The sequence below is a fragment of the Stegodyphus dumicola genome, chromosome 7 (genome assembly GCF_044657685.1).
Source record: "Stegodyphus dumicola isolate Sdum_Otavi_A_Nest chromosome 7, ASM4465768v1".
Lineage (NCBI taxonomy): Eukaryota > Metazoa > Arthropoda > Arachnida > Araneae > Eresidae > Stegodyphus > Stegodyphus dumicola.
The window spans coordinates 44,202,657-44,274,745 of NC_140774.1; the positions used below are offsets into that span (position 1 = coordinate 44,202,657).

The 72,089-nt window shown below is 33.2% G+C and overlaps 1 protein-coding gene across 1 annotated transcript; it reads right to left on the bottom strand.

Moving 5' to 3' along the window:
• Nucleotides 1-5,570: 5,570 nt before the first annotated feature.
• Nucleotides 5,571-55,199, bottom strand: viaf (viral IAP-associated factor). Its single transcript, XM_035372656.2, has 7 exons — nt 55,091-55,199; nt 48,250-48,294; nt 37,506-37,635; nt 30,302-30,392; nt 27,937-28,080; nt 22,674-22,882; nt 5,571-5,755 (listed from the first exon to the last, which is right to left on the bottom strand). The coding sequence occupies exons 1-7, from the start codon at nt 55,163-55,165 to the stop codon at nt 5,631-5,633; spliced, it is 819 nt and encodes a 272-aa protein (XP_035228547.1). The 5' UTR covers nt 55,166-55,199; the 3' UTR covers nt 5,571-5,630.
• Between the last annotated feature and the right edge of the window lie 16,890 nt (nt 55,200-72,089).

The following is a 72,089-nucleotide window of genomic DNA, read 5'->3' on the forward strand; positions in this document are numbered from 1 at the left end:
AGACCAATAGAAACTTGTAAAAAATGTGCCAGCATATTTAAACAAGTTCACCATGCCCTATCCACCTCTACTAGTTACCATTATTGTTTTGCAAACTCTGGAATTCATTTTCTAGAATATTATCAGAGTACATCTTTCACGTGGATATCAGCTATCTTAGTAAATCTTTACTCCTGCAATGCAACTTCTAATTTTGCCCTTCCCCCCAGTATAGAAATAATGCAAAAAAACATGAAGTCATTTATTAAAATAAAAATTTACAATATAAAATATTTTTGTATTCACATAAGGCTAATAACTTATTATAACATTAATCTTTAATAATTTTTTAATAAACAACTACATATATTTAAATAAAAATAATAAAGTAGAAGTATTTTTGAAAAATTTATTACATTATAAAGAAAAAAATAGAAAAGTAAATTAAGTTATAAAAAACCAATACAGCAACAGCATGTAAAAATAATTTTAAAATCCGATGGAAAATTGAATTTAGTGGGATATTTGCATTTGTTTCTTTCCTGAAAGTAATGGAATATTTAGATCAAGCTTCGTAACATGCAGCCTTAGTAGATCATCTAAATGAGCATCTTTAATTTGCACTCTTAAACTAGTTAAAATTTTTGTCATGAGAGAAAATGTTGACTCGCAGCAGTAACAACTTGCAAAGCTGGAAAGTAAACGCCATGCATGCTGTCATAGGTATGGAATATTCAACAGCATTTTTCTAGATTACTATGGGATCCTTTTTAGTGTGTCAGAAAGAGATATGAGGATACTATCTTCCTGCAACTCAAATAACTCTTTTTGTAATTTGTTCGAATAACTCGGTGAAATTATATCAATTTTTTCAAGTTTTAATTTTTTTAATAAAGCAACGAATCGTGTTTCACCACCGTCTGTGTAGACGCTGACTAGATTACTCACATTTAATTGAAATCGATGGCATAGTTCTCTGAAATATTCCAAAATATCAACTCAGCGAGTTCCACCAGTTAGTGTACCCATCACAAAAAAATTCTTTGCAACACTGAAAATCTCCAGTTGCAGTATGAATAAAATAACGTGCGCCGAGTCAATTTAATCAATGCTTTGAACTAAACAAGCAATTAAAAAAAAGACATCTTCATTTTGTATAATTATACGAAGTTGCTTTGTTACATTTTCAACTAATTTGTGTTGCCTAAAGAGGCAATTGTTATTTACAACTTTTTTCTGGATCTAACATCCCTAGTGTTTCAACAATACATTCTTTAAATATTTCTATGTCACTAAATGGCCTGCCTCCTTTTCCAAGTATATGTGCTATTTTCTAAACAACAGCATTAAAAGACACCTGTTGATGCTTGATGAGATTTACCTTCTAATTTGAAATATTTCCATTCTTTAAGAGTCAAATAGTGTTTATTTGCATTCCCTTTTTCAAAATAGTCAAACCTGTATTGCACGATAAACATACCATTTTCTCTTTCACAGAAGTAAAGATATAATCTAATTCCTACTCATAACACATTCCTAAATTATTTTATTTTCCTTATTTAATTTTCTTCTTTTACAATTTGATACGATTGAGAAAAAACGAATATCAAATAGCATCTTTAAGAAAGCGTATACTTACTAAAAATACAATAAAACCACGTATTAGTAAAACCTTAAAATAAGTAAAACAGAAACTAGATTTTCACAATGGCTGATAGCAATACGAGATGTGACTGTTAGAAGCACACACAAATAATTACAAATCACGAACTCCCCAACATACAGGGTAATGCTGAAGGGTGCGGAGTAGAAGGTTACTATTATATGCATGGCCTCTAGCAAATATGTCAACTTAATTATCTCTTTCTAAGTGCTAGAAAAGTAGGTACTGTCTCTCAGAACAGCCAACATCACAGTGTCTGGTGGATGGCAAAAGGGTTAGTGTATTCCCAATAGGGGTGAGCCATGGACAAAACTAAGAACTAAACAGAATTTCTATTGTTGGACACTGGCAAACTGAAAACTGCACCAGAATGGCAATAATTTCAGACTATGAAGGTCTGTATGCTAGAACTACAACAGTGCAGCATTTGAATTCATGTTATGCTCAATTGATGGCAGCACGTTATTTAATTCTAATAATTTTCAAATTTTAATCTATATAATTAAATATTAATTAATGCATACTTTTTATACATTGGTTTTTGATTTCCCATTTGCAGCTGTATTCTTTAAACTTTTTGTACCATCCTATTCAATATGGTGATTAACAGTGCATGGTGGCATAGCAATGGTCCTTGTCTGAAATCTCAGAGAAGCCAAGAATGTTTGTAGTTGTCCATGTCCCATTCTTATGAATGCAATATTGGTTTACTCCCTGCACTGCACCTGGGGCAATGTTCTAGATCAGCAATTCCCAATCATCTCTCGCTTGCAAATCACATAATAAGCAAATAAACATAGTGACAACACATATTGTAAACCAAAACATAATATTGTTAGTGTAGCATAATTATTTCGAATATCAGTAATGAAAAAATAAATGAATAAATTTATTGATTATTGATGAGATGTAGGACTATACTAGAACCCTAAGCATTCTTGCAAAAGTAAACATGTAGTTATTTTAAAGTGAATTAATATAGAACTTCATATATATAAATTTATAACAAAAATTAACCAATCTCAAAATTTTCAATACATTGGTGCTGTCAACAACATGTACAGGAAAAAGAAGAAAAAAGGCTATTTTTTTTTCTTCAGTTACTGCTGGTTCAAAATTCATCCAAAGCATCCTTGCTTTTCTAAGAGACTGTATTGTTTGAAAAGAGAATTCTGTTATTTTTTCGCATATGTTTCTCCAAACATGCATTAAACAGCTTCAGACTTCTAGCAAATGTATGGTTTTTCCACTTTCAATCGTATTTTCATTATGTGTTAATTAGCAATAGATAAGATTTTACATCAGGACCTTTATACAGTTCAGAAAAAAGTTTATTTAATTTTCATTTGTAATTGGGATGTTTAATGCAACAGGAATGAAGGTTTTATACAATCCATTTGACAAAACTTTTACACATAGAACAGAAAAAGGATTGGGGTTGTCTTCAATAGAATTCTTTTTTATTCTGTTTAGAATCTAGTCAGCTCATCTCTTCCCAAAGTAATACCTTCATCTTGGCTCATCTTGTTTTACAGAAATGCTTAGTATACATGTCAAATTCATTCATTAGTTATTATTCACGGTAGTTTTATTTCTGAGCAAAAAATTTACTTTTAACAACTTATTCATTTTTACTTTGACAAACCTTAACATTTAATGATCCTAAAAGACAAAAAGTAAAACATAACTCTACAAACACAAATTTGAATATAACTAAAGAAAGACAGATAACTGATCTTATGAACTACTCACTGTTAAAACTACTGGTTTTCAATTGTTTTATACTATTTTTTGCAAAAAAAGCAGGAAATGGGAAGGCTACATAGGACATGTAAGGAATTGAGCAATAGGTGACCAGGGCTAGTTATACCCAAGTACATTGCTTTTGTACAAATTTTGGTTGGTGACAATCATATTGCAATTCTCCATTATTTCTTTCTCTTTTATTCAATGACTTTCCTTTTAACCACTGACTGGATAGCTGGCATGCTATTTTGCTTCAAGGCATATTATGTCCAGCCAATGATGAATTAATTATCTACTAACTAGCCCAACCACAGCCCATATCAGGGTGGACAGGCACTACAATCAAGCATTTATCTCTGGGTATCAGAATTACAATAACAGTTTGCAAATGCTGTTCTGCAAATTATATGATCTTGAATCTATAGACACTGGAATTTTATAAATCTTAAAAATAGAATTTTACAGATATTTACAATGATATTTTAACAACTGCCAGAAGATAAAATTTGAAGCTGTTTTTTTACATACAAACTTTGAACAGAACTCAGAATTGCGATATTAGGCCTTAGTTATTATAGAATTGGTGTTTACAGTCATTAATGTTTATAGCCTTTTGAATTCTTAAATATTTCAATACATTTGCACACAGTCGTAGAAAGTTGGCTATAGAAGCACGACCAGCTACTTACAGAACTTCCAAACGCAACATTTGAATACGAACAATGTGGGATTTCCACTTTCGAGGTTACTACTACTACACACCGTGGTAGCTTTCTTCAACACCGTGTTGAAGCTGTTACAACTAATTAAAGTTATTATTTATGTATTTAATTAGCTGTATCACTTTATTTAGACCTCCATGACTGCCTGAGAGCAATTCACACCATTTTCATTCATTACTTTTTGATGGTTTTGACAGATGTAGCCTTGTCATCATGTGACAGTAGTGTAGGTAGTGGCAATGGCAAATTAAAATTTTCTGGACATTTTGTTTTTATTATTAATATTCATTATATTTTATCGTTTTCCAGCATTATTATTTTTTCTAAAGCAAATATCCAGTCATTGGAAACAAAACTTTGCTTTTTGAAATGAGATATGTATAAGATTCCCTCAAAATATAGAAAGTATTAAAAGAAAATAGCAACTGGTTAATGTTTTGTTTAACTTTATGATACCAGTACTTAACTTCTGACAATCAGTTTGATTTGTGAGATAGAATTATTTGTTACAACAAAAGATATTAAAAGCTTCCCTTATAATTTTTTTTGAAAAAACTTGCAAAAAACATCACATTTTTTTTATTTTATTATTAAATACAACGAAACAAAACAAATGAAAATATGTAGGTTTTAAGTTGAATTTTTAATTTTTTGAAGGTGCAAAAGCATTTAGTTTTAATATTAGTTTACTATTCCGAGCTATCTCGGGCAAACGAAAAAAGTTAGATATTAGTATTTGTATGATAGTTTTTGTAACAAAGGATAACACAAAGTGATATCTGACATTCTACACCGGTATCTGGTCTCTTTTTTACTGACTTACTGCTGGAATCTCTTTCATGGGAGCACAGAGTACACTGTCTTGTTGGATTTGATTTTTTTTTCAATTTTTTCCTACCTCTTTATAATCACTATTTGAAAAATCATCACTTTTGCTATCTTGCATCATTGCCATTATTTCATTTTTTTTTTCAACACATGTATTCTTTATACATTACTAATCCACAAGCCGAGGTATACTATACAATAGGGAAACATGTGACCAGTCCCTCCAAAAGAACCATGCAACCAACAAAATTTGGCAAACTGCCAATCAAAGCGGAATATTTCCTTAATTTCCTCCAGGTCAGTAAAACTGTGATAAAACAAATCGTACTAACAAATTCTGCTTCTCCCGAGTTTTCACAGGATAATAATTAACTGCAATATATAGAAACCCGAGATAATCAGGCATTCAGTAAAGGCCACCTTGCTTAAGTGAAAAGATAGAATTTTCCTGCAAAAATGGTTTGTATTTAACCTACAAATGTGAAAAGCCTCCTAAAACTCATACAGCCAATTCATTTTATTTAATAAACAGAAATAGAAAGACTACTTATATTTTATGCCTTTAACCACTTGGCCACTATTAAGCCTTGATTTGCAAAAAGTGCAAGTGTTCTAATTAATAAAAGAACAAGTTGAAACAACATAAATTTTATTAAAAATTTAAACATAATTTAAAAACATTTCTTTTTGTGCTACCAATCATCATTATCTGAATAACCTCTCAAGGAAGACAAAAGCACATCTTGAACTTTTTTCCTAGGATTACATTCCAGATCAGTCTTTAAAACACCAACTTCAGATAACATCCATTCAAACTCTGGAAAAACAAGCAAATATACATCATTTCAATAATATTTTCAATGAGAAATAAAGTACAAAAAAATGAAATTTTAGTAGTGCTAATTATAAAAATGATCTAAGTTAAAACTTACAACATGAATTACATAACAAATAATTTAAGGAATAATTATTTCCAATCTCGATTATAATTTTCTTTATTGATGCATCAAAGAATTAACAAATAATTTTTTTAATAAATAGTTTGTTAACAATAAATGCAGACTAATGTTTATAGTAAACATATATTAGTTTACAACAATACTAAAAACAAATAAAAATATTAATGTTAACAGAAAATAATGAATTAATCTCATAACCTTAATTGCAAAATGGCAAAAATATCAAAATAAAAGCAATTTTTAGTGATCCTTTTAAATTATAATTTCATATTTTACTATAAACTCCATTCAATTAATTTATTTTTGAATTAACATTTTCAAAGCTCATCTGTCTTTAATCATCAGTAATAGCATATGAACAGTAAATGTAATACTCTACATTCAGATAAAAAAAATTTTTTTCCGGGTTAGATCCAAATACTAGTGACAAATTTTACACTCATAAAATTAAATTTTTATTGAATGATACAAATTATACATAGATATTTCATATGTGAATTATGTTTAATGTTTTTCTTTTAAAAAAATCTATACCAGTGATTTTCAACCTTTTGACTAACGTGTACCATCTAAACAAAAATTGAAAACCTTTAGTACCACCACTACAAAGCACTACTACCACCACCAATCTTGAACAAAGTTCAGATCACATAAATTTATCAGTGTTAGAGAAAAACCTCAATCAGAACGTTGGGGTTTTAATTTTTGAATTTAATAGTTAAACACACTTTGCTTCTTTGCATACCACCTATTTTTCTCTTGTGTACCACTGGTTGAGAACCCCTGATCTATACTAATAAAATACAAAGATCTTAAATTTAAGTATTAAGGAAACTAATTTTTTAAATTAGTGATATTAATGGTATTTTACTTTTTCCCTTAACTCTTTAGCTGGAAATATGCCATATGCGAGATTACTGCATTTAAATATATACCGGATATTCCAAAATGAACTAGCCCAGGGCCAGCATCACAGCTGGTGCAACCACTGCAGCTGCAGTGGGCAGCAAAATTTAGAGAAGACTTGCATGGTAGAACCTAGGAATAGGAGAGATTGCACCAGAAGGTGAAAAAGCTAGTGACATTTTTGACTACCCCTCAATGTTATCACTTTATCTAATCATTGATATTATTGCTTCCCTTTCTTCCAACTTAATTGCAGCACCTTTGCATTCTTTGTATTTAAAAAAAATCATCAAATGCAGTCTGCTAGATGAACATGTTTATTTACGTAGCTTTTTTCTTTTAAAACATCTACAGTGATATCCAAGCAAGTATGCTATGGTGATAAAGACTTCAAAGAAAGAATTTTGCAGTGACTCGATAAAGCGAAGAATTACATTGTTGTGTACAAATGGATTTGTAATAGATTGAATGCATACAGAACTAATGATAACTTTATAAAATTTATTTTAGCACAAAAGGAACATTTTACAGTTCTGGAACTTTGCACAAAAATACTCTTACAGTTCTTTTCAGTATAACAAAGTACAATCAGTAGTTACACTTGAAACTACTAAGAATGTTAAACACAGTGCAATGCAAAGTGCATCTAAAAGGGGAAGCTTGCATGGAGATCTCTCAATGGTGAACTAAAACAACTCAAAAACTTATGCTCTCTCTGCTCTTATATAGTTTTCCACCTGCAACTGAGAAACATCTAGTACCTCCCACTTCTCGAAACTACTGGAAGGCATATGAGGCTCGATACCATTACAATTACATATCTAGATTAATAATAATTATTCAACAACAAACACCATTTACAATTATACATGAACCAGACCAAAATGTCGCCAAGTTGGCCAACTTTTGGCGATTTCTCGTGAAATTTGGCAACAAAAATTAGAAGCTAAAATCGTCATCAGCTTGCTTACACCTCACCAGTTTAGCAAGATAGCCATTTACTCAATTTTAAATGGAATTGGCCCTATGTTCTTACTTTTCCGGCAAAGCTTTGCCTTTTTAGATTTTCATGTGACAATATACAAAAAATACTATAATTTAACTAAAATTATTTACATATGTACAAAATTCATAACAATATCAATGATTTTGATAGCATTTCAGAAGATATATTCATAAATTCTGAATATGAAAGGGATTAATCTTTGTCAGAAAAAATCTGATGACACACACACACACACAAAAGTATGCATTCAGAAGAAATCAAGTCACAGTAATGAAACTCGGCAGGAATGTAGTCTTGCAAGAGAGATGTAAATGATTTAAATTTCGACGGCAATGATACAAGGGTAAGCGCGCTATGCGCATATGGGGTGCGTAGCTGAGAGAGTTTAAAAGTGTGACTGCTTATGCTGTAGGGCTATTCAAACGAATGGTATTCAACAATGGACGATATTGTGACTAGAGATGCCTCTGAGATATAACCGGCGGCAGTACAAACAGTTGTTGAACTTTGAGAAGGGCCTCACAAAAGCATGTTGGTCGAACAGGCGTACAACTGCCATCTCGGTCGAGCAATATGGTAGTTGCTCCATGTTGACGACAATGAATCACGAAAGGGATAGTCTACTGTTGTGGAGAGAACACAAAAGGCAACTGGTGGTATCAAGGGAAACCATTTGGAGATGACTGGTCAACAATGGTATATGCTGCTGACATCCATTAAGACGCTTACCACTGATTCCACATCATAGGCTGTGCCGACTGGATTTATGCCGAACTCGGGCAAACTGGAGTGTGACCGACTGGAGGCATGTGTTCTTCAGTGATGAATCCAAATTAATCACAGTGCTGATGAACAACGCGCATGCGTGTGGAGGCAGCCAGACCAGCAGCATGTGCCCATTACACAAAGATATGACATACTCCGTGGCCTGCGAGGTTACCAGACCTCTTGCCAATACAGCACATTTGAGACATGCTTGGAAGGCAACTGCAGCCATCACAGAATACTGGTGAATTAATTGCCCAGTTGCAAAGATTATTGCATGATCTTCTGCAGGGGGTAATAGGTGACCTACTTGATTAGATGCCATACCGTGTTTCAGCTTGTATAGCTGCTAGAGATGGCTATACTACTACTTACTCATTTTTAATCTTTTTCATGCCATAACTTCTTAATAAAATGATCCTTTTTTCTGAATTTGTAATCATTTGTTTATGTCCTAATACACTACATACATGTTAAGTTTCGTGATAGTAGTTAGTTTCCTTCTGGGTGCATATATTTTTTGTGACAGAGTGTATATCTAGGGAAAAACTGGTATCAGTGGTCTATTTTAAAATTTCAACTTTTGTCATGAACAAGAAAACACAGTATATTCATGAAAGTGCCAGTTTTATGAGAGAAAGCTCAAAATTTTTGGGAAAAAGCAGATCCACTCTCCAACTGGCAATTATTTCTCACTACTGATATTTTACTATATATTGTGAAATGGATCAAATATAAATTAAATAAAATGTCTGAAAAATATAAAATGCAAAGCAGTAATATGAAATATACTAAATTTGATTGAAATTAAAAATCCCCCCCCTAAAAAATTCATGTAGGTATTCAGCAGTGGCGTAGCGAGGGGGGGCATGATGTCCCGGGCGCCGCTCGTAGAGGGGCGCCAAATGGTCTCCAAACAAGATTTTCTGGAAAATTTCAGTTTTTATTTTGATTGATTTCTGGAAAATATATTTAAAATTAATAACTATTGTAATATAATTAATTATTTATTTTCTTGATTTGTCTGATAAAATGTTTGCAGTACATGAACCAAAATGTTCTTTCGGACCACTTTATTTCTCCAAATTAGAGATTTATTTGCTTAAAGGAAATGCACGTATATCTCCCGCTTTTTATTTTAAAACGATATAAACCTTGTCCCGAATTTCTCAAACATATCCAGCTTCCAAAATCCGATTCCATAATCTGGAAATGACATTTTGGAAAAATCCTGCTCTTCCGCTACAATGGATTGTGTTTGACTCTCCTGTAAACGACTGATGGCCTTCCTGGCTACCGATTCAACTAAGTCATCTTGCTGAGACATCGTATATTCACTGCTACGACCCATTCAACACATGTCAGTTGTTTTTAATCTCATATTACAAAAGGAATACTGGAGGTCGCCCCTTACTCCTCATCTAAAACGCATAGTTTTCGACGTCGCTGACTAAATTTTCATAATCCCAACTTTGTAAACGTTATACGAGGGCTATCCAGAAAGTAGATTACGTTTTGGAATAAAAAAATAAACAAAGTATAGGAAACAAATTTTATTATACACAGATGAAAGCCACACTCAAATACTACTTTTCTACATAGTCACCATACAAATTAAGGCATTTATCGTAGCGATGTACGAGCTTGGAAATTCCTTCGTCGAAAAATTCGGCCGCCTGCGCCTTCAACCACTTCGTTACCTCTTCTTGCCTTCCATCTTGCACAAAACTTGTGGTAACCAAGCTTTTCGCTGATGATTTCGTGCAACAAACTTCGCGAAATTTGTGGAAAACTCAAAGAAAGTTCCGTTATTGTGAAATTTCGATTTTCACGGACTTTAGCATCGACTTTTTCGAGAAGTTCGGCGGTCACTATGCTGGGTCTCCCACTTCGATCTTCGTCGTGAACATTGGTTCGGCCATTTTGAAATCTTATGACCCACTGACGCACTCCACCTTCAGTGATAATGTTGTCCCCATACACTTCACGAAGCTGCCGATAGATTTCTATCGGTTTACAGTTTTTTGCAGTCAGAAACCTTATTACTGAGCGCACCTCGCAGCTCGCGGGATTTTCAATTAACGCAGACATTTCAAACCGTCACAGTATCTGAACGGAGCACAGCACGAACCTCTCACTAGCACGGCTAGATGCAGACTGAGCTGCGCAACGCTCTGACCCCAAGATGGCCGCGCTAGCCCCGCCCCTAGCGGACACAGACGGAAACGTAATCTACTTCCTGGATGGCCCTCGTAATTTTACTTTATAATCTCCTCTATTTCTGAATGTGACTGCATGACGTTACTCTGCAGTAGGAAAGATAGGGAACATAAAACTCCACTACAGATCTATAGAGAAAATGTTTTTCCAAACCTAAGAGTCACACTTCAAATACTACTTACTATTTAATTATCAAATGCTAACTATGAATGTTCGTTCAGCAAACTAAAATACATTTTCACATATTTACAATCAACGATGGGACAAGATCCCCTAAGTGTGAAAAGAGACAAATTTGAAAGGATCGACTTTGATGAAGTAAATGATAAATTTGCTTCATCCAAGGTAAGAAAAATGTATACATAGTAATTAATTGTATTCATGTATTATACTATTATTAATAAATATAAGTGCTCGACCAAGTCGAGGTGCACGTGATTGAAGCAAAATGAGGGCAAATTAAAATTTTTAAATTGGCTGGTGGTGTGTCTTACAATTTTAGATCTTTGGCACTCCAAGCACGAGAAACGTTGCTGTCTCATTTTCCTCGAAGCCTTGATGCCAGGATGTGACACACAATGTAACTGGCTAAAAATGGCATGGCGAAACCCGGAGGAAACATAAGTTCGAAATCTTGAATCCTGAACATCACAATAAAGTGATTTTCCAGGTGACAGCTGCATAGGCTACAAGTTGAGATTGGTGAAAGATTTGCTTTTCAAGAGGATTTGTAGTTCTGAATCTCGGTGTTGTTCATCCGCAAGGGTAGCAAAGTTTATTGGCGAAGGAACGGCTAGTTCATCAATACGAGAAAAGGTGTCTGCAACAATATTCTGCGAACCCTATGAAAATTGCCCTCTGAAGTCTAGGTGTCTCATTTGAAGAGGAGAAGCTTTATCCAAATGCTGTTGAAAAGCATAGGTCAAGGGTTTGTGATCTGTGAAGTTCATGAAAACGCGTCCCTCTAGCATATGTCGAAAATATTTGACAGCTTCATAAATTCCTAATAATTCGCGATCGTAAGTGCTGTATCTGGTTTGTGCTGGTGAGAGTTTTTTAGAAAAATATAAAGGTGGTCTCCATAGTTCTTGATCTTTCTATTGTAAAACTGCTCCTATATCTGTTGTTCATGCGTTAACGTGTAGAAACATTAGGTTATTTTTTGGAAGCAGAAGAGATGAAAAATATGAAACGCCTTCGCCGGGAATCGAACCGCGGACCTCTGGAGTACCGGCCCAGCGTGCAGAACCACTACACCACGAAGGCATGCTAGGAAAGCAGGAGAATATATACTCTCCTTTTTAAAGGGCAACTGGAGTTTTTAGGGGACCCAATCGCGAAATACTGGGTGTGGAGAATCCTCAACCAACATCCCTTTTAGTTTGTGCACCACTGTAGAGAAATAATGATATTTGGAAGCAAGAGAGGTTGAAACATTAGCAATTGTCTTCGCCAGGAATTGAACCGCGGACCTCTGGAGTACCGGCCCAGCGTGCAGAATCACTACACCACGAAGGCACGCTAGGAAAGGGGGAGAAATACCTTATAAACGTAGAGTGATAATGGTTTAGGTGCGGAAGGATACAGCAAATTCGTTGCCGAAATTAAACCATTTTTGCCTTTTTGGAACGCTTCGCTAGATTCTGTGGTCCAGGTTATAACACGTTTATCGTTTTTCTTGCTTCCAACCAAAAAAAGAATTTAGAGGTGCTTGTATGGTTGCTGCTAAGCGTATATCATCTGGAACTGCACACCTTTTTGCTTGGAAGCTAGCAGGATGGCCTTTCCTTTTTCGAGGAATATCTGCCTATTAATTGATGAGCTAATGCTATACGGAATGCTAGCTGGTCTAAATTTCTGTTTCTCTTGTTTACTTGCCACAGTATAAAACTATTTACGATGCCAAGATCAATAAGAAAATCAAAAATACGATGCCACCATTCTACAAATCTTCCTCCTATTTGGTATCTTTCTTTTCTTTGATCGAAGCAATCAACCCCTCCCATGATATCGTTATATACGGCAACAGCTTTAGGGCAAGGTACTTCTATTTTAGTACCATCCTTTTGTGTACGATTTACAGATGTAATAATCGCTGAATTGTGTGCAGTAGTCAACAATGTAACAGCCTTTTTGTCCATCCACTTTATTGCAGCAACACCTTCCTTAGTTAGGAACATTGATACTCCTCTTTGTAATTTGATAATAGCCTTCAGCATTGGTGGAAGATCCTTCTTTTGCAGCCTCACAGTCCCCACAGATAAAAGACCACTTATAAGTAGACTTTTTGCAAGCCTAAAAGATGTCAAATAATTACCATAGGCTATAAGATGACCTGTCTGTTTCACATCTTCCGTTAGTTCAGTTTGCTTCCCCTAAGCTCCATATTTTATCCTTATTATCAAAAGTTTCTTTTCCACAATAAATTTAAAATTTTTTAATATATCCAGTCTTAGTCTGCTAAACACCACACCTTGTAACCTCTTTTTATAGGCTTCATTCGCATATACTGCTTCAATGAAGTTCTCCCTTTGAAAGCTATCATACATTCATCTATTCATAATGTTGACGAAGGTTCGTAGACTTTAGGTATGGAATCATTGAGCTGTGAGAGGATTGGTCTGACTTTATCGAGTTTATCATGCCCAAGTTTTCCACATGGATTTGTGCTGTTATCGTTTACATGTAAAGTCTCAGTTATTTTTTTAACCTCTTTGCGATTATTATTCTTGCTACTGATTGAACATTGAGAATAGGGTCAGTGCTTCAGTAGTTTTTCAGCTCAGACAATTGATGTATGCCCATGAGTATATGCATCCTAACCCATGCTTTCAATTCTTCTGATGTGATTTCTTTCCAGTTCAGGATAATGTCTATTGTGGTATGACCCAATGTCTTCCTTTTCTTAGGCTGCTTTGCATGTGAGTTTCGTCAACAATATTCTGTAAAATTTCCTCTGTAAAAATCATGCCAAAATAATTCTTTTCTTTCTCAGTAGAATTAAATGATTTTTCAAATGTATTTTCAAAAATATTCCAATTTTTCCAACATACCTATTGCACGTGGCTTTTATACACGATGCAATAGCATTTTCACTTTTCACCCATTATTTATTATTCAATATTAGATAGTTACTGTAGAAATACACAAACTAAGAGAACGTTATTATAATAAAAACAGTGTTTTACTTACATTTGTAGCAGTATCGTATAGCAATGCAAATGTAAAATCAAAACAGGTGTCTCAGTGGAACAGATCTCGCACAACGCGTTCGAACTTTCAAAACAAATGTGGCAATTCTGTTTTCAATCGATTGAACACAGATGGCAGCACAATACTGAAGTGGGAATTAGAGTTCCCAACGTTATAATACCAAAGCCAATATATTATAGTGGGTTTTGCGCTTCCCACAGGTGTATTTCCCAGGATCATGTAGGCGGGAAGTAATCTTCCCACAGCCCACGAAAGGGTTAAGCCCGAATTCTTCTGGATGATGAAAAGGCGTGCAAAATTTCGGCTGTTGTCGTTCACGACTTTGAGCAATGGCCCTTCTCGTTTCCCTGGTCGTTATAACAACACGGTGGGCAGCATTTGTTTGCCTTGCTTCCAAATTTGTGGTGGTAAAAACAAATAGCTGGAGGAGGGCTTTCATAATGTTTCCTCAGTGGGTTACGACGTGTATTTCGACCACGTGATGTGGAGCGGTTGCGCTGAAAAGGTTCAGCTTGGATGGCTACTAACTGAGCAACCTGTTTGGACAAATCATCAATTTAAGCCTGTAACGCCACAATACCTGGACCAAGAGCCTGCACTGCGTGTATTTGTGCTGGAATGGCCATCTCATGAATTTTATCAGCAATTTCAGGAAGATTTTTAAGTGGCTCGCTACTACTACTGGCCGCTAAAATGGTTTGCATGTTAGATGGGAGTCTATTCATCCATAAAATTTTAAGAATGTTATCCGTCAGGTTACCGGCGGCTAAGTCTGACATTTTAGACAGCAATTGAGAAGGCCTCATTGATATGAGTACAACTGTAAATCATGCAACAGCTGCTTGATTTTAACTGTCTTGGATTCTTCATAAACAGAATTTTTTAAAAACGATTTGTATTTGTCCGTCGCCGGTGGATTGATTTAAAATTATTTCACGAGCTGATTGCAGTACCTCTGATTCTAACGCGGCGATCGCTGTATAAAATTGAGTTTTGTCGGCAATAATGCGACTGAATTTAAACTGCGCATCCAATTGAATTAACCATAATGATGGGTTTCAGCGACAAAAAGGCGGTGGCTTAACTGCCACTTGCGCCAATTGTGAAGCAGCATGGTTGTCAACCACTTTAGATCAATCAAATATGCACAATAATAATATGTATAGAATATGCACAATAATAATATCTATAGAAAAATAATCAATATGTATATAGTGACACAGTTTCTTGGTACTTGAAATCAGAGAAATTGGCGGCTCATATGCAGCAGACGATACATATATCCGCTGAAATTATGACAGAAATATGTTGATTCACCAACGCTTGAAATTACAGGTGAAATATCTTACTTGCATCTCATCATCATCAAACACTGGATAACTTACTGCTGCTCAGAATTTTGACATAAAACTCCATATTTGTGCAACATTGAAGGTTGCTGTTTGTAATAAATACGGGTCACCAATTATGGTAGTACAATTATTTGAGACAGATCGTTAAATAATTATAAAAATTGAATAGAATAAATATTTTTTTTTTTTGGTTGCTATGAGTTACCAGACTGGCAGAGTTGAGTTGTAGTAGGCAAGTTGCTACATATCTACTATGTATGTTAAACTTTTGTTTAAAAATTGCACTTTTTAAAAACACTTATATAAATATGTAAAATAAATAACAACTTTTTAACTAATTCTAGATCATCGTATGTCTGATTTTTTCCGCCGACACAGATGCACTTCCGAATCCAAGGGCTAGTGTAGTTAGGTAGTGACTATTCTTAATATATTTTTGAGTATTTTATGGCCGATTCAGCATTTTATTATTATTTGCATTATTTTCTTATTATGAATATATTCTATACATTATATTACTGAAAGTTTTTTGTGGGCGGGGGCGCCAAAAAGGTTTTATGTCCCTGGTGCCAGGTATGCTTGCTACACCACTGGTATTCAGTTCACATCATGTTAATACCGACATCAATGTTAGTGGTAAACATCTACATCTTGATGGTAGTGTGATGTGAAACACTTTCTGCCATTGATAGATCTAGCAAAAATATATTTAAGGTCACCATGAGTATAAAGAGATTTGCAGCATTTCCTTTCTGCACTGAGATTCAACAACCTTGACTTTATATCACATTACAGATTAGGATGCATAAAACATGATCCAATAGCAGCTGTGTCCCATGTTTTTAACAGTTTCATAGAACACTGCCAAAATGTATATGGAATTGGTCAGCTGATAATATATGCTCATTAGTTTCAGAGAAAAAATGCCGAATAAACCCATGTAATTACAGAATAAAACTCAGGGCTGCAGCAAATGGCAGAAACTTTTACCTTTTCAATGCACAGATATATATTATAGCAAAACCTCTAACAAAATCAAGCAGGATTGAAAATAGAGGAGATTTTCTAAACTAACACAGTCTGTTTTGCACCTTATTCAAACTCTTTTTGGAACAAATCAAAATATTACGACAGATAACTGGTTCTTGTCTATAGAACTTTTAGACATCCTGCTGAAAAATAGCTAACATATGTGGATACAATGAACAGAAATGAACAAGAAATTTCACCCCACTTTTTACTTAATAAAATGAAAAACTGAAACAACATATTATATGCGTTTTGGAGAAATGAACAATGGGATGTTTAAAGGAATGTACAGTGATTTTGCACATCAACAAGAAAGGTAAATCAATAGCATTAATTTCTTTGATACATAGCATAATTTTTACTACTAATAAAATGCATGAACCTGAAATTACAGTATATTATAATGCAAACAAAGTGGAGTAGATGATCTTGATGAGAAATATTTCTCAAATCACTGCATGTTCAAGTGGCCTTTGGCCATCTTTTTCTGCATTCTAGATTTCAGTAGTAAATTTTTATACTTTACATTAAGTGCTATAAATAAAACTAAGAAATAAAAGAAAAATCTCTATTTGCAAAGTTATTAGCTTCCATACCAGTGCAGGAATATACAAGGTGAGGCTATTAGTTTCCAGGACTGCTCTAATATCACCAGAACAGATAATGTGAAAAACGTAACCTTTTAATATGTTTCGAAGTAATCCCAATCTGCCATAATACACTTCTGTGCTCGGCTGTATAAGTTGTGGAAACAACTTTTAAAGTCCTCTTTCAGAAGGCTCTTCAGTGTCGATGTCAAATTCTTCTTGATGTGTTCAACATCCACAAAGACTCCTTTGATCACAGTTATGAGTTTGGGAATGTTCAATCGTACTCTCCTGACTTGGTTCCCCACAGACTTCTTTTTGTTTCCCAAACTTAAAACTGTGATCAAAGGAACATGCTTTGTGGATGTTAAAGACATCAAGAAGAACGTGACGTTGACATTGAAGAGCCTTCCGAAAGAGGACTTTAAAAGTTGTTTCCACAACTTATACAGACGAGCACAAAAGTTTGTTATGACCGATGGGGATTACTTCAAAACATATTAAAGGGTTAAGTTTTTCACATCATCTGTTCTGGTGTTATTAGAGCAGTCCTGAAAATTTATAGCCACACCTTGTATGAAAAGATTAGAACAGAATTTTTATCTTTCACAAGAGTTACACTTTGTAACTGCTCAAATTCTCGAAAAACAAGTTGAAAATTTATCAAAGGTAGGTGCTGATTTAGTGCTCCTAACATATAAAATATGTTTCCATATCACAGAACAGTCCATAGAAGGGCGAAATTCCTGTGTATATGTATGCAATGCACTAAATTGAACTTCAGTGATTACATTCAAAATGATGATATTTAGAATATGCTAAAATTTTTGTTACTAAATAATTCCCAAGTTTTGCCTGGCAAAAACTTCATCATCAACCAATTTGTATTACAATACAGTACAAAGTCCCAGATCCGGACTCATCGGGACTTCGGCAATACTGGATTTGGGATTTTTCCAAATATTAAATCATCAGTTTAACTCTACAAGTATTAAGATGGCATGTAAAAATAATAAAATAAAAAGTCACTATTTATGAAATAATGAAGCATTTATGATTCAAACTGGGTATCAAAATTTAAGGAAAAAAAAAAAAGCTTACCATTTATTTGTTTACTTTATTAAACATTTCTTTGAATATAAATTGTTCAAGTTGCTTCGTGTTTTGTGCTAATACTTTCTCTTCAATTCTATAGACAGACATAATCTCTTGTTCAGTTACAAAGTTCCACTGTTCAAGTACTGTAGTTGCTGTGTCAAGAATTCCGACTAACCTGTCAATCAAAATTTTTTCGTTTTCAATAACCCCTCTGTCATTTTATTCACTATCGTTAGTGGTATTTTATGGATCTAGAACCATACTACAGATGTCGCTGTCGGCTAATTGATTGATTACTGGAGCCTTGTGATTGCATGGATAAACTTTGCTATATCATCTTCATTTATTATCGCTTCTGCACATTTCTTTACAAAATCCATCAACTGGAAAATTTCACCTGTAGTGTGCAATATCCGAAAGCCTTCAAATTCATGGCTATCATCTTCATCAGCCTCACCATGAAAAATTGGTAGCTGGTCATAAATTATGTCAAGCATCTTAAAGTATCTGGAGGCACATCCTCCCCCGATTTTGCAATGCTCCACAAAGCAGATTTTATGCTAAAATATTTCAAAAATTCTTGCCAATATTCAAGAAATTTAGCATGGATTTTAAAAATGCGACTTTACATTTGCACTTCCGCGCACATACTATTCCAAACCCATAGGCTGTATGAAGGACCTGGAGGAAAGAATAACATGGATACGTTATCTTTCATTAAAACTTTAAGTGAAATATGAGCTGAACAGTTATCTACAATCAGGACAATTTTTGAGTCATCAGGTAAACCAACCGAATTCAAATTTTCCATGAAATGATTTTCAAACCAATCATACACGAATGCTTGTGTCATCCATGCTCTTTTATTTGCTTGATATATAATGGGAAAATCTTTACTCTTTTAAATGCTTGAGGTCCTGTATTTTTTCCGATTATGAAAAGTTTACACTTATGCATTCCTGCAGCATTTGCACCTGCTAAAATTGTTAGTTTAGTTTTTTAATCTTTGACACCAGTTGGAACCTTTTCTGTAGAGGTTGCCAAGGTATTTCATGGTACATAATGTCAGAAAAGAAAAGTTTCATTGATATTGTAAATTTGCCCTGTAAATTTCTGTAAATTTTTTATTCTGCTACATCATTTCACTATTAATGAGTTCAATGAATTCATCTGCAAATAGTTCAGCAGTTTCAGTATCAGCTGAAGCATTTTAAACTAAAATTTTTAATTGCATTACACCACAGCGATTTTAAAATTTGGTTAATCAGTCTATTGAATATGTGCACTCAGTTTTTAAGTTCATTTCTTCATGAAATATTTTGGCTTGATTCATTAGCATTGGACCCGTCAATGGCATGCCCTTGCTGCATCTCTGTCTAACCATTCAATCATCACTTTGTCATGATCGTCACTTTTAGCATAGCGAATAATTTTTCTGTTATTCATTGTGAGTGGGGTGTCGGAATCCACAAAAATTCACAAAGTTCCTTTCTCTGTTATGTCATATACAGTTGACTTTCCAATGCCATACTCCTCGCATAATTTTGAGACGGATATACCTGTATCCATTTTTTGGATCAATTCCACTTTTTGTTTAATGGACATCAAAACATCCTTTCCTTTGTAGATCCTGTTGCAGCTCCAAAATTAAAAACTCTTTTCGACATAATCAAAAGTTCAAACTTTAGTTTTCATAAAATTGCCGTAATTATAACAGCCTACAAAAAATAATAAGCTGGATCAATCGGAAAGTTAAGAAACAGCACAATCTGCTATATTAACTGAAATTCTTTGGAATCAGTAAAGTATAATTTTAGCCTAGCTTAACAGCATCTGCTATACAAGATTGGCTATGTAGCATGGTGACAAAATGTTCCAATAGATGCTGCCTTGCTTCTATCGTGCACCGAGACAATTAAGACTGAATTATATTTAGTTATTTATTATACTTATGTCTAATTTGTTCACATGCTTAAGGCTTATCTTCTGAATAAATAAATTCCTACATATACTTAAAATTACTGAGGGCCGGGACTAGATATTTTGCCGCCTGACGCAGCCTCTGTGGGTGATACATTCTGCTACTAAGCACCTTCCTATGTTCTAAATTTTTGCAGTCCTTTAATTTTGGGTCTCAGTGCTTTCCCTAAATTCTAAAAATTTTATCATCCCTTAATTTTGTTACTCGGTGCTTCTCGAAATTTGTCTTCCCTAAATTCTGCTGCCCAGTGTGGCCATACAAGCTCTGGCACCAGTTCTGGGTTTATGAGAATAAAAAATCAGTTATTCTTAATTCAAATAACACTAAATGTAATCTTTTGGATTATGAGTATCATTAACAAAATTTATTTTTAGCATATGGAAAGAAATTTTTATTAAATTTTTCTTTGTCAACATTTAGTGTATTTAACTTAAATCTATAATCATTGCCAAGCGTAATGTCAAAATAAAAGGAATATTAGTAATTGAATAACAAAGAGTATGAAAAATACTCTTTGCTATTCAATTACTAATATAAAAAAATTGTTCAGAGATCGCTGCATGATTATTCAAGTTGTCATGTGTTGATAAATGTACTGTGATGAAAGCAAAATAAAATAAATAATGATTTGCCAGGCTGGCGTCAGGGATATAAAATATTAGAAAAGATATTTGAAATGTATACCAAGCAGATATGCAGCTACAGATCCAAATCATTGATCACACAAATTTATGCTAAAATGATTCCTTCTTCAATAACGATGTATTTTATTTAGTGCCAAAGTGAAATTAAGAGTCAGGATTCTCCATGTTTTCTTATGAAGGAAAAAATTAAATCTGTATGCTTAAAGCATAAAAATAAAATAAATAAAAAAAAGTTCCTAACAAATTTTGTTGATGGCTTTAAGGTCCAGATTTTAGATCATTTTGGATATTGGACGTCTGGATCTCGGACTTTGTACAGTGTTTGTATTTATTTTAATAAGCTTTCATAAGTTTTATATTTTTAATAGTTATGTGTAATTTTCAAAATTTTCTTATCTGAGATTTTTAAAACCAGTTTCTTCTGTCATATTAAAAATAATTCATCAGTAATGAAAAATAAGTATTTATGTTCAAATTATTGCAAATTATTCAGAGTTTTGCTTTACTTTCTTTTTTCTAGAAATTAAAAAAAGTTAACATCTTATATATTTAAAAAGAAAAATATTTCTGTTTAAGAATCAATATGTCATGTTTTTATTACGGGTTAAACATATCAAAAATATTTATAAAATATTTAACCCATATGTGAAAGAAATCAAACATACATTGCCTTGCATTTATCACATTTTAAAGAATATGGATCTCATTTCAAAAAAGGTTAAATAAATAAATTTTCCTTTGCCAATCACTGTAAGCCCATTAAGAATTCTTTTGATTTTAGCTCCTGAAAAATTATCCAAAAGACTTTTTTTAGTCAACGAATTAGATTTAACTCAAATCTGCCACATTCACTAAAATCTACAAACTTAATGATATTTATTCTTATTTAAATATTCCAAATTTTAAAATCCTTTGTTCTTAGTTTGTGATTATATTTATTTCTGTTTTTCTTTTACTTCATCTTAATTATTCAAATGACATATTTCTGTCCACAACACAGAATACTGTTGCTTCTTAATAAGGAGAGAATTTGTTCCTGTCTTCTATAAAAATGATGTATTTTTTCTGTAAACTAATCAAAGACCAATTATTTTCCCTCTTATTTCTACACTTATTTGCATAATTTTTTATTACGAAATATCCAATTTTTTTCCACGCTTTTCCTGTCATTTTTGATCAACACATTTGATCATGATTTTATACGACAGATTTAAAAGTTAATATATCTCAGCAAACAGCTTGTAAGTAGTCTATTTTTATTATTTAAACAATTTAAAAGCAAAAATTGATTTCTTTTACTGATTGAAGTTACTGATTCATAACTGGAACCTATAAGAATTGAATAGAAATTATTAAACAGGATAATTTTATTTAGAACACTGAAGCAAAGTATTAATGATTTTTTTTTTTTTTTTTTTAATCTGATTCACTCTTTTTGCCCAATGCTACAAATTCATAAATGCCATTGTCATTACTTTCAATATTTTGCCAGATTAAATATTTATCATAACCATCCATGTCATTGAAAATCCCATTCTCCTCAGTTATTAACAGTAAAAACTCCCACATTTCCAGAATCGATTCACACACTGTTTTCAGACTTGTCTATTTTATTTCATTTTTAGGCATTAAACAATGGTTACCTCCAGCTATCTGCTCAACGCTCAAAAGCCTTTGAATTTCATTTTTGAAAAGTTTAGGAAGATACGAAGCGAACTGAAATTTCTCAAAGAATCACAACTACACATATAAACTATAAACATATCAAAACTTAATAAAAAAAACAACAACAGCTTCCATTCAGACTGCCCTCTCTAACGCATTTGTCTCATGAAAAGTACTGGTTTTCTTTAAAATATGCCACGAAACTAAAGATGAGCAAATGATGTCATGAATAAGTCATTCTAAAGCAACTTACTTTAAAGAGCTGTACTGCATTAAAAAATAAAAACAAAATATGTAGTATATCTTTTACCATCAGCTTTAAAGTTGAGATTTCCAAAAGCTTCTGGACCAATGAATTTTTCCTTCAACTGACCTTCATAATAAATAAAAACTGATGGGAGATTTCTGTCTGGATAATTTTCAATGCAAGTGTCTGAAATACTACGAAGGAATTTCACAGATGGAAATTTCTTTGATAGTATGTGCAAATAATTGTTAATCATTGTGCATAAAGGTATTCTGAAAAAAGAATTAAAATAATCAGCTTGATTATTTTCACAAGTACTTCTACAAATTATAAATAACTTAAAATATTTAAAGGCAGGCTTAATTTCTACTATAAAAAGTAACTGAGTCTTAATAAACAGTAATATTAAACATTAATGAACAACAATAATGGATATGAGCACATATAATCCATATATCTATATAAACTTAAAGCATCTAAAGTTAAAACTAAACTTGAATCAAATTCTTGAGGAAAGGCAATTCCTCAAGAATATTAATAACTGCAACCATGTATAAGAGGTTTCACACAATATCTGAAGATATCAAAATTAAAATAAGAATTCATTAGTAGAACAAACTCGAAAAATAAAAATGCGAAAAGGAAAAATATACAAAATTATAAAAATTAATCTCCTTTTACTGAAACTCCAATTCAGAACTCATCAGAGAAAAATGAATTAATGTTTTATAAAAGTTGATTAATATGTTTCGTTCTCCTGGTTCATTTGAGATCAAAAACTGAAAAAGGATTCAATTACATTTTCATTTAAGACATTAAAACTCATATAGAACCAAAAAAATCCAATCTCAAATGCATTCAGAATTTTCCTTACATGCTTTCGAAACACTCGAAAAAAAGAATGAAACCTTACATTGTACCAAAATTGACTACTCCAAAAAAACATAAAACTTTACATTATGCAAACTGACATTAAAAAAAAAAAAAAAAAAAAAAAAAAAACATTATTCGAACATCCGATATTCAAAAGCAATTACAAATAAAAAGCAAAAATATACTTTAAATTAAATTGTCATTTAAACAATGCTAAAAAATTGGGTGATCCCCAATTATGTTAACCTACACTTTTAATACCAAGAAAATGAAAAACTTTTCATATAGTTTTCTATAAATAATAAAATTTAGTTTCAGCCTTAAAAAGCTAAAACCTTATTTGAAACAAAAATTGAAGTTTTTTTTTAATTCTTTTCCCCCCAAATGAATTATAAAACTGATTTAAAATGGATTCAGAAGAGCTTTTTTCATGGGATCTGGACATAGTACGTATGAATCCCACATAACTCAAAAACGAATAGCCTCAGAGCATTGAAATTTCGCATATAGGACTGCTATAACATGTAACTATGCATCTCCCTTTTTGGTTGCAATTAGCTGCACAAGAAGTATATAAATATATATAAAGAAAACGTAATATGCCAAAAACAAAAATTTAACCTATCCTGTGCTATAGCTGAAAGATTAACGCAAATTAAAAATAAAGCATCCAAAATTAAAATTAAATTAAATTGGAATCAAGACATGGCAATTCTCTATTAGTATTAATAATTGAAACCATGGAAAAAGGTCTAACATTGTAACTAAACATAATCAAAATTAATATAAGAGTTCATCAGTAAAATAAACCCAAAAATTAAAAAGCAAATTGGTAATAGAAATAAAAACTATAAATTAAACTCCTTTGTCTGAAACCCTAATTCAGAGCTCACCAGGGGAATATAAATTAAAGTTTCATAAAAGTTGATTAATGTTGTCTCAAATGAGTGTTTCGTTCTTCTGAATTATTTGACATCAAAAACCGATAAAAGTTTCAAACAATTTTTTTAAAAAAAGGCAACATTTAAATTTAATTAAAATTAAAAGATCGAATCTCAAATGTATCCAGAATTTTCCCTACATGCATTTGAACACTTTGAAAAAAAAGAGAAAATGAGTAAAAAATACTACATTATGAAAAACTGACAACTCTGAAAAACAAAATTGCCAAAGATACATTAAAATGCAAAAAAGACTACCATAAGAAATGTCAAATTAAAGAATAAAATTTTAAATCAAATTGTCCTTTAAACAAAATTTAAAGAATATGTGGTCCCCAATAATGTGAACCTTAAAAGATTAAGGTGTATTTCATGTATTATGTATATATATATATATATATATATATATATATATATATATAATGTGATAATTTAAAGGTTCACACTCATGCAATTTAGCGGAGAGTTGACTAGACAAAATGAAGTCAATCAACTTATTGATTGTGGTCTAAGTATTAATAGGTGTGACATACATGCAGATAGAATTGCCAAAGATACATTACATTATCTTTGGAAATTTATCTAAATGTCTTGAAGAACCATAAAATCCTTGGAAAATCACAATACATCTTTATTACTTGACAGTTATGCTGTTTAAACATCGTATTGAGTAGCATAGCATAATGGAGACTATAATGAAGACAAATATAATGTAATTTTCTGTATGATTCTAACATAAAATATATGAATATTGAATAATTAATCTAATTTTTATTTTTTGGTTTATCTCGTTTGGAATTTTCTTACATTTAGAATCTTATTTCTTTTATGCTGAGAAAAATCCTGAATAAGGAAAGAAAAATATTTCTAAATATGGTGAGGATAAAATTAATAATTATTGTACATGATTACTGAATGGATAAACATAGCAATGTGCCATATATTAACGTAAAAAGATTGAATACATATATTAACTAATTAAACATTATTGAACCTTCTTATAAAGTTTACAAATATGTACAGCAGATTAAAACATTTCGGATTGAATCAACAGGAGTAAGGGAATGAAATTTGCCTACAGTTTTATTAATACAGTCGAAAGTCTTTAATCCGGACTCGTCAGGACTTCGGCGAATCCGGATTATAGATCATCAATTTAAATCTGGTAAGACAGCATGCAGAAATTATAAAATTAAAAATATGAAACCATAATTTATGAAATAAAGAGCAATTGTGATCTAAAGGGTATCAAAATTTACAAAAAAAAGCTTAATATTTATTTGTTTACTTTATTAAACATCTCTTTCGACGCGCGCATTCGTAAAGCATACATTACACATAGTCAAAATTAGAAAATTGCAACCAGAAAACTATTTGACGTGTATTTGTGATATTTAGTATAATGATGAGGAATTTGATTTAAATCATATCAAAGACGGAGTACATCAAGATGAAATACTACATTTAGTAAGGAATTATAAGCCAAATATGCAACGTCTCCCCCCCCCCCCCGCAGAGCAGCGTGAAATTGATAAACAGATTTCGGAATGGTTAGAGAAACAAAGGACATGCCTTTATCCATTTTTTGCAGAAATTTCACTTTTTGTTTAATGGACATCGAAACATGCTTTCGCTTTGTAGATCATTTGGCAGTTCCAGTATCAGAAATTCTTTTTAACATAATCGAAAGTTCAAGCTTACTTTTATAAAATTGCTCTAACAGTCTGCAAAAAATAATAAGCCGGATCCAATTAGAAGATTAAGGAACAACGCAATCTGAAACATTAACTGAAATAGATAATTAGATAATTTTAGCTTAGCTTATACTGTCCGTTATACATTAAATGCTCATGCATAAACATATTACGTGCATGCATAAACGCATATGCTCATGCACAGAAAGTTTGTAGCTTTGAGGTCCTGATTATAAACGTCCGGATTAAAGACTTTTGACTGTATAACAAATTTCATTTATTACTGAAAAATACTTTTCTTGATAAAGGCTAAAAATTAAAAATCTAGGGATTTTGTGATCTACTCAAAGATCACAATATAGGGTGAATAACTGAGAAAATTGGCAGCTATGCATGTGGCATGCCCAAAGAATTTCCACATTACTAATTTTTAAGTTCTCAAATGAAGTAATATATCATTAATATTCACATGCAGTTAATTTAGAGTAATCTAATGATTATACAGAAAAAAAAAAAAAAAAAAAAACTACTGGCATTTTCTGTGCAATAGTTGTTTTTGTGCGCATTGATAAGCCTTGCCTTTTCATTAACCTGTAGCACCAGCCCTCAGACCCTGAAAAGTTCTGATTCTCATGTTTTTCTGCAAATCCTATGGCCTCAGTGATTATCATTTTGGTTGAAACACTTATCCCAGATTTCCTCTTATCTATCAACCACATTTTTACGGCATTTTCAAGTTCAGGCCAAGATGGAGCTGGCATCGAAGGTTATGTTTTTTTTTTTTTTTAGCAGTCTTCAGTTGATCCACCTGCAGTCGCCAAGTATGTATAATTTTTTCGGTAGGTGGTGGACTGAAATGCCATGCTGCTGCTCTGTCTCCATGCACTTTGGCGTAGTTTAACACTCCTAGTTTATACTGAATTGTAGCTTAATCTCTTGTTTCCTGTAGTCATATTTTCCAGGGTATTTTTTTTAAACAAATAGTTTTAAGCACCGATTCTGACATGTTTATACAGAGTAGCACCGATAACGACACGTGTGTTGGCTGAGTCAAATAAAGTCTATGTAAAGAAGGATAGGCTCCATACATGTAATGTGACCATCGAACCTGTTTGAACTTTGACATCAGCTTCGAGCTTTGGCACTTTTTGATGACAGTTATTTCACGCACGCGCAAAATAATTATGGCAAATGTAGTAAAAGTTATGTGTGTCTAGACCTTTATCCGGGCTAAAAATAGCATTCAGTATTGAAAGTTAACCTGTGTCTTTCACGTACAAGACGCACATAACTTTTTTGAGACCAAATTTAGGAAAAAAGTGCATCTTATATGGCGCCAAATATGGTATGTGATATTTCATTAATAATTTTTGAAAAAAAATTATATTTATTGACAATTTTCATGAAAATTTGCACATTAATATTCATGACTTATTCTCTCAATATCAGAAACAGATTTCTAAATAGAGATTTCATTTTCAGTAATGTACAAAGAAATGCCAACTTTTCTCTCTTCACTTTGTGCATGGCTTCTGAGCATGATTTCAAACTTTAAAATTAAATATGTTGACAATATTTGTCATACAACAATCAAACTTTTTTTGCACTTATTATTTAAATGTTCATCTAACAACACTAAAAGCAAAAGTACTTCAAAATAATGGAACATAAAATTAGCCCTTTGTGTTACAAATGTTAAGTTCTCAGAAATGCTTTTCAGTTACACTTAAAAAGTGATTTTCCCCAATAAAGGTAAAACCTTATGCATGTTAAATCAAAATAAATTATGCAAAAGGATAATATATAGTTGTCACATACGCAGGTTTATACAGATGTAAGACGACCCAAACACCAGCCCCAGCTTTATTCACTTGCTCTACATAATCTGCAGCAGATATGTCTCTCACTTCCCCAAATCTCTCTTTTGCTGCCTGTTCTTTCATTTCAGCTAACCTCTTCTTCCTGTACACAGAATATTAGAAACAATGACATTAAAGATGTACAGTTAATTTATTCATTTTTATTTTTTTATCAAATAGTACATCTGAAATTAGTTCTTACAGACTATGTTTCTTTAAATCTTAATACTATATATGCACTTCAAGTATACTGTTCATAAATGCCAAAGTCTCGATAATTACAACATTAGGTCTCCTTCCCATAATTTTTTAGTAATGTCATTCATAAATCTGAAGTATAGAACACACAACCAAATATTCAAGCATTAAAAATTTAATTAGATGCACATAAAACACAAAAAAGAATCAAATAAGTTAAAATGAAATAAATGAACTGAAAGACAATCACACTGTCAAAAGAATTCCCCCCCCCTCTATGGCAAAACATCAGTTGCATCAGCCTTCTTGTAGCATTATTTAGTCTAAGAGTAAAAGCTGTCATGGTAACAAGCAAAGAAATATTCCTCATGAAATGACTAAAATTAAGCAATTCTTCAGATAAACATAAAGAATAATAAGGAAGGTTAACCATACCAGTTCAATGTACATGATTTTGGAGAATGTAATGCCAATAAAAAGTCTAAAATTAGTGATAAAAAACAATAAAAATAAAAAACAGCACTCTGGTCTTTTATTCTAAATAGAACAGCTCTTTAATATATTTTATGAGTAGAATCGAAGAAGAGATAAAGACTAAATTTGTTATGCACAGAATCCTAAACATGCTGCACTTTGTGAATATTTTCTGTATCAACTTTATTATCAGAAAGCAAGCTGGTTAAATGGTAAGGTAAAAGGCTGCTGTTTCATTTTGCAGCTATCTTTGTCTAGGAAAGGATTTTTTCTTATTTATTGGAACATTGCAGTAGCTAGAAAACTACTAGAAACTGGTTTTTTTAACAAAAAGAGTTAACTTGACGTTTGGATCGGACATCTTTCCTTCGAGAGAAATCATTTGCTGCATGGGAGACAAGAACTAACACTACAGCCTAAGAAGCAATGTAAAGGAAAATATTTTTAAAAGTTGTAATTATTTTATTACATTAAATAGAAAAAAAATTAAAATGTGTTTAATAACCTCAACTTCTGCATCAAGTCTGTTACATTTGAGCCCATAGCATAATACTTCTCAAAGTGTTTCTCAATAAAAAGTTCAACCAGCAGATCTATCATTTTCACTGAACCATCAAAGTTATATGCAAAGTCAATCTTTACTAAAATAAAAACTGTGAATGTTTTCTAAGGAATGGGCTCTGGAATTTCTTTTAGAATAGCTTAATATTTTTCTCAGATTAACAACTGTAAGGTCATATAGCTGAGAACATTGTAAAAGGTCTTAAGTTCCTCAGTCTTAGATAATGTAGCCCTAAAAGTTTTTTTTTATTTTTAATTTTTATTTTTTAAATCTTTGGCATCGACACGTATAGTTCTGCCAATTCCACTTTTAAAAAGTTTCCCATGAACTCGTTTTTCTCTTCTGGTCTTCAAACACCTGCTGTACTTGGTACTGCAAAATTAAAATATCTACTTGTACTACTGCTGGTTAAATGACATTTACCAAGTACATTGCAAGTGAAGTCTGATGAAGGGGGATAAAAGGTTTAGAACAGTTTGCCTTAATTTGGAATTGGGCTTTTGGTTTCTGCCCATAGAATGATGAACATGGTGGCTTATCTTGATAATTTTATACTGTCAGACTAAGCTAAAAGTCTGTTGAGGGAATGTTCATTTTTCAGTGCAGCTGAGCTCTGGTCCATGCAGCACATAACACACATAGATATATTGATGAGGGCATAGATGTATAGATATTGAAGAATTGGATTAGCCAGCTCAATTCAATCCTACTGAACCTTTCTGGAAGGAAATGGAACACACTTACATGCCATGCCCCAAATGGTGTTAAAAGCTGACACTAACCCCCTCCTCCCAATGAATGGTATGGCATAATATCTGTAATATTCAAAATATTTCTGCAGTTTTCCTGACAGAATGTCAGCTGAACACAGTAAATACTGGAGCTGTTTGATGTCTCTTATATGAAATGGAGAACCATAAAGTCTAGATGTCCAAATATATTTTATTATACTAAGCTCTTTTTATAAGACTCATACATAAATATAGAAAACATTATATATTTAATTTAATATATCCAAAGAAATAAATTTTATGCCTAATGCATAAAATAATCACAATCAGGTTGTAAAAAAATAAGGATTGAAGGTAACCTGTATTCTAATAAGACTCTTTCATCCTCTTCATCTTCAATAAAGTCAAGTTCATCAAGAGACATATCTTCAAGTTTCTTATTACCATCCTCTACAATAATAAAATATTAAACTATTATTATCATTTTGAATTCATGGGCTTAAAATACTTCACGTGCAAGATGCATAACATTGTAACCAACAAGGAATTTTATTAAGACTCATATTTCATCAAATGTTTTCTTAGCTGACAGTTAAAAAAAATTAAATGATTTGAACACAGAATGTCATTAAAAAATTTAAAGATCTGCAGGCTTTTAAAAAAAACTGAGTTTTATTAAGAACACTAAAAACAAAAAATCATATTAAGTAACCAAAAAAATCACATAATTTTAAAAAACTGCAACTTCCAAATTAAGACAATAAATACCAATAAAAATAAACTACCCTAAAAATAACATACACAAAGTACGTTTATTTGTTACTAATACAAAGGGAATAACAGACATACATAATACAGCATGTAAAGTTTATTTTGTTTCTTACTTTCACCATTTTTAAAGCTGTAACAGTTTTACTACAGCTTTGCCTGAGTACGTATGTAATGTAGGCTGTTTGAAAAGTTAATGACCTTACACAGGAAAAAGATATTTTTTGTTCAAAATTTATTTTTATTTTTCAACATAGTCTCCTTATAAGTCTATACATTTCTCTCAATGATGCTATTATCCTTTTAACCCATCCAAATAATATTTAAAATCTTTCTCTTCATTTAATAAAGTTCATCCCCTCCTCATTTACAAAAACACCTTAGTCCTCCAAGTGCTTCTTTTAGCTTGGAACAAAAAAGGCACTTAAGGTCACGTCTGGAGAGGTAAGGCAGGTGGTCAAGCAGTTCAAGCCACAATTTATGGATTTTCGCCATTGCAACCACTGAGGTCTGAGGTATGAGACAGAGCACAGTCTTGGGTAAATAATTCCTCCCCCCCCCAAATGTGGACATTTTTCTACAATTTCTGCCTTCAGCTTGTCAAGCAAAATTTCAAAGTATACTCTGGTAATCTTTTTTCCCTTTTCAAGACAATCTATTAAGACAATGCCATGGCTATGCCAGTCGCAATCACTTTCTGATTTCTGATCGTGACTAGGATAAGGGGGGGTTAAAATTCTGAAAATCTTTCTCCTCCAAGTGCTTCTTTTAGCTTAAAAAAAAAAAAAAAAAAAAAGGCACTTGTGGTCATGCCCAGTGAAGTAAGGTGGGTAGTCAAGCAGTTCAAACCATAATTCATGGATTTTCACCATTGCAACCACGGAGGTGCAAGACAAAGCACTGTCTTGGTAAAACAAAGTTTTTATCTTTCCCAAATGTGGATGTTTTCCTAAACTTTCTGCCTTCAGCTTGTCAAGTAACATTTCATAGTATGCTCTGGTTAAAATTTTTCCCTTTTCAAGATAATCTATTAAGACAGTCCCATGGCTGTCCCAGTCATGATTACTTTCCCAGCAGAAGGAACAGTTTTTGCCTTTTTTTTGGAGCAAATTCTCCGTGATGATGCGAAGAAGGCTTTGGGTGAGATTAAAAGTTTGATTACTAGGTATGTTGAGCATATTAAATCTGTAAATTTTCGTGAAGCTTGTAAAGAAAGCTTATTGAATTCAGTCATGCAAACGAAATCGTATGCTAATGCTGTGGCGCCATCTGTTGGGACAAATCAGACTGATTCAGATTGCTGTGTTTTTGTGAGTGCCCAAAACTGTACATCTGATGAAGTTAAAAAGCTCCTTAAAGCTGAAATCAACCCTCGGAAACATAAAATTGGAATTAGCAATATTCGAACAGTTCATAACAATAAAGTAATGGTGAAATGTGCTTCGGAATATGATAAAGAAAAACTGTTTACTGCTTTGCAGGAAGACTCATCTATTTTGAATCCCTCTATTTCAAGACGAAAATATCCTACAGTTTTACTTAAAAATGTGCCAAACAGCATTAGTAATGATGAACTGTTAAAAATTATTGAAGAACAAAATCCTGAAATTACCGTGAGTGAAAAGACTTGGAAAGACGTTAAAGTTCGCTTTACTTTAAAAAAGTTTCAACGTGAGAGAAGCGTGGTTATTGAGGTGCATCCTTCTGTGCGCAAGCGTATTTTAAATTTTGGGCGTATTAAAGTGATGTGGAATATGTGTAAAGCTGAAGATTTTGTTGTTTTAAATAGATGTTTTAAATGTTTAGGCTACCACAGAAGTCTTGATTGCAGAAATCCCTTGGCTTGTTATTGCTGCTCTGGTGAGCATAAGAGTTCAGAATGTGATAAAAAAGAAGTGCAAGTGTGTATTAATTGCATAAGATTTAATAAAAAGACGAAAAATGCAACTAAGAAAGTTGATGTAAATCATAAGCCATTTTCTGGAACTTGCCCCAGCCATACATTTATGATGAATCTTGCAGCTTCAAAAATTTATTATGGGTAAGTCCGACAATTTGTCTGTTTCTTTTGTACAAATAAATTTGCACAAATCAAAACTTGCTACTCAGCAACTTATTTTATATATGGAGGCAAATGACACTGATTCAGGAGCCGCACTTTTATAAAGGTGTTCTTCCTGGCTTTCCAATAAAATATAAAGTTTACTATGATTCCGAAGCAGAAGTTGTCAAGTCTGCTATTATTGTTCGCAACCAGAATCTTTCTCCTTTTTTGGACTTAAATCATACAGTTTATAATACTGTTGTTTTAGATATAAAAATCAATGGATCTGACTTGACTATTTGTTCCGCTTATTTCGAGCCCCAAACAAATATTGACATAGAACTATTAAAAATTTCACAAATTTTAACGATGAAGAAACCATGCAATTTTTTATGTGGTATGGATTCGAATAGCAAATCAGCGATTTGGCATAGTCCTATTACTGATGCTACGGGAACGAAACTTAGTGATTTTATTAGTGCGAATCATTTGTTTCTACTTAATGAAAATCGCGGACCTACTTTCTGTTCGACGCGAGGCTCGAGTTATATTGACCTTACGCTTTGTAGCTTAGGACTGCTGCCATACGTTCAAGGTTGGGATATCTCTGAGGAAGATTCTCTTTCTGACCATAAAATGATTATCTTTGAACTTGTTTTATGCCGTCCGATTATATCTTCTAATTTGTGTACTTTTAATTTAAAAAGAGCGAACTGGTTTTTATTTACTGAACTTTGTAAGAGAGAATTGTGTAACTTGAATATTCTTCTTAACAGTTGCTCTGATTGTATTGCATTAGAAAATGTTGTAAACAGACTTTCTACCGTTGTTTTTAATTGTGCTTTACTTTCAATTCCGATGAAGAAAAGTAAGAAGAATGGGGTCCCTTGGTGGTCTAAGGAAATTGATTGTTATAGAAAGCATGTAAATGCTGCTAGGCGTAGATTCCAGAGAGAAAGAAACTGTCTTCTTAAAAATATTTATAAAATTAAATATTTCGAATTGCGGCATAAGTACAAGGCTAAATTAGCTAATGCTAAGCTTGAGTCGTGGAGAAATTTTCTATCAACTATTACTGTTCACAATGTCTGGAAATCTATATATAAGTATGGGGTCAAGACCAATTTTGCGAAAAGGATTGATATTTCGGGAATTAAACTTCCGGATGGCAGTGTTACTTCGAGTTTGAGTGATACAATTGTTGCCATAATGACAAAGAATTTCCCAAGAGATAATGCGCGTGATGATAGAAATTCTCATAGAACTATGCGCACTGAGTCTGATGGACCTTATATTTCTTTTATGGACTGTCTGTTCTCTACTTCAGAAGTTAACAGTGTTATTAAAAATCTCAAGAAGAACAAATCACCTGGGCTTGACTCTCTTTCTAATGAAATGATACAGCACTTTCATGCGGTGGATAGCACATTTCTACACAAACTTTTCAACCTTTGTTTACAATTAGCAGTTTTTCCAGCACAATGGAAGAGAGCTCGGGTTGTTTTGATTCCTAAAACGTTAGATACAAGAACCCCTTATCTTGATAATATTAGATGCATTAGTCTTTTGCCTACTTTGGGAAAATGTCTTGAAACTCTCTTCATTAACAGAATAAATTGGTATTTGAGACAAAAATGCTTTTATAATGATTCTCAGTTCGGATTTACTCCTCGGAAGTCTGCTGAAGACGCCATTATTCGCCTTTGTAATATCTTGCAGTGTGCAAAGAAAATGAAGTATACTACACTTCTTATTTTCCTGGATTTCAAAGGAGCTTTTGATAATGCTTGGTGGCCATCTATCTTAAAAATTTTAAAAGATGCTGGTATACCACATAATATCTATAACCTTCTCAAAAGCTTCTTGAACGAGAGGACTGCTGAGCTTCAGCTTGGGAACGAAGCTAAGGTTTATTCTCTAGAAAAAGGCTGTCCTCAAGGCTCTGTATCCGGACCTACTCTTTGGAACATAATCATAAATGATCTTTTAAGTCATCTCGACGGTTGTTTAAAAATTGCGTTTGCAGACGACTTACTATTAATTTTCCAAGGAAGGATTTTGAATAACATTCTTTTGAGAGCACAAGAAGTTCTAGATTTTGTCTCCAGTTGGGCGATTTCTCATAAACTCACTTTCAATCCTTCAAAAAGTAAAGTTATGCTTGTTCCCAGTACGTTTGATGAACAAAATATTGCTTCTTTGATGCTCGATAATTCTCCGTTGGAATTTGTAGAAAATGTTAAATATCTTGGTGTCATTCTTGACCAAAAATTAACATGGAAAAAGCACATTGAATTCCTTTCTGCTAAATGTGAAAAAATTATTAATGGCTTTCACCGAATTGCCAAAAATACTTTTGGAGTAAGCTACGATGTTAAGAAACTCATGTATAAGCAGTGTATTGTACCTTTCATTTCGTACGGCTGTCGTGCTTGGGGACATGTTCTTGCCAAGAAGGTTAACAAAAGAAATTTAAGAAAGATTCAACGGAGAATTCTTCTTCGTATTATTAGTGGTTATAGAACCTTAAGCTATGAGGCTACTTTTGTTCTTGCAGGAGTTCCGCCTATTGATTTTGAAATTGCATATAAGAATAATATTTTTGAGTCATTGGCAACTCATGCTTCGGAAGACTGTATTAATGGAATTGTCCCCTTCACTGATCTTCCTCATCCCGCTTCTTTAGAACCCATAAATTTCTGCGATTATAAAGAGACTGCTGAAATAAATTTTCATATGGTTTTCTTTACAGATGGCAGCAAGATGAACAACAAGGTTGGCCTTGCATTTGTTCTTTTTGAAGGCAATTCCGAGATTTGTTTTCTTAGACACCGTATACGGAATGAATGTACAGTTTTTCAAGAAGAACTTCTGTGCATTTATCTTGCCGTCAAGTGGATCCAGGATCATGGGACAGCATCCTCAAAGTACCTTATTTGTTCTGATTCTCTTTCTTCTCTTCAACTTTTGAACAGTATTACCAGCTGCGATAAATTAGTTATCGAAACCCTAGTAACTGTTAGTTCACTTAGAATTAGAGGTATTGATATCTGCTTTGCTTATGTGCGTGCTCATCATGGTTTCTACGGGAATGAAAGAGCTGATTTCTTAGCTAAAGATGCCTTAAATTTACCCATTGATATCAACATTAGCATTCCAAAGAGTTATTGGAAGTCCTCTTATTATAAAAAGCTTTTAGCTATGTGGAATGAGGAATACATTTCATCTTGTAATGCGGAAGTCACCAAAAAGTTCCTTCCTTCTATTTACCATAGACTGAATTCCGAGTCTTTCCTCTCGTTAAATTTTAAAGTGTCTCAGTTTTTATCTGGTCACGGTAAATTTGCAAGTTATCTGTTTCATTTTAATCTACGATCAAACAATTTATGTGAATGTTCAAAAAGAGTTCTTCAGGATGTGGAACATTTGATTTTCTCGTGCCCTACATTTGATGGCCCTAGATTATGCTTACAGAATGATTTGAAAATGTTCGAAGTGACTTGGCCAGTGAACTTATCTGTTTTCGTGAAGTCCAGACTGCTGTTCTCTGCTTTTGTTCGCTTTATTTATGCATGTAATTTTTAATGTTTATTTATACATGTGACCTTTAATGTTCTAGTTAACTTACTGATAGTAATGATGAACCCAAGTTTCATCTACAGGGATTAATCATCGAAAAAACTCTGATTTATTGCACCTGAACTGTGCCACCGAAGTGGTGCAAATATTCATTTGAACATGTTTTGAGTCTAAAGTGAGCAAACATAGCATCCAATGCACAGCCAGCTTGGGCATACTTACATCTTGGATCAATAAGCGGTAAACACGTTCTTTGGACATACTGATACCCTCTGCTATCTCTGTGGAAATTATTTTGATTAATTGAGAGATGGCGCTAGCATTGCATGTTGAACGCAACGCTAGCGCCATCTCGATAGATAGCGGCAGCTCGATAGATGGATGTTAGATGCTTCATACGCTATTTGATTAGGAACACTTCGGTTCCTATTTACAAGATTTCGATTTTTGATTATGAAAGTATATAGATTTGTTTGTCAACTGAACCACCATGTTTTGATTAATGATCTGTAAATTTTGTACATATTAAAAGTTACATTTTTAAAGTCATTGATGTCAATTTATAGCAATCTTAGAATATTTTGAAACCATCTCTCTAACCTTGACTTGACAGTTGTCCAGCAGCATTTGGTGAACTTTAGCGATATTTTCATCAGTAGCTGCAGTTTTTGGCCATCCTAAATGTTCATCTTAAGCATTCAATGACCTAAGCTGGAATGGTCTTTTTTAATTTCAGCTGCCCAAAATTTCATAGTAGTAAATGATGGTGCAGAGTCCTTGTACACAGCATCTTCTATCTGTGAAAGCGTATTACCTTTCAAAAACAAGTTTATATTGACAGCTCAATACTTGATTTTTTTCATTTTTGCAAAAACGGTCAAATCAACTCATAAAAATAATTGTCAAAAAAAAAAATCTCTTTCCAAATAGCTGAAATTTTGATTATGAGAATCAAATGAGGCCCAAACAAGTTCCTCCACTTCAGTTAATTTGTGCTGCCATCTACATATGTCTTCATGTCAGAAACTTTTCGGACAGCCCTCGTATATGTACATGCACAAACATATGTATGCAAATCTAAAGGAAATACGAGAATCTACAATTGAAAAATGTATTAAGTCTGAAACCAAACAAGCAGTGGCATTGAAAGGTTTAAAAATTTAAACACTCGCCCCGCATCTTTTCTTGAATTGTATTTTCAACAAGATTCACAATTTCATCTTCAGTAAATTCTTTTTCCTTGGGTGGTATTATTCCATGACGCCTTAAAGCATCATTCCATTCTGTATCTGCATTTGGATCCTGAAACATTTAAAATGAATTAAAAATTCACAATTTTAGCACATACTTAAATTTCACGGGAATACAAATTTAGAACCAACATATTATTTGAGAATTTTCCAATTTTTCTTTTTATGTCTCACAGAATTCTTTGCTTGGAAAATGGAACAGTTCTCAATTATATTGTTTCAAAAGAATATACAGTCAAAAGTCTTTAATCAGGACTCATCGGGACTTCGGCTATTCCAGATTATCGGTTTTTCCGAATTATAAATCACCAGTTTAAATCTGGTAAGATTGCATGTAGAAATTATAAAATTAAAAATATAAAACCGTAATTTATGAAATAAAGAGCAATTACAATCTAAAGGGTATCAAAATTTACTCCATTTAAGAAGTTATGCATTACTTCCATGTGGTTTTCCCAGCATGTTTGAAAGAAGCAATTGCATTTTCAATTGTGATAGAGTTTGCTTACTATTGGTAGCTGTAGAAATTGCACATGATTACAACAGCAAGATACAAATTTACTAGCATGTTGCACACAGTTATGAAAACAACAGGCATACATAAGCACCAGATTAAGATACACATGTACCCATAGTTACACATCCTACTGTATGTATTTTATTGCAGTAGTCTCAAACTACATGTTGCCCAAATGCTAAACCTGAAAACCACTGATGAGCCAGATTTTTCATCAAAATGACTTTATTAATAAAATAGAAAAATATTTAAAATAATTCTTAAATTTCACTTACTAAATATTTATCAAAATACACATAAATAATAATAATAATACTGGAATGGGAAAAAGTCAAATTTATAATTTCTAACTGAAGTCTAAAGTTTTGTATCTGCAAGATGTTTTTGTTAGTTACCCTTTATAATTCAAATACACAAGAACCAAATATTAAATTTTTAGAGTGATATTTACTTCAAATTATTCTAATATGTTTAGTTGATCATCAAATAATGCAGTGGCGGCTCAGCTAAAATTAGTGAGTGCTGTTCCAAAAAAATTTAACCTCTGTTTCAAAACTGTGTAAAAGGAAACAAACATGTATAAAAAGAAAATTTATTTTGAAACATCATGAAAGCTTACGAGAAAAAAATTAAACATTTCTTAATTACTTTGAACTAAACTGATACAGTTCAATCTATATCTATTTATTTAAAAATGAAATCCATTCTTCTAGTTTTAATTTGTGCGGAAAGATCAATAATTTTCTTCTTGATCTCTGGACGACAACTGAGGAAATTTTGCTTTATTTAAAGCAAAGCAAGCGTATTTAGTCTTTACGAATTCCTAGTGCTTCTTAGAAAAGTTTTCATTATTTTCAATGTTGAAAAGCAGCATTTTGCCACTGATATAGTCACGGGTACTCTCAAGAGAATTTTTATCAGTTTCGTAAATTTCACCGAGATCATCTAGATTATTTTCGAAGATAAATTTCAGTAGCTCAATTAATTTGCAATATTCATGGATATCAGACCTACAATAGAATACTTTTGGGTTCAGTTTCAAGCTTTTCTTTGTCAATCATTGGATATGCTTCAGTGGTCAGTACTATTTCTTCTGTAGAATGTACATTCCTAAAACTAGCGAAGCATTTCTTGTTACATAATTTAGCAGCTGCTAAGTATTTAGTGGAGAAAAATATCTGTGCATTATACCAATACATAGTATAAAATCACATATTTCCTTAGCTTCTGCCATCAGTGTCTTTGAAAAATTATCACAACACTTTGAGTTTCTTAATTGTAAAATAGCAGTTTTGAAATTTGTTATATATTCGTTAACTTTAAACACACTAATTTCTCTGGATTGCATTTAGTTATATATTATTTCAACATGAGGCATAATCTGATAAAAAAGCTCTAACCAAAACTTGAAATCATCATCATTTAGATATTTTAAAATGTCTGTTGCTTTTGCAATAGTTTGATTTGCATTTGATGTTGATTGAATTTCAGTAAGGCAATTTTTTAAAGGTTGCAAATTTTCATGAACTCTGTTTTTGGTCCGTATGGTGAAGTTGCACCTTGTGGAGGAATATGACACGCGGGGAGTAAAAAGAAATCACGTTCCCAACAACACGCCAGAATTTCGGCACTGCAAGAGTGATAGTGCTTTCTCTCTCCCTGGCTCGGCGTGCTGCTTTCTGTGTGCGCACGCGCAGAACAGCCAAATGCCATGCCGCTGGAGCTGTGAAGCGCGCAGTTCCAAAGACTTTTTCACAAACCGGGGGATGGCTACTGACATTAAGCTTAATGATTATGTACTTTAAAAGTATGAAGAAAGAATTAAAGCCTAAAGGGCACACTATATTAAATATTAAAAATTATAATAAGTGGAAATAGGGGGTGCTGCAGTTCCACAGTGCTTATTACGAGCCGCCACTGAAATAATGTAATTTAAACTAAAAGTAAACAAATTATGAAAACTTTCTAAGTTTCAAGAGAAATTTTCCAAGTGGAACAAAACTCGAGAATAATAAATTCACTCTATTTCTCTTATTCATTAAATTTTTCTAAACTTCATAAATAAAAAATTTATATGTTTGTAAATAATCATAAATTTCTTTATTTCTTAATATAGTTTGACACTAGATGGTATTTCAACTCTGATAAAGTTTGTAGCCTTACACAGAAACTACTAGAAATTATTTTCATCACTGATTGTGTCATCAGTCAATTGTATTCTTTTTTTAATAATTTTCAATCCTGGGAAAAAAAACAATGCTGTTCATACAAAAGTGTATTTCTAAAAGAAGCAATTATTCTTAGCACAAAAATTCATAATGAGGAATTGCCATTTGGAAGTTTTTTTACAGAAAAAGGTGATTCAGTGAATTTTTGGATTGTAATTTACAATGGATATAGTTACTTAAAAAACTGTTATGCACATGGTTCCCAGAGTTTGATTTCTGAAAAGTTGGCGATTTCTATTAAAGTGGTTACAATAAATAATAATTCGTAAAAAATACATATCTGAAATGTATTTGTGGGCCACACACACACAAATACATAACTGAAATGTATTTGTGGGCCACATAAAATTCCTTTGTGGCCACCAGTTTGAGACTTTAGTTTATATTTAGTTTCAGACTTTATAGTAGACCAGTTTCTGACTTTAGTCTATACTGTAGAAATAAAATACATGATAATTGAAAAAATATTTGTGGGCAGCATAGCTTGCTTCAGGGCAACTAGTTTGACACTTTAGTAAATATTTAGTTTCAGATTTTATAGTAGACCAGTTTCCAATTTTGTAGTACATATTGCAAAAATAAAATATACCAAAATTGAAAAAGATTAAAGCTTTATTTTCATTAATACTGATCCTAGATATAAATTAATCAGGATTTTACATTTAAGGTTTCAATATTACAGACTGGGAAAGTTCTGCTGAAAAATTCAACCTTTTAAATGACTTCCCATACTACAGAAATTTCAATAAATAAAATATTCAGTATCCTTGAATTAACTAAAACAAGAAATTTGCTACTTTTGCATAAAAAATTCATTAAAATACAGATAAATATTTTTATAAAAGATAAAAGGGATCAGGGCATGTTCAAACACAGATCACACATGCAGATCAACATGCTTAGAGCACTAATTTTCAGAAAGAGCCGTCTTCGTTCTTATAAGTGACAATTAAATTAAGGGAATATTTTTTTTAAAAATTGTTAATTTATATGAAGACTCATCTGTACTGATCACTCATAGTATTAAAAATGCTGTAGTTGGGGTGAAAGGAAATCGCAGATTCAGTGTCAGTGCTGTTTTACGCAAAATAAAATTATTAACCACAAAATCAGAAGCATTTATTTTGCAACTCTCCTTTTGATTTGCTCTCAGGAGTCTTGCATCCAAGTTGGTACTGACTTGTTTTATTTTTTCATTCCTCAAGTTGGTACTGACTTGTTTTATTTTTTCATTCCTCAAGTTGGTACTGACTTGTTTTATTTTGTCATGCCTAGACATGAGAAAATAAAACAAGACACAGTAAATTAGCTCTGAAATATCTCCTTGAATTTTACATGCAAAGTTTTATTCCTCCTTTTTTTTTTTTTAAAGCTAATCAATGAACAATGGAACATTTGGAATTTTATTTCAATGGGGGCCTTATAAAAAGTTTGACACTTTTTAAGAAATTTACAACACACGCACAACACAACACATTTTTGTAAAATATTGCAAGCTATTTTAAAAAATATTGTAAGTCAACTTGTAAGATTAATAACAAACACAGTTTGTAGTCACTTCTTTTGAACATCCTGCATATAATTAAAAATAGTGAAATGCTGTAGTCCTTAAATTCCATGAATCTTGAAAAGGATTCTAGATTTAAAAACTTGAATTCTCACGCTTCCTTTCTTTTTTTTATTATTATTGTTTTATAATATATACTTTCTAATAATAACCAAAAACCTATTTCTACTGAAAACTGTGAAAAGATCAGATTTATCAGCATCAAATAGAGGAACTCAGTAGAAAAATCTGATGCGGGCACTACATGACTTCCTTGTATGGCCTATTACATTATACACATTTTTACTGCCTTTCATTCAAACTTATTATTTTGATGTAATTAACCAATCCCTCCAGGCAATTTAAAAACAACATCAAAAACTGCCAATTTTGAAATTAACTATCCCAGTCAAGTTTCGTTGTATGGGAGCTAAACTTCTTCCAATTATATTTTTTCATAACAAGTATAAAACTTTCCCAAATATAAGTACAGCAACCAAGAGACTGCATTAAAAGATTTCGTTATTTACCCAAAATTACTATTTTTTTTCCTTTACATTTGACATTGCCAAAACATGACTATTTTCATCATTTAAAACACTTCTATATTTTTGATGCACTTCATTTAAACTTACTTTCTCGAATCATAAATTAATTAAACCAATTTCATAAGCAAAATAAAAATCACATCAAAAATTGTAAATTTTAAAATTAAATATCCTGGCAGTTTCATCATTTAAAATACTTCTGAAACTAGAAGTAGTTGATTATGACCAACGATTGTGAAATAAAGACTTGGTAAGGACTTTTAAGCAGGGTAAGGGGGTAGGCATATGCATATATGTTTGGTACTGCTGATTGCATTAAAAAAAAAAGCGAGGTGAACAACTAAATGTTATAGCACTCCTATATAGAAAACTTCAATGTTCTAGGACTAATAGCTTTTTAGTTATGCAAGATACATACATACGTACAAGTGTCATGAAAAAGCCACCCTTGAATCCATTTTAAATACATTTTACAACCTGTTTTTAGAAAAAAAGAGTACCTTATTTTATATATTCCATATAGTATAGATGTCATACAAAAAAAGAAATGGTCAAATGAATATTTCTGTTGAAATATGATAACCCAAGTTTTTGTGATTACAATACTTCCTTTTTACTTTGTACAAGGAAGTAAAAAGCAATACATGCAACTTCAGTGTACATGGATCACAAAAGCATTCTGCAATGGCCCTAAATAATGCACTCTTTATTTTCTGGACAGGATTTAATATACCATATATGGTATTTATGTATGCTAACCCTTCACACTCATATTTTACCATACCTTTATCACTGCATTCGTATGTTGACATATAACTACCCTCTTACATCTTACAATTACACTCATATGCAGCCTCTTTTCGCCTGCTAATGGTGTGAAGGGGTATGGGATGGAGGGGAACAATTCAGTATGCTGGAGAAACTTGTTTGTGTCCCATGCATCTTTCTCCACCTTGGCTCACTGCCTGATTTTTGGGACATCTGCTATATATATATGAACTAGACTACCCAAATCCATGTCGGCAGACTTTTTTTTTTTTTTGATAACAAAACATGCAAGCTGGAGAGTAATATGTTCCCATAAAAATGTTTTCATCTTGATCAAATATGAAAAAAAGTTCTGAGTTGATTGATAAAGATAAATACAAGTCCAAAGAGTTAACTCTTGAGCTTCTCTACACTAACTTTGATTTAAAAAATTTTGACAGTTTTTAGGTATTTAAAAAAAATTATCCAACAAAAAAAATTCAAGATTCATGCATTTTTAATTATGTACTTGCTTCTTTTAAATGCATATTTTAAATTTCCTTTTAAAAAAATTCTTTAACCTTCAGAAACAGGGGTGACTATGATTTCTTCCATTTTCAAAGCACATGGGCTAAGGCAAAATATTACGCTTGAAGTTCTTAGAAAGTCTTTCAAAGAGTCTTACACAAAGGATTTGGTTTTCCCTTATTTCCCCTCTTCACTTTCAATGTTCAGAGTGCATGAATCTTATTCATTAACTGAAAATAAAGCTCTGTGATGCATTTAAAAGTTTTAAATTTTCTCATGATTTCTTGAGAAAAATTAGTTTATTTATTTCATGTTATTTCTAGAGACCTGAACAATGTCTAAAATGTCATAAATTTAATTTTGGTGATTTTTTCCTTCACTTCCATAATTTATTTGCTTTAATTTAAATTTTGAAAAATTAAAAATTTCTCAATGAAAATTTAATTTTTTACTGAAGGATAAACTACTCCAGATGAAAAAAAAAATGTATTTTAGCTAAATCATCTACTCTGCATGATGCACTAAAGAGCTGCTTTCATTTACTGTTAAAATATATCAGGAAAATTAAGCTTTACATGAGCTTTTATCAGCAAATTAAGTTTTACATTTTGTCATGCATTGCCCACGAGCTCAGGAGGAAAGTAATTTGCAGAAATATAATTTATAAATTAAATAAACTTCAAAACCAAATAATGTTCATAGTAGGAAATGTTCTAAAAGAAAGGAGAAATTAAAAGCAGACTGAAAAAATATCATAAAAAGTATAAATATGTGTACAATTTAAAAATTTTTTTTAGTTGTCATTTTACAATGCAAAACAGGTGGTTTTAAATTTACAATTATTTAACAAAGCATTTTTATTTACAGAATGTGGATCCCACCAAATAAATTAATATTTACAGTCAATTGACTACAGTTATCATTAATGTCTGAAAAATAATATTACTTGCTAATTTTTAAAAACATAATTTAACACATCACTCAGTAAACTCATATAGATGACGCCACCTCCTAACCTTCCTAAACCTAACCTAGTAGTCCTAACCTTCAAATGACATGTGTACAAAATTTTATGACAATCTGGCATTTTAGTTTAAAAGTTACAATGGCTTTAGTGAAGCAACTTTTGTTTGTTTATAAACAATGGACAAGACAGAATTTCATGTGTTGATTAAATATTGCTTTTTGATGAGGAAAAATACTTTTCAAACAAAGCAATGCCTTGATAAATGTTATTTAGACTCAGCTCCATTGTCAACAATGGTTAGATGTGGCGTGCTAACTTTAAACATGATTGCGCAGACACAAATGATGCTGAACGCTCAGGTCGCCCGAATTCGGCAGCTGTTCCAGAAAGCATCAATAAAGTCCACAAAATCATTTTGGCTGATCAAAAACTAATGTTGTATGAGACAGTAGAGAAGTTGAAGATATTAAAAGGGAGCGCATTCACTATTTTGCATGAATATTTGTCAATGAGAAAGCTGAGTTCAAAGTGGTTGCCATCTTTTCTCATAGTCGATCAAAAACAATAATGCATCGATGATTAGAGTGCTGTTGTTAAAGCGAAATAAACAAGATTTTTTACATTGATATGTGACAATGGATGAAACATGGATCCATTACTACAAGCCTCAATAAAAAAGATTGTCAGGCGAGTGGATAGGATGTAGTGAAAGTCGCCCAAAGTGACCAAAAACTCAAACATCAGCTGCAAGGTTATGGGCCCCGTATTTTGGGATAAGCATGAAATTTTCATTCATTGACTACCTTGAGAAAGGCAAAACCATTAACAGTGAATATTATGTGGCATTACTGGATCGACAGAGTGAAGAATTAAAGAAACAAATGTCTTCAAATGTAAAAGAAAATGCAAAAAAAAAAAAAAAAAGTGCTGTTTCATCAAGACAATGCATTGTGTCAGAAGTTGACGAAAATAATGGTCAAACTGAAAGAACTGCACAAAGACCAAGCAACAAAGGCCATTGTTGAAAAAAGGAAGTGATTTCTCCATAGATAGAAGGCACTGCAGACAAGAAAGAAAGCCCACTCTTTTAAGAGTCCAAACTGAAAGAAAACAGTGTTTTTTTTTAAAAAGTGTCCAAACAATAGTTAATAAATAAAATCCTTATGAAATTTAACAAAAGAAAACTTTTTATATATTTAAAACACACGATACAGGAACCTGCATATAAAACTTGTATACAAAAAACTATAAAAAGTTCTGTCCCTATACAGCAGATATAAAATGTTTTCATTTCAAAAGCACTAAGGTACATTTAATAAACCTATACTTCTACAAAGCACACAACTGATTAAAAGAAAAGAAAATGAAGATACTTTTTGATTATCTGCATCTTCACGAAACATTATGAACTTGTTCATGATGTTGTGAATTGGTTTAAAAAAAAAAAAAAAAACTTTGCTTGGCTATCTTTATGACTCATATGGCTGTTCTGGGTATTTATATATTAGTGCTGCTGCAGCAGAATTTTCAAAATGCGCGGCAAACTCGGGAATCCACATACATGACAATTCTTCAGGGAAACTATGCAGATAACAATTCTTCAGTTTAAACGAGTAGCATTGCCATTTTCACATGCATTCTTTTTGTCATATTAAAGTTTCCAATGATTTTTATATGCAAATTGTGATTTTTTTTTGGGGGGGGAGGGGCTTAAAACATGCATTTCGTGATGTACCTAAAATTGAGGGTAATATTTCTGCTGGATTACGGTATTTTGCTGCAAAATCTCTTAAGTGAATAAATTGCTTAGAATTTGTTCTTAAAGAAAACAGTATCGAGTTTGTACCAGAGCAAATAAAAGCTCACTTTTAATAAGATTTACCAATTGATTTTAAGGATAAATATCTAATTAAAGTGCAAAATATGTATATAATAAATACTTTTTGCAATTGTAAGGCATCATTCATTTTCTTCTGTAAAATATGGTCTAGGGATTGCACTTATTTATATGTTTCCTAATCTATTAATAATTAAGAATTAATGAAGCACTGAATGTAGCACTGAAAGCACTTTTCTAATGTAGTAACATTGGCAAAAAAGTGAATTTGACATTTTTCTGCACTGGCGAGAAACAAATGGTTACTGATCTGCACATGCATGAGGAGAAATATTATTAAGGTACTAACTGTTTTTTTCTAATAGCATGGTGTAAATATTTGATATACTTGTGATTTTACAATGTGAAATATTTATTTTAAGTCTTCCATCACCAGAAAAAAAAAAAAAAAAAGTTATACGGCACAAAGTCCAAAATCCAGACTCGTCGAAACTTCAGTGGTTCCAGATTTGGGATTTTTCCGGATATTAGATCATCAGTTTAAATCTAGTAAGATGGCATGTAGAAATTATAAAATTAAAAATATTAAATCATGATTTATGAAATAATAAAGGGATTGAATTTACAAAAAATAGCTTAATATTTATTTGTTTACCATATTAAACATCTATTTCAATGTAAGTTGTTTAAGTTGCTTCGTTTTTTGTGCTAATACTTTCTCTTTAATAATAATAATCTCTTGTTCAATTACATTGTTGAAGTCGTGTAACTGCCGTTTTGAGAATTCCGATTAACTTGTCCATCGAAATTTTCTCATTTTCAATAACTTCTCTGTCACTTTCTTCACTATCGAAAGCAGTATTTTCTGGATCTAGAACCATCTAGAATACTACAGATTTCGCCATTTATTAATTGATTGATGATTGAGAAGCACTGTCATCGCAATGAAAAATTTCTTATATATCATCTTCATTTGTTACTGCTTCTCCTCATTTCTTTACAAAATCACCCTTTCTTTAAGTGGTTGATAACATTAAATCCACTTTCGTTTTCATAGCAACCCACTGATTTCGATAGCTTTCCGTTAACTCCATATCATTAGAAAATTCATCTTCATTAAAATTTTCCATTTCTAGCCATTTTATTTTAACTTTTTCATCTAACTGAAATAATCTGTCAGCTTTATCATTAAATATATTAAATACAGATATCAAATCAATACTTACTGCTTCATCTTTTAGAACAGTATCCACTTCTTTCAAAAAAGTTGTAAATATCGCCGTAATTGTGTTCTTTCCCGTTTTAAATTATCCATAGTCCTGTTCCACGGATGCCAATATTTTAAAGGATTCGAAAATAACTATGGATTTAATATGAAAAAACACTTTAATTGCAGATATTTCCAAAAAATTTAGAAGCAGTTATTTTTACAGAAACGACAGAATTTATTTTAAAACATAAAACCTAAACAGAGTTGAGTTGTAGCTGATATTACTGCAACAAATATAAAACTTGTCAATTCATGTGTACATAGACATCTGTGTGGTATGTGCATGTGTGGATTCACTGTTATCACATACATACTTGTAAATGCACCAATATATGTCCATTATATCAAATGTTGAAACTGGGTAAGCATATAATAAGGAAGTATGAAATATTTACAAAATTTATTACATAGAAAACAACAAGGTATTCTATATTATATTGGACATAAAAAATAAATAATCAAAAAGCACAAATCTTACCTGCATTATGAGTTTTTTAAAGTTCGTGCAATCACTCCAATATACCTGAAAAATGAGGAAAAAATCACTCAAGTATTAAAAAGGATTAACTTTAAATATCCTACTTACTTTTACACTTCAGCTTTCTGAAGATTGCTGCCAGAGATATGTAGCAATTATAAGGAAATGGATATCACTTATACATACTAAAAAAAAAAACTTTTTATTTCCCATCTACAAAGAGTTAAACTGAATTTGAGCAACCTGGTTTTGAACTTACATGTGAAATTCTCCATTGTCAGATAAATATGACAGAAAATATTTCGGAGATATGTTAACAGTTAAAAGAAAATGACAGGCAAATTATACAACTTAAAAACAATAGGGAAATTAAGTAAATCGCAGATGCATGCAGATACTTACAGTTTTAACATTTGTTAACATAAAATATGCATAAATATCCTAGAAACCATTTTTCATAACTAATATTAATAATACACAATGTTTAAAGTTCCTTATCATAAAAGAAAAGTAAGTATAGGCAGACTATACTTACTTTTCTGAGAAGTGGCAAACAAACTAATCAATACATAGTTTATGAGGTACTTAAGTATTAATGCAATCACCCTGGCACAATTTGGCTATTTTTAACAGACAAAAATTGGATGCAAGCTGATGATTATTATTATTATTGGTATTTATCTTAAGCTAGGAAACATTCTAAACATTTCAAAATAAAAGTACAGTTTTAGAATCCAAATTTTAATTCTTAAATAAAGTACTTATTAAATAATGTAACTCTTAATAAAATCTTTATTAACCCTGGAATGGAGAAGCCGGCGTACAGAGTACGTCAATGCCATCTTTTGGGCTGTAACTTTTAGACAACCCCTTCCTGAATTTCCTCCCTTCCTCTAACCTCCTAGAAACATTCCATGAGTGCAACACATCTGGTATTTCTGGTCAGTCTGGTTTTCGCCTTCTTTCCGAAAGCAGTTAATGTGAGCATGTCGCGTTGGCGAACGCAGTACACCACTCCTTGAAGTACGTACAGAAAGAATATTGTACCTTCTGAAGATTATTTGCATGTTTTAGAAGAAGTCTCAGTTGATGAGGATCACACATTTTCATTTTCCTTCCTCAAATGATGTTTCCCCCAAAATTACGATTTTAGCGATGTTGAAAATGACATAAGTAATATTTAAAATATGAGGACTTTTTTGTAAAAATAATTTACAAAACGAAGAATGTTGGAGGAAAGATTCTGAAAGAAGAAAAGGAAACTTATAAGTGGAATAAAGTTTCCCTCAAGAGCAAATTCACCAGAACGCCTCAAAAAAGTTTGATGAAAAAAGTATTCCCAAGTGCCAAAACTTGTGACAATATAAATGATGAGCTTTCTGCTTTCCAGAAAATCATAAATACAAATATGATTGATGCTATCAAACAACATACAAATATTTATCTCAAATGTAACAGGACTGCAGATGATCTCCAAAACATCTCAAAGGGAAGCATGTGTGATACTAACAGAGCAGAAGTATTGGCCTCTTCAGGAATTTTATTCTTATGAGGATACAAAAAAAAATGTCAAAACTCAATTTGGAGGAAGCATGGGAAAAGATGGTACTGGAATTGAAATTTTGCAAGGAATCAAGGGTCTCAAGCGATTCAGAAACCTGTGTGCTGCTATTAGATTCAACGATAAAGGAAGTGCGAAGAAAAACTGATAAGCTTGCTGCACTAAGAGAATTTTTTGGTACTTACGTATTAACGCAACCAGGCCAAAATTCGCATAAATCGCCAGATTTGGCGACCCTACTTAAGGCAACCCTACGTGTTATACGTAGTTTTTCGTAAAGAAATTATTTTTCTTACTGGTTAGATTGAATGCCCTGAAATACTTTAACTATGGGTATATTTCCATGAGGGTAAGCGCCGTTACCCTCATGGAAAAAATTTGCGAAAATATCAAGGAAGGAAGCATCATTTATTCGGATTGCTGGAAAGGATACAATACAAGTGAGTTCGAAAATGCTGGATTTCTGCATGGAACTGTTAATCACAAATATAACTTTGTGGATCCCAACACGGGCATTCACACACAACATGTAGAGCGCATGTGGGGCTCAGCCAAATGGTGCAACAAAAAACAGAGAGGAAGAGCCCGTCATCATCTTGACTCATACCTTATTGAATTTATATTGCGCCAAGCTCAAGCTGTTAATGGCGAAGACGGTTTTCAATCAGTGCTAAAAGCAATAGCCAAAAGATTTCGGCCGAAAAAATAATTCTACAACTTATTCAAATTCGAAACCGGAAGGGTTTAATTGCTATTTTATATTTTAAAAGAAAATAATATAAAAAACTGTATTAAAAATTATCTGTAATTAATAAATGTACATTTTCTTTCTATTCATACTTTTTTACTCAAACGTACAAATCGCGCCAACCTGGTTGCGATAATACGCAAGTACCAATTCTTTTAATCTTTCAATAAGAACTGTCAAAACTTTTATACACCAGGTGACAAACTCACAATCAAGAAGAAGTTGGAACCCTTTTGCAGGAGATGCTCTTTTATTCAATTCATCCCCAACAAGCCTGCAAAGTACAGTCTGAAAATTATTGCAATTGTAGACTCACAAACATTTTATACATTGAAGCTTGAAATTTATTGTGGCAATCAACCCCCAGGACCTTACGAGGCTTCTATTTCAAGTATTGAAAATTTCAAAAGGCTAGTTGGTGCGTATGAAGGTTCCAACCGTAACCTAACAACCGATAATTGGTATACAAGCTACCCGCTAGCTCAATATCTTCTTACCAAAGGTATACCACTTGTAGGCATGCTGAAAAAAAATAAAAAGGAAATTCCAAATGAATTCCAGCCATCAAAAACAAAAGAAGTTGGCAGTTCACTCTTTGGTTTTCAAAAGGATATGACAATTGTTTCATATGCAACGAAAAAATAAGTGTGTAATACTGCTCAGTACTTTACACAATGATGACAAAATTGACCAGGAAATGAATAAACCTCACATAATCCTGGATTATAATAAACGTAAAGGCGGAGTTGACGCCATAGACCAACTTTGTAGTAATTTCACTGTCTCACGAAAAACCAAGAGGTGGACAATGGCAATATTTTTTGCACTGCTAAACAAACATAGTGGGCATAAATTCGCAAGTGCTCTTGAACTTCGCCAAACCTGACGCAACCATCAAGTTCAGAAGACATTTTTGAAAAATTTAGTTACGTCTTTGATGAAACCACATCTTCAGAATCCTCTAAAAATGCCATTTCTCCTGTCGCATTTCAAAGCTAGTATGAGAAGGTTGGTAACAACATATTCAAGACGACAAAAAAGAACAAGGAACCACCTGCAAAAAAGATCAAAGGATGTTACGCTGAGTGTGGTAGAATGAAGAATAATTACACTACCATAAAATGTTTGGAGTGTTCTAAGTTTACCTGCAAAAATCATCTGGGTAAGACAGTACAACTTTACAAACCCTGCTGCAGTGAACAGGGACAATCTGAAGAGGATTACAGTAGCAAAAGATTTTTAAATTTTTCATTTGTGAAATTTATTACTTACCAAACTTTTCTTTACAGAATATTTATAATTTGTAAATTTGATTTATGATCTTATAATTTTCATACAGAAAATAACATAGCATACTATATAACTTTAAATTACATTTCCAGTGCATTCCATTTTTTGAATTAATTAAAAATTCATAATTTTCATCTTTACTGCTTTTTTTTCTGTTATTCTTTAACTTATATTCTCTTTACTTTGACGAATTTCCTTATTAATGCAATGTATAAGATTAACTAGTTTCAAATACGAAGCAGAGGCCTGAAAACTGCCCTGGCATAATTACGTACGTACCGCCCCTCCAGCTGCGGGTTAATGGATACATATTAAAAAAGACATTTTCCCCAAAATACTTCTATAATTGTTTCTGCCCTTTCTCCCTGTGTGCATAGCGTTTTACTTTTGTTTAAAAAATATAACAGAACTGCATAAACTCAGCATTGCACACTGGCTGTTTACTAAATGTCATCGTTTCCTTTAGTGATATTGTAGCAAAATATTGTATTCCTTCAGAAATTTTAAAATTGAGTTTAAGGGGAAAAAATCATGACTTGGAAAAATTGTTAGAACTTGGAATATCATAAAAGGAATATACACAAAAATACTGGCATTGTTTAACTGAAGAATTCTTAGTTGCTTAAAGTATGGTTACGTGCATCATTGTCAAAGTTAGGTACATTCTGAAAAACCTGGCAACTTCTGAGAAGGAGGCTGCAATAATATACAAGTACCTTTTATAATAATATATGTAAGATATAACAAAATATGATAGCTGCTTTAAAAAAATAATTGGTGACCTCAGAATTAACATTCTAGATTTGGTGATCTTCCCCTAAATTCATCTGTTCTCCCAAATTCAAGATCTTTTGACGTTATGTAACACTACTGGAAAAGAAAAACTAATATTAACCAATCATAGCTTGTTTCTAGAATCGCAACTACTCTGGTATAAATACCTCTGGCGAGCTTACCGCATCTTAATTTCTGCGTTATTATTCTGCTAGCTTCTACCTTGCTAATAACTCCTCACTTCACTTCGGTCAAATGCCTGCATCATTCTTTTCAAGAAACCTGCTTTCAATCTGCTTGATGATAATTTTGATATGAAACAAATAGAAGCCTGTCCAATCATTAGCTAAAAAGATGTGTCTATCTTAAATTGCATGACAAAACAAAGTAGTTTGAGTACTATTCAGATGCCTTTTCTTTTAGTAAAAAACAACAACAATACAATGAAATACTTAGACATTAAGATTTTATTAATTTTGAGCACTTTACTGTTATATACTGTATACATATACATATATGCATATATTTCTACAAATTTAGTCTAGTTGATAGATGAATCATAATTGTTTCTACTCTTTAATATATTTGCTAAATGCAGTTTTATTTAGCATGCATGAATTGATAGGTTAAATAAACATATTAAGTGAATTTTTTTAATTAAGTCTTAAAGAAAATTAAAGAGTATATAGACTAGTACACATTAACTGGACAGTTAACAGAGTCATAGCTAGGGTTTCTAGCGCCCAGGGACAATGAAGATTTTGCACCCCCTACTGCTTGCCAAGGATGGAAAACATTTAATTCTAAAATGTCGTAACATCAGTTTGGTGCCCCTTGGATTCTGCGCCTGGGGACAGATGCCCCCCTCTAGCTATGCCCCTGACAGTTAAATTTTAAAGAGGATTACTGTATTTTTAAAGATAGGATGAAATAGACACATCTGAATGCAACTTTTTAAAAACAAAAATAGGAGAACAATCACCTTATGTGAAGAGATATTGGGCTGATCATAGTACAACTTGATTACAAGAACAAATGGTTATATATTTATAAATTAGCTTGTACACTTGATATACATAACTGGAAAATTAAATTTGGAATATGCAGACACAGGAGGTTCCTAAGCAAAAAGACTTGGGAGATTTTTGCACTGCACAGAGGAACCATTTCAAAAAAATTCTAAACTGACTTAAATTCACTCAATAATATATGATTCAGGTTATTCAAGTATTTATAATATGATTTTGATGTAAAACATTTTAATATTTAATTAAATATTCAAAATTTTATGTTCACTGGTTAATTTTACCTTTTTCTTACATTTTTAAACCAAAGAAATCTTAGGCTGGAAAGGAAAAGTTTGATTTATCAAATACTTTTAAATACACTGGAAACCAAATTAATTATTAATGAACATACCATTGTGTGGATATATACCATACACTGATATAAAACAAAGTTAGCTGACTGAAGTTTAATTAAATCTTCATATGAAATTCTATAAATGTCTGCAATAGTTTAGGACAGAAATAGATCAAATAAAATGCAGTAAGAAAAATAAGAGTGAAAATCACTTGAAAAGTAAAATTTGTACAATTTTAAGTTTCCTTAATTCAACAAATTTCATTTAGTACTAAAAAACATTTTCATTAGTAATGGCTAGAAATTAAAAAATTTGAGATGCGGTGATCTACGGAGACACCATAAGATGTGATGTAAAACCAGGGGAATTGGCATCTATGGATAGGGGCTGGTTTGCTTTATTTGAATATGGCAAAAGCACTTAAGGGCTGTCTCCCTAAGGGTAGGGATGCCTTCGTGGAGGGCTTTCTAAGGGAACTGGTTCATATACACATTATCCATGGGAAAACCTACAATGCCCATGCAGCCAGCCCATTCACCAGGATTCAAACCTCGGAACCACCAGCGTTCAACGACTGTTCGGTCGCTGGTGGGTTCTATGGATATGGAAACTCAAATATTCCACTGAAAACCAAAATATAAGAATTTAATAGTTTTAAAAATATCAAATATGCTCAATTTGCCTCTTAAACATTTCAAAGACATGAAATCGAAGAGATAAACTGGCAGATGGAAGCCAATATTATTCCATAATTGATAACGTTTAATTTTTATTACGCGCTAATTTCAAACAAAAACAGCTCCCTGCGCATTAAGAAATAAATGTTATGATCTTTCGCGATATTTAAAAAATGTCATCTGAAATTCAAAGATATAGGTACTATTTCTAATACTAAAATAAAGCGAAATAATGATTTGCATAAGTAAAATCTTACGATTCACAACAAAGCTAAAGAATTACAATGATAATAATTATTTTCAGTCACACATGAAATGTATTACTCAATAAGAAATGAAAACTTTAGGTGATAGAGTACTATGGTTTGATTAATATGAATAACACAGAAAGTATAAGAGACTATATGGACAAAAAACACATTACACACCGTTGCTCGTGCTTCTTTCCAGTTGAACGGTTCCCGAAAAGGAATTACTTGTAGTCTGCTCGGTTTTCTGCGCATTGAATAATCTTCTTCTCTCTTCAATTTACTCTCAATTCAATAGCATGCCTCATCCAAAGCATTCGCGACGGCGAGAGCTACTAGAGTAGCCCTTTGTATAGCCTTAGTATTTGCAACTACATGGATGCTTTTTAAATTTTCTCAGCAGAGAAATCGCAGATTTAAATCTCAGTAGAGAGTGCCGACTCGGAAGATATTTTCTCCGCTACTCCAAAATGCTTGATTGACCTTTCTCGCGATTCTGCGGTAGACAAGCATATTCTGCTACTAGCTTACAAGAAGGCTATGCCTAAGTTTAGGCAAGCAGATTAATGAGAGCTTTTTACCTTTATGAAAGCCATATTGAGCTTTCAGACTAATTCGGCTAATCTTTCGGCCTATGTCTTCTGTTATCCTTGCTGAACCTACCATCAACGACCTAAAATTCAACTCACAACGTACAAAAAGTTATATTGCCAAAAGATCTTTTCCATTTGTACATGGAATGCAAATGGCTTGTACAATAAAATCCATGAAGGTACGGGATTTTATAGCAGAGCACTATCTTGACGTGTTTTTAGTCTAAGAGATTCACTTTATCCCAGGGCGAACTCCCAAATTTGTGAATTATGACATTTAAGGCCCATTTCCACCTCTGCGTATGCGTTTCTCCAATCAGCGAGCGAATTCACATTGATTGACATCTGATATCCGGTCGATGTGCGGTCAAAGATTAGATTGTATTATTCAATTATGGCAAAGCACGGGATGCTTTCGTGGAGGACTTTTTAAGGAAAACTGGCTTGTATACACGTTACACATGCGGAAAAACACGAAAACGTCCATGCAGCCAGCCCGTTCGCGGAATTCGAACCTCGAACCGAATTACCAGTGTTCAGCGTCTTTACCGCTCGGCCACTGCTGGGCCGTGCGGTCAAAGAATATGTATATTTAAACTCAGTCGCTTAAAGGGATTTCCTTTAATTTATTGCTATTATATCATAAAGCTACTAATTTATTTATCTCATGTTTCTCCTCAGAGGCAGTTCTGTGCCTCTGTGTTGTGATGCACGTGTTACTGTGCTAGCTGAATGTCATGTGAACTGTTTAAAATTATAATAATCAAAGTTTTGAATTCTTGAGATATACTCATTAGTTGAGTCTTCTTTTAAAGTACAGAAGTAATTAAATTCAGCAAACTACACAAGAAGTTACATGGTGTCAGGAGCAAAATGGACTTCAGACCACCTGCTCCGCTAACATTCTCCGTCAGAAATGTTAAAGAAAAATGGAAAAAATGGAAGCAAGAGCTAGAAAACTATTTACTTGCAACGGAAAAAGATGCCAAGCCCGATAAGACTAAAATTGCAATCCTTTTGAATTTACTCGGTAGTGAAGGACTCGAAATTTTTAACACGTTTCGATTTGAGCCACCTGAGAATAAAGAGAAATACGAAGAGGTTTTGAAGTCTTTTGAAGATTATTGTTCACCACGGCAGAATGTCGTATATGAACGTTACGAATTCTTTTCGTGTAGCCAGCAAGAAGGACAAACAATTGAATGTTATGTCACTCAGTTAAAGACTTTAGCGTCAACTTGTGAGTTTGCTGAACAAGAAAATGGATTGATTCGCGACCGTATTGTACTAGGCATTCCGGATAGGAGTCTGACCAAACGTTTGCTTCGAGAATCTAACGTAGGATTAGAAAAAGCTATAGAAATAGTCTGTGCCGCTGAAACAAGCAAAGAGCAACTCCGGAACATGAAAGATGATCCAGCGACTGTGAACAGCGTGAAGAAATATAGAAAACAGCACCATCAATCAAAACAGTCAGCGTCACCGAAATTATCGTCGCAGCAGAAGCAATCAGCACTAGAATATGACTGCAAGAAGTGCGGAAGAAGGCACAAATATTGGGACTGTCCAGCTTTCGGAAAGACATATGCGAAATGCAAAGTAAAGAACCATTTTGCCGCGAGGTGTCCCAAGAACATTTAGGAAGTTGGAATACCAAATAATGAACTTAGAATATATAATGAACATAGTGTATTTGTTGACTCTGTAATGATGAATCCACCAGTAAACGGGCATAGTGAATTTAAAATAAGTGCAAAATCAATCAAAGATCTAACAAATTATATTGATGAAGTAAATAAGGATATTCACAAGGTAAGTGAAACATTGGTGAAAAGTATTACAATGTATGTAAATAATAAGTATTTCAAGGTTGATTTTAAGTTAGATACTGGTGCAGAAGTAAATATTTTGCCTTTGTATGTTTTAAATAATGTTAAACTTAAGCCTAAACTTAATGAAACTGATTTGTTCTTAACTGCATATGGTAATTTCAAGTTAAAACCAGAAGGTACTCTTATAATTAATTGTTCAACTGAAAGGCTTAAGAATGTACCTTTACAGTTTTATGTTCTTGATGTAAGATCTAAGCCTATATTAGGGTTAATAGCTTGTTCTGCATTAAAGCTAATTGAAAGGATTGATTCCTTAAAGTGCAATATCATTAATAAAAATGATTTAATTGCTCAGTATAAAGATGTATTTACAGTCACAGGGCAATTTCCTGACGAACCATATCATATAACCCTTAAAGATGATGCAATACCAGTAATACACCCCCCAAGACGTGTTCCTCAGACTTTACAGCCTAAATTAAAATATACTTTAGATAAACTTGAAGGAGAAGGGATAGTATCGAAAGTAAAAAACCAACTGATTAGGTTCAAAGTTTGGTTATAGTTGAAAATTCTAATGGGAATCTGAGATTATGCTTGGATCCTAGAGATCTAAATAAAGTAATTAAAAGGGAGCACTATCAAATTCCTTCTCCAGATGATATAATTAGTAGGTTAGAAGGTAAAAAAGTATTTTCAGTTGTAGATTTAAAAGATGGATTTTGGCATGTACCACTAGATGAAACTAGTTCTGAACTATGTACATTTAATACTCCTTATGAAAGATATAAATTTAATAAAATGCCATTTGGAATATCCTCCGCCCCAGAAATATTTCAGAAAAGAAACCAAAAATTATTTGGTGATATTGAGGGTGTGGAAGTTTATTTTGATGATATCGTAATTGCAGGATCTGATGAGGTTACTCATGATATAATTATCTCTAAGGTTCTTGAAAGAGCTAGGTCTCTATAAAATTTAATCCTGATAAATTACAATATAGGGTACCGGAAGTCAAATATGTAGGCCAAATTATTTCTGATTCAGGTGTAAAAGCTGATCCTAGTCATATTAAAGCAATTATTGATATGCCAACACCAAAATAAAAAACTGAAGTAAAGAGGTTGTTAGGAATGTTAAATTTTCTGTCAAAATTTATACCTAATGTATCTAAAGTTACTGCTCCTTTAAGAGAAATCATTCAAGAAAAGGTAGAATTTAATTAGGGAGAAACTCAGGAAGAGTCATTTAACAACATCAAACAACTGCTAACCAAAGCTCCAATTTTAAAAGTTTTCAGTGGTAATGAGGATATAATTATACAGTGTGATAGTTCGAAGGATGGCCTAGGATCGTGTCTAATTCAAAAGGGTAAGCCTGTATCATTTGTGTCTCGCAGCCTGACTAACAGTGAAAAAAACTATGCACAGATCGAAAAAGAGCTATTGGCCATAGTATTTTCTTTTGAAAAGTACCACAATTTTGTTTATGGACGGAAAGTCACAGTACAAAGTGATCATAAACCGTTAATGGCAATTTTTAAGAAACCATTGCATAAAATTTCGTCTAGAATGCAAAGGATGATCTTAAAGTTACTAAAGTATGATTTTGAGATAAATTATGTTCCAGGTAATCAAATGCTTTTTGCTGACACTTTGTCACGTGCATATCCTGTGAATGAAACTATCAGTGATGATCCTGAAATGCTAAATGTTGTTCACATTATTGAGAACACATTATTGGGTTCACATTATTGGGGTGAGAGTTAAGTTACTTTGATGATTGGACTTTGTCACTATGGCCGATGGGCCCTCTTTTCCTTACCCGCTCCGATTTCCCGGCTGGGAACTAGCTGATAGTTGACATTCTGATTGTCCTTAGGGGATTAGATCAATATAGCTTATTAAAGCCCAACTGGGCTAATATAAGCATAAGCAATTAGCATTTAAGCAACCAAATAATATCAATACAAGTATATTTACAATATGACATACAATAACAAAAAAGTTACACAAAAATGATATATGCAATACGTTACATTATTTTATTCCATGACAAAGTCTCTATATCTTGAAGGTTGTCTAATCAACCGTCCACTTCTTGTTATTGTACTATTGGATAGATTATTCTGTTGATTTCCTATATTAACAGGCACAGAAACAATTTCAGGGCTTCCATTTGAATTTTCCTCTTTATCTAATACTACGAGGGCTATCCAGAAAGTAGATTACGTTTTGGAATAAAAAAATAAACAAAGTATAGGAAACAAATTTTATTATATACAGATGAAAGCCACACTCAAATACTACTTTTCTACATAGTCACCATACAAATTAAGGCATTTATCGTAGCGATGTACGAGCTTGGAAATTCCTTCGTCGAAAAATTCGGCCGCCTGCGCCTTCAACCACTTCGTTACCTCTTCTTGCCTTCCATCTTGCACAAAACTTGTGGTAACCAAGCTTTTCGCTGATGATTTCGTGCAACAAACTTCGCGAAATTTGTGGAAAACTCAAAGAAAGTTCCGTTATTGTGAAATTTCGATTTTCACGGACTTTAGCATCGACTTTTTCGAGAAGTTCGGCGGTCACTATGCTGGGTCTCCCACTTCGATCTTCGTCGTGAACATTGGTTCGGCCATTTTGAAATCTTATGACCCACTGACGCACTCCACCTTCAGTGATAATGTTGTCCCCATACACTTCACGAAGCTGCCGATAGATTTCTATCGGTTTACAGTTTTTTGCAGTCAGAAACCTTATTACTGAGCGCACCTCGCAGCTCGCGGGATTTTCAATTAACGCAGACATTTCAAACCGTCACAGTATCTGAACGGAGCACAGCACGAACCTCTCACTAGCACGGCTAGATGCAGACTGAGCTGCGCAACGCTCTGACCCCAAGATGGCCGCGCTAGCCCCGCCCCTAGCGGACACAGACGGAAACGTAATCTACTTCCTGGATGGCCCTCGTATATCATCATAATCTTTATTAACTTTGTAAGGTGATTTTGAAAATTTTATATGGCGTCTGTTTCTTCGCAATATTTCCCCATTTGAATTTCTTACAATATATGATCTAGGAGCTTTATGTTTTGAAATTATTTCACCTTTATCCCATTGCCCAGTTCTAAAGTTGAACAAGGTTATACTATCTCCAGGTTTTAACTCAGGCAGTTTCTGTGCGGTTCTATCATAATTATATTTTTGCCTAGCTTGAAGTGCACGAAATTTAGAATAAGGTTTGTTTATCTTAGTATTTAACAATTTATTACTGATAGGTAATTTTGTCCTTAATCTTCTATTAAGTAACAGCTGTGCAGGAGACAAATTTATTCCACTAATTGGGGTATTTCGATATTCCATTAAGCCTACACTTATATCTTTCACTTTTCTCATGATATTTTTCAGTATTCCTACAGCTTTTTCAGCCAACCCATTACTTTGTGGATATCTGTGGCTACTAAATTTAAGTTCGAAATCCCAATCTTCAGCAAATTTCTTAAATAAGTAGCCATTACAGGGATTATTGTCGCAAACGACTTCATTTGCAATACCATACCTGGCAAAGATGCATTTTAACTTTATCATAATTTCATTTGCTGTTTTATCTTTTATGCTAGAAACCTCAATCCATTTAGAGTAATAATCGATAACTACTAAGTAATTTTGATTACCAAATTGCAAGATATCAAGGGCAATTTTTTCGAATGGTTTAGTTGGAATTTCATGTTGCATTAGAGGTTCTTTTTGATTTCTATTTCTGAATTTTTCACATATTTCACATTTCGAAACAAGCTGCTCAATATCATTTGTCATACTTGGCCAGTAAAAAATTTCACGGGCTCTACTTTTACATTTCTCAATTCCAAAGTGCGCTTCATGAATTAATTGCAACATATCATTTCTCAAACCATAAGGTACAACTAATTTTTCATTAATAAATAACAAATCGTCATTAATATAAAGATCATTTTTAACTTTAAAGTATGTTTTTACACTACTATCTACTTTTTTGTAACATTTAGGCCAACACTCTTTAGTATATTTCATAACTATTTGCAAATCTGGATCTGATTCAGTTTCTTTTCTAAATTGCAGCACTCTTCTTTCACTCATAGGCAAATATTTCGAAATAAAGTGAACAACATTTAGCATTTCAGGATCATCACTGATAGTTTCATTCACAGGATATGCACGTGACAAAGTGTCAGCAAAAAGCATTTGATTACCTGGAACATAATTTATCTCAAAATCATACTTTAGTAACTTTAAGATCATCCTTTGCATTCTAGACGAAATTTTATGCAATGGTTTCTTAACAATTGCCATTAACGGTTTATGATCACTTTGTACTGTGACTTTCCGTCCATAAACAAAATTGTGGTACTTTTCAAAAGAAAATACTATGGCCAATAGCTCTTTTTCGATCTGTGCATAGTTTTTTTCACTGTTAGTCAGGCTGCGAGACACAAATGATACAGGCTTACCCTTTTGAATTAGACACGATCCTAGGCCATCCTTCGAACTATCACACTATATAATTATATCCTCATTACCACTGAAAACTTTTAAAATTGGAGCTTTGGTTAGCAGTTGTTTGATGTTGTTAAATGACTCTTCCTGAGTTTCTCCCTAATTAAATTCTACCTTTTCTTGAATGATTTCTCTTAAAGGAGCAGTAACTTTAGATACATTAGGTATAAATTTTGACAGAAAATTTAACATTCCTAACAACCTCTTTACTTCAGTTTTTTATTTTGGTGTTGGCATATCAATAATTGCTTTAATATGACTAGGATCAGCTTTTACACCTGAATCAGAAATAATTTGGCCTATATATTTGACTTCCGGTACCCTATATTGTAATTTATCAGGATTAAATTTTATAGAGACCTAGCTCTTTCAAGAACCTTAGAGATAATTATATCATGAGTAACCTCATCAGATCCTGCAATTACGATATCATCAAAATAAACTTCCACACCCTCAATATCACCAAATAATTTTTGGTTTCTTTTCTGAAATATTTCTGGGGCGGAGGATATTCCAAATGGCATTTTATTAAATTTATATCTTTCATAAGGAGTATTAAATGTACATAGTTCAGAACTAGTTTCATCTAGTGGTACATGCCAAAATCCATCTTTTAAATCTACAACTGAAAATACTTTTTTACCTTCTAACCTACTAATTATATCATCTGGAGAAGGAATTTGATAGTGCTCCCTTTTAATTACTTTATTTAGATCTCTAGGATCCAAGCATAATCTCAGATTCCCATTAGAATTTTCAACTATAACCAAACTTTGAACCTAATCAGTTGGTTTTTTACTTTCGATACTATCCCTTCTCCTTCAAGTTTATCTAAAGTATATTTTAATTTAGGCTGTAAAGTCTGAGGAACACGTCTTGGGGGGTGTATTACTGGTATTGCATCATCTTTAAGGGTTATATGATATGGTTCGTCAGGAAATTGCCCTGTGACTGTAAATACATCTTTATACTGAGCAATTAAATCATTTTTATCATTATTATTTACTGCACCAGTATCTAACTTAAAATCAACCTTGAAATACTTATTATTTACATACATTGTAATACTTTTCACCAATGTTTCACTTACCTTGTGAATATCCTTATTTACTTCATCAATATAATTTGTTAGATCTTTGATTGATTTTGCACTTATTTTAAATTCACTATGCCCGTTTACTGGTGGATTCATCATTACAGAGTCAACAAATACACTATGTTCATTATATATTCTAAGTTCATTATTTGGTATTCCAACTTCCTAATTGTTCTTGGGACACCTCGCGGCAAAATGGTTCTTTACTTTGCATTTCGCATATGTCTTTCCGAAAGCTGGACAGTCCCGATATTGCACTTTAAGGAATCAATCCTTTCAATTAGCTTTAATGCAGAACAAGCTATTAACCCTAATATAGGCTTAGATCTTACATCAAGAACATAAAACTGTAAAGGTACATTCTTAAGCCTTTCAGTTGAACAATTAATTATAAGAGTACCTTCTGGTTTTAACTTGAAATTACCATATGCAGTTAAGAACAAATCAGTTTCATTAAGTTTAGGCTTAAGTTTAACATTATTTAAAACATACAAAGGCAAAATATTTACTTCTGCACCAGTATCTAACTTAAAATCAACCTTGAAATACTTATTATTTACATACATTGTAATACTTTTCACCAATGTTTCACTTACCTTGTGAATATCCTTATTTACTTCATCAATATAATTTGTTAGATCTTTGATTGATTTTGCACTTATTTTAAATTCACTATGCCCGTTTACTGGTGGATTCATCATTACAGAGTCAACAAATACACTATGTTCATTATATATTCTAAGTTCATTATTTGGTATTCCAACTTCCTAAATGTTCTTGGGACACCTCGCGGCAAAATGGTTCTTTACTTTGCATTTCGCATATGTCTTTCCGAAAGCTGGACAGTCCCGATATTTGTGCCTTCTTCCGCACTTCTTGCAGTCATATTCTAGTGCTGATTGCTTCTGCTGCGACGATAATTTCGGTGACGCTGACTGTTTTGATTGATGGTGCTGTTTTCTATATTTCTTCACGCTGTTCACAGTCGCTGGATCATCTTTCATGTTCCGGAGTTGCTCTTTGCTTGTTTCAGCGGCACAGACTATTTCTATAGCTTTTTCTAATCCTACGTTAGATTCTCGAAGCAAACGTTTGGTCAGACTCCTATCCGGAATGCCTAGTACAATACGGTCGCGAATCAATCCATTTTCTTGTTCAGCAAACTCACAAGTTGACGCTAAAGTCTTTAACTGAGTGACATAACATTCAATTGTTTGTCCTTCTTGCTGGCTACACGAAAAGAATTCGTAACGTTCATATACGACATTCTGCCGTGGTGAACAATAATCTTCAAAAGACTTCAAAACCTCTTCGTATTTCTCTTTATTCTCAGGTGGCTCAAATCGAAACGTGTTAAAAATTTCGAGTCCTTCACTACCGAGTAAATTCAAAAGGATTGCAATTTTAGTCTTATCGGGCTTGGCATCTTTTTCCGTTGCAAGTAAATAGTTTTCTAGCTCTTGCTTCCATTTTTTCCATTTTTCTTTAACATTTCCGACGGAGAATGTTAGCGGAGCAGGTGGTCTGAAATCCATTTTGCTCCTGACACCATGTAACTTCTTGTGTAGTTTGTTGAATTTAACTACTTCTGTACTTTAAAGAAGACTCAACTAATGAATATATCTCAAAAATTCAAAACTTTTATTATTACATTTTTAAACAGTTCACATGACATTCAGCTAGCACAGTAACACGTGCATCACAACAACGGAATCGCATAGCATGAGCGCCATTAAAGTTAAAGTTATTTTAAATATACGTCACAATATATAGTGGTAGTGAGCATATCTGCAACCTCCAAACGGTTCCAACATTAGTGTTACGTGACTTCTGGTCGAATTCCGAAAGTCCGGAAATACTTTACATTCATTTCTCTGGGACAAAAGACCGCCTGCTCTGCTTGGTCACATAAAATTTAAGAAAAAAATGGTTGTTCACTGCAGCGCCTATGGATGCAAAGAAATTTTGTAAAAGGAGGATCTGTAACCTTTCATAGCTAAGTTAAAACTGCATGATTTATTATTTTTTTTCCAGTATTTTTGTCATTTTTGTTGGTATGCGTATAGTGATGGACTGTCACCAGTAGCACGATAAACTGTATGAACTGAAAACCCTGCAAAAGAGTTAACTGTGTAACTCTCTTATTCTTTACACTTACTTTTCTCACTCCTTCAGGAAAGGACAGAGATATGACACTCTCTATAATATAACTCCCTTTTTTTGAATATGTATTTGGAATACTAACGAATTTTTATCTATTTTTCGTGTATTAATAAAGAATGTGTTTTGTGATCTTACAATTTCCGTCAACACCTATTTTGGATTACAAGTTAATTAGGTATGATCTCTCTTGATGCTGGGCTGGATACAAGGTAAGAAGAATAAATTTGCTCTCTATTTTTATTGATTTGTTGTGAAATTTCGAGGCTATAAAATGTTTTACAACAAAAGATTATGAGACTGAGGAAAAGATATGAGCTAATTAAATACTAATAAAAAAAAACTGTAAAAGCTAAACTGTACTTTCATATTAAAAACCGAAAATAAATTTTTTCGACGATACAAAAATGTTGAATTCAAGTCAAATGCAAATTGCAAAAGGGAATTCCAGCAATTACTCAACATGGAAATTCAAAATGCAAATGCTACTAATAAAGGAGGATCTTTAGGATGTAATCGAAGGTGTTCCTCCAAGCCCCATTACAAAACAATGGAGTAAACGGGATCGGCAATGTCGCGCGATGATAAAATTATTTATTGAAGACAGCCAAATAATTCACATTAAACATGAAACTAAAGCCACCTGGGAAAAACTCAGGCAGGTCCATGAAAGGTCTAATCTTTCAAGTAAACTATTTCTTTTGCGAAAGCTTGTAAGGATCTTAAGTTTTACTAACGTTTATTTTATTTTAAATCTTTACTATCACTTCTTATTTTCTACTTCCGGCCAGAATTATAAGCGTGAAGGAGTTTATGCAAAGTTGTCTGGCGAACGCCAAGTATTTAAGTGTAGCCTTTTTGCCAAGAGAGAGAGAGGAAGCAGTGAGTTCGAAGCAGGCCGCTTACCTTAGAAGTTACGCAGTTGCTATTTGCCTTCCAGGCCAGAGGTTTTAATCCTCTTGATAAATTAAACGTATTGTAGTGTTCACAGTCTCTGTGCTACATACGCTTCCTGTTATTATAAGGCCAATCTTATTCTAAAGTTAAATTAGAGTTTAGTTTTATTTTTATACCTTTTACGTTAGACCCCGAGTGGAGGGTCATTGTATTCCGAAGTACGGAAGTCATTGTATATAAAGAAAAATAAAGGGTCTTGTATACCCTTCGTCTGTATCCTGTCTACTTACTACAATTAGTGAACATAGCTTTAGTAAGCTCTCTGTTCCTAGTCAGGTCATTGTATGTTTCCGAAGAAGGTTAGAAGAAACATTGAACCTGATAGTGGCGCCCGACGAAGAATAACCATGGCCGAATATCAAGAAGAACCTGTGCTGCCTGCAGAAGCGGCTCAGAATCCAGAAATGCCAGCTGCCGCCCTGGAAGAATTTGGTTACATCGTCCAGACCATGCGCGCTTCGATGAAACCAGAAGCAACGTTTAATGGAAACTCACAGGTAACCAGTTTTTTGGAAAAATTGGATGACCACTTCATGCTCTACCCCGTGCACGAGTTTCAAAAAGTTACCTTAGCTACCAGCGCTTTGAGGGGCCAAGCGCTTATCTGGTTCAAATGTATCGGCAGAAGTCTCTTGGGTCAAGCAGGAAGTCCCACCTATACTTACGAAAATTTCAAGACTGCCCTACTAAAAGCCTTCCCTGTTGTAAGGGATCGTGCGAAATTAGAAACAGAACTTTTCAGTATATATCAACAAAGAATGGAAAACCTCTCGAGCTTTATTTTAAGAAAAATTCACGTTTTCAAGCTCTTGTATGGAAACCGTCCGGATCCTGAAATAATTCAAGTGATTTTGCCGAGGTTACTACCCCAAGTGCAAGACTTTATTGACTACACTGGAAAAGTTATTTGAGCTAGCAATGAAGTTTGAAAGTAGAAGAACGGCGGACGTCGAAAGAAGACGCCAATATCAACAGCGAAACCAATTTGGTACGCCAAGACTACAGCAAACTCAAGCACATGGCTACGGAGAAAAAGCGAATCAGTGGGCAAGGAAACCCGAGCATTCAAAAACAGCCGGCGAACGTCGACAGTTCAATAGCAACCCAGGAAAAAAGTCTCAAGGCCAGTGGAGAAAGAAGGAAAGCACCGAAAGGAAAAATAATTTAAACTAAAACGGATTTCTGCTGACGAGAGGGTGCGGAAATCTGAAGGCCACGAAAATCCCTCTTCCTACAAGTTAAATACAGTAATGGTGAAAAATTTAACTCTTCCGAAGATTGAAGTCTTGGTAAATAATATCCCGGCCACCGCACTCCTGGATACCGGCGCGCAGTGTTCCTGTGTGGCAGAAGTCTTTTTTAGAAAGTATTTTCGCAAATACCGCATATATAATGCGGATAATACAACAGTATTAGCGGCGCAAGGAGAACAATGTAAGTGCGTAGGTAAAGTACCTTTGTACATCCGTATCAAGGACGAACAAGTAAAGGTGATGTTTTTTATAGTAAAGAATTTGCAAGCAAATTTAATCCTAGGAATAGACTTTCTTTCAGACGCACAAGCTACACTGGATTTTAATGCAGCGTCCCTTAAGCTGACGATGAAACCAGTGCGTGTAGAAAAGGTTGAACCGCCAAGGTTAAATCTTGACCACCTGCCTAATGACGAGCAAGATAGAATCCGACAAGTGGTAAGTGAATTTGCTTCCTTATTTAGTGATATTCCAGGATTTACTCAGGTTACTAACCATAGTATTGACACCGGAGATGCATTGCCGGTTCGTCAAAAACCATACCGGTATGATAAGAATAAGGAAAAAATTATAGAATGGCATATTACCGATATGCTACGTAAAAAGATCATAACGCCTATCTCAAGTAGTTATGCTAGTCCGGTGGTTTTATGTAAGAAAAATAATGATTATCCTTTGGAGCATCCAAAAAGGTGGAGATTCGCTATTGATTACCGTAAATTAAATTCCATAACGAAATATCCGGTATATCCGTTACCGATCATAGAAGAAATTTTAAGGAACATAAAATCAACCAAATTTATGACGACTTTAGACTTAACGAATGGTTATTTTCAAATAGGGGTCAGGCCTGAGGACGTGCCTAAGACTGCTTTTATAACCAAGTCTGGCACTTATGCATTTTTGCGTATGCCGTTTGGCCTTTCAGGCGCCCCAGCAACATTTCAGCGATGCATGGACATTGTGTTAAGACCTGTTCTTGGAAAGTCCACATTTATCTATTTAGACGATATCATTATTACTAGTGATAATCTCGACCAACATATACAGGATTTAAGACAGGTGTTTTCTTTATTAAATGAGGCCGGTCTAAAAGTTAATGTCGAAAAGTGCAAATTTGCAGCCCCTGAATTAAAATATTTAGGTTACAAAATATCGCAAAAAGGGATCGAGACAGATGAATCAAAAATAATCGCTGTACAAAAGTATCCGACTCCAAACACGGCAAAGAAGCTCTCTTCCTTTCTAGGACTTTGTTCATATTATAGGTCCTTTATAAAAGATTTTGCGGCTATCGCTGAGCCATTGTTAAAATTAAAAAGGAAAAAGGCAAGATTCTCGTGGACGGCTGAAGCCAATAGTGCTTTCGAAAAATTAAAACAAGCATTAACGCAAGCCCCTGTGTTGAAATTTCCTGAAAAGGATGAAAATTTAGAAATTTCAGCGGATGCTTCGGATTATGCGGTAGGAGCGGTACTTTCGCAAAATCAGCAGCTCGTGGCATTTTTTAGCCGAACTTTAAATCAAACACAAAGAAACTATTCCGCGACCGAGAGAGAGGCACTTGCAGTTCTGTTAGCAGTGCAAAAGTTCCGAGTCTATTTTGGAAAGGCGCCAATAACAGTATATTCTGATCATGCGGCGGTAACTAGATTGTACTCAGGGAAAAATTTATCCCCAAGGTTAATAAGATAGGCACTCAAGCTGCAAGAATATAATCTGGTAATCAAGCATACCCCCGGAAAGGAAAATATCGTAGCAGATGCCCTATCACGAATTAAATTAGACGAACAGGGTAATACCGTAAAAGTTGCAATGCTGACAGCGTGTACAATAAATTCCCGAGAAACTGTAATAACCGAACTGGGTAAGGATCCTGAGTTTGGAAGTATTTATGAGTATTTGAAGGATCCTGAAAATTTTAGCCACCAAGATATTGTGGCGATAAGAAATAGGGCGGCCCATTACGAACTAATAGATGGTCTATTATTCTACACAAACACTACGAATTCCAACAACGAATTTCGACCTGTTATCCCAGCTAGTCTTAGATTAAATATCCTGCAAGAGCTCCATGACAGCCCTTTAACTTCTCATGCTGGTATTCGAAAAACTATCCAACGCGTACGCGAGGCAGTCTACTTTCCTGAACTGCAAAAGTTAACAAGGGCGTATGTCCAGTCCTGCCCAACATGTCAAGCCGTTAATTATATTAATTTCCGCCCGGCCGGGTTTCTAAATAGTATTAAATCCGAATTTCCAAATGAAATAATCGGCATCGATTTATTGGGCCCTTTCCCAAAAAGTCAGTTAAACAAAAGTCGCTATCTCCTTGTTATGGTTGATCATTTTAGTAAATGGACCGAAATTGTTCCCTTAAAACGAGCCTCCGCGAAATTAGTTACTGATTCTATTTTAAATAAATATATTTTAAAATACGGGGCGCCCCTAAAAGTTATATCGGATAATGGTCCTCAATTTGTAAGTAATATATTTGAAGACATGTGCCAAAAACTGGGCATACGTCATTTAAAAATGGTCCCGTATCGGCCGCAATCAAATATAGCGGAACGGGTCAACAGAAATATAGTGAAAATTATCCGTAGTTATGTTAAAAATTTTCATAAAAGCTGGGATAACTATGTCAATGAATTTGCTTTCGCCCTTAGGACCGCAAAACATGATACAACGGGCAAAACTCCTGCTGAGTTATTTCTAGGCAGAAGGGTTATAACACCGTTAGATAAACTATTTTATGTGCAACAAAGAGCCCCAGAATTTAAAATGGGTGATATAGAAAAACTAATAAAAGAAGCAAAAAAGAATACGGAAGTAGCACAAAGAAAACAGAAGTTATACTGTGATCTGAAACGACGGGGAGTAACTTATAAAGTAGGGGATGAAGTTTTAAAAATCAAGCATTCACTTTCTTCAGCACCAGAAGATAAAACTGCCAAATTTTTTCCACGCTTTGAAGGACCATATGTTATAGAAAAAATAACTCACGCTGTTGTAGTGTTAAAGGCAAGAAATGGTGAAACCTGTTCCGCAAATATTGATCAAATTAAACCCTACTTCGATCGTAATAAAATGAAAATCTTTTCAGATCTTTTGCAGGATCCGGTACGGCAGACACCGCAGGTACAAGTTCCAGAGGTGGGAAAACGACAAGTACAAGGGCAAGCCAATGAGAGACAGAAGCAAGTGAAAAGAAAATTGCCCCGCGGAAAAACTGAAGGTAAAAAGAAAAAGAAGCCGTTCCACCGTCCAGAAAACAGAGTGCACGAACACCCCCAGAATGAAGAAGGGAGAAGGACGACGTATGTGGAAAGGACCGGGAGAAAGGACGGCAACTATAACCCGGCTGTGAAACGGAAGATTGACTCATCCGACAGAACTCTCCGCAGCAAAAGTCGCCGAACTGCGGAAGGGCCATCAGCGGCGGAGGAAAAAGTACAAGAAAAATTTGAACGGCCAACAACGAGGTCCAAGCAGGATCACGACAGAAGTTTCCCGGTTCCACCAAGACCAGCTGCCTTCAAACGGCCAAGACCACAAGCAGAGCACAAAAGGAAGGTGTTCAAGGGTGGCCGTACTGGTGAAAAACGGAAGCTTCCAGAGGAAAGCACTGAAGGGCGAGCCCGTACAAGAAGGAGGATCAACCAAGCTACTATCAGCTATACCTTTAAAGACTGGGCCCAGAAAAGGATGTCTGAATATTACAAAGATAAGTAAAATTTTATGTTACTTTACAAACTTAAGTTAATCTTTCATTCTTACTGCAAGTGGCAGATTTCAAGAAGTTTTACCTCATGCGAGGTCTACCTTTATCGCCAAAAGGGCGAGAAATGAGTTGTGACCGATTTTCTTATTATGTTTTTCAATTACTCGCGCGTAAAACTAAAGTTGATGTATAATAGCGTTGTGTAAAGACTTAAATATTGTAAAAAGTTATTGTATAAATTTTATTTAAAACATTCTAGCAAGAAAGAAGTTTTAGTCTGAAAGACTTTTTGAAATGTAGTATTATTTCAATGTAAAAAGAATTGGCGCTTGCTTTGAAAAGAATAGAAGTTAACAATGTACTACTAATGTATGTTTTCAAATGTGTAAAATTAACGGCATGTTGATATGTTCTTGTATACATGTGAACTGTTATTTTAAATGTTAAGAAATACCGTGATATGGTAAAAGTGAAAGTAATGTTAAAAATTTGTTATTCGTGTGACTGTAAAGATTAAATGATGACGAATATATGTTAAAGGTTGAATGATGTAGTTAGGCTCTCTGACGCTACACTTTAGAGTTAGCCACTTTTAGAATAGTACCTCAGGGTTTAGAGTTGAAAAGTAGGGTGTGTTAAGAGGTCTCGTATGTTGAATTTTAACACGTTAGTGTTTTGATTGTAGGAGGAAGAGTGGCACACGTAGACAGAAACACTTTCGTGTTTGGTGTTTTTACAACACATGTCAGAGAGCACGGGGAGAGATAATTAAAATAGTCATGAATGAAATAAGAATGTTAAGAGAAGTATATTCTATATGTTATTTGCAATGTCATTCTGTAACATTTCATTAAACTAGTTTTCCTTCCAGATCTCTGGAAGGAACCAGAATTGAATAAAGCTCCTGTTTAGATGCAGTACAGATGAAAAAAAAAAAAAAAAGAGATTGTTGTATATCCCGGGAGCTGCTATTGTAACAAATTTCTTTCTTTTAAATTTTCTAGTTTCTAGCTAAGTTATGATTGTAAA

Bases quoted from the DNA above. Each gene is read 5' to 3' on its own strand.
- viaf (XM_035372656.2), bottom strand. From the start codon at position 55,165: ATGCGCAGAAAACCGAGCAGACTACAAGTAATTCCTTTTCGGGAACCG. The intron at 28,081-30,301 runs GTTACCTTCAAT...TTCTGTGTACAG, and splicing joins AGAGTCTTATTAGAATACAG to GAAGAAGAGGTTAGCTGAAA. The intron at 22,883-27,936 runs GTATGTGACAAC...TTCTTTTTTCAG, and splicing joins TTACATCTGTATAAACCTGC to AATACCTTTATGCACAATGA.